The sequence below is a fragment of the Podarcis filfolensis genome, assembly GCF_964270895.1.
Source record: "Podarcis filfolensis genome assembly, chromosome: 14".
NCBI lineage: Eukaryota > Metazoa > Chordata > Lepidosauria > Squamata > Lacertidae > Podarcis > Podarcis filfolensis.
This window is the reverse complement of record NC_139616.1, coordinates 15611509-15683597: the sequence shown is the minus strand read 5'-3', so window position 1 is coordinate 15683597 and position 72089 is coordinate 15611509. Positions and strand designations below refer to the sequence as shown.

The window sequence follows — 72089 nt, the reverse complement described above, 5'->3', positions numbered from 1 at the left end:
CTATATAGGCTCAAATTCTGAAGATGGTCTAGTGAGTTGCATAGTTCCTTCTATATCTCTAAATGCCAGTCCTGAGGTCACATCATACATTAGCATGACCAAGAAACATAAGCAAAAGTTTCTATCCCAGCTTGTATTTGTTACAATCAACACTGTTTCTATTCCACTGCAGTCCAGTTTCCACCAAATGATACCATATTAATCTCACTGTCTGTTATTTAACACGTTGCATGGCTTAAGTAACTTTTTACATAATCTACTTTCATTTCAATGTAAAAGAAACAATGAAACAATGCAAAATGCCACAAATTGCATGTCATCTGTGGATTTAAAACCACCACAACAATGATGTGAATGAATATTTGTTTAACTGATTTCCGTTCCTGACCACACAAGAACACAAGAAATGCAACCAATTTCTGCTTCCTTTTCTGTTTCCACTGGAATTCTCCAATCTCCTTAGCCACAGTAGTGCCCCAAATTCTTAAATGACTACAAAATGGCTTGGAAAAAGAAGCAGACCTGTCAATATAAGGGTTGTTCCTTGAGAAACTAAACTACTATTTAGAATCCGCAATACAGTGGTACCTTGGGTTACATACGCTTCAGGTTACAGACTCTGCTAACCCAGAAATAGTACCTCAGGTTAAGAACTTTGCTTCAGGATGAGAACAGAAATTGCACGGTCGTGGTGCGGCAGCAGCAGGAGGCCCCATTAGCTAAAGCGGTGCTTCAGGTTAAGAACGGTTTCAGGTTAAGAACAGACCTCCGGAACGAATTAAGTACTTAACCCGAGGTACCACTGTATGTTGATAGCATGAGATCAGAAGCCGGCTCAAATGTTGTCTTAACACACAGAATAAAAAAAATTGAAGGCTTATTCAGGCATCCAGAGAACATATCAGTGGCTAAAGTGTAGGAAGATAAAAACAGAAGCAGAGCCTCAGCCTCAATAGCTCAGTTGGCTAGAACATGGTGCTGATAACGCCAAGGTTGCAGGTTCGATTCCCATAGGGCACGGCTGCATATTTGGGTTGGACTAGATGATCACCAGGGTCCCAACTCTATGATTCTATGAATCTATGGACGGTCTAGCCCAACATTCTTTTCTCACAGTGGCTACCCACTGTGAGAAACCCTTCAGCAGGACCCGAGCACAAGAACACCCTCCCTGTGGTTGATACATTCATTCATTTATTGAATTTACGTATATACCACCCTATACCCGGAGGTCTCAGCTTCCAGCAACTGGTACTCAGAAGCATTCCTGCCTCTAATCATGAAGGCAGAGCATAGCCATCGCAGCTAGGGTCTTGAAAGAGTATCAAAGTCAAAATCATAGGTTTCTCCAAGAACCTTCTGGGCATTTAAACCAAAGCCTGAAAACGGAAATGCAAAACTTATACTCTCTCTGCCATTTTTTATGATGTACAGTGGAACCTGTATGGAACCTGTATGATGTATGGAAGTGAGAGCTGGACCATAAAGAAGGCTGATCGCCAAAGAATTGATGCTTTTGAATTATCGTGCTGGAGGAGACTCTTGAGAATCCCCTGGACTGCAAGAAGATCAAACCTATCCATTCTGAAGGAAATCAGGCCTGAGTGCTCACTGGAAGGACAGATCCTGAAGCTGAGGCTCCAATACTTTGGCCACCTCATGAGAAGAGAAGACTCCCTGGAAAAGACCCTGATGTTGGGAAAGATGGAGGGCACAAGGAGAAGGGGATGACAGAGGACAAAATGGTTGGACGGTGTTCTCGAAGCTACCAGCATGAGTTTGACCAAACTGCGGGAGGCAGTGGAAGACAGGAGTGCCTGGCGTGCTCTGGTGCATGGGGTCACGAAGAGTCGGACACGACTAAACGACTAAACAACAACAACAGTGGAACCTTGGTTCTCAAACTTAATCCATTCCGGAAGTCCGTTCAAAAACCAAGGCGCAGCTTCTGACTGGCTGCAGGAGCTTCCTGTACTCAAGCAGAAACTGCGCTAGACGTTTGGCTTCCAAAAAACGTTCGAAAACCGGAACACTTACTTCCGGGTTTTCGACGTTCGGGAGCCAATTTGTTCATCAACAAAACCATTTGAGAACCAAGGTTCCACTGTACAGGGGAAGTTCTTGGGCTTAGTTTCTATATCCTTATACTGGGAGCAATAGTGGAAAAGTCCTAGGCAGCATGTTGGTAGATTTTTTTTTTTAAAAAAAAGGATTTGTGACTGCCATAAACAGTAAGAGCCACTTGACGCAGATCATCTCATCATAGAGAGGGTAAAAAATGTACAACATTATGTCTGAGCACAGTGAGAGCATTCATTTTGCTAGAAATACACATGTTGGGATGGTGAAGCGTGGAAAACCAACTCTTATTATTCAACTCTCAGCATGTTCCTAATTTAGTTGCACCCAGCCTGTATCTACAGCATCATTAACATTAACGAAAACAATGCTGGAGGTAATATACTATCTAATTAACAGAGATCTCAGCAGGAGCGGATCTAGTGTAAAAGAGGATAACTTGAGGGTAGGGGGGAATCTACTCTCTCTTCTCTCGTTGTTGTTTTTGCAGTGTTCAACTATTAAAAGCCGCAGCAATGGTAATTAAAAGGGGGATGATGACAGTGCACACCAGGAAGGTGGCTGCCAGAATTTTAAATCGATACCTTTATTTTACCCATTCACAGAGTAGTGTCTCCTCTCATCCTAATAGGAGCATAAGATGAGCCTGCTGGTTGAGGCCAATGGCCCACCAGACGCCTATGAGAAGCCTGCAGAGACCCTCCAGGTGTCCCTATTTTCCAGGGACAGTCCCAAATTTACAGAAGCCGTCCCGGTTTCTGATTTGATCCCAGAATGTCCCACTTTTCCTTAGGATGTTCCTATCCATCTGTGAATGGATTAAAGACTTTCTGATAGATCGGACACAAACCGTGAGGATTAGGCATGTAACATCTAACATTAGGCATGGCACACCAAAGGGATGTGTGCTAAGTCCCTACCTGTATTCATTGTATACATACGATTGTGTATCATCTGACCCGTCTACTGCAATTATTAAGTTTGCAGATGACACCACGATAATGGGTTTAATAACAGGTGGAGACGAATCAGCGTATAGAGGGGAGGTCCAAAAAATATCTACATGGTGCCTAGGGAACAACTTGCACCTTAATATCAGCAAGACAAAGGAGATGGTGTTGGACTTTTGGAGGAAGAGAGGAGAACTAGCCCTGCTGTACATCGGGGACACACTACTTGGGTGGACAGCTCCACTGCAAAATTCGAAAAGAAGACTGTGTTTCAGTTCTCATATTGCTTTGGAAAGTTTGAAAATTTTTACTCACCCTTCACTCCTCACTTTACTGCAAGACACGATCAAGCCATAATTAACTCATGGTTTCCAGAACAAGTCAGGAGGGTAAGCAATGGTTTGAAGTTAGTTTAAGATTATTGCCTTCTCAAAGTTAGTAACCATGGTTTCCTTGTTGGGACAAAATGGAAAACTAATGTTATTTAAGGGATTCCCAGTTTTATCTTGTGAATCCACTGGATGAAATAGAGGAAGAACGTTGCCTCAGGAGAGTGAAGAAAATTCTCAAGGATGATTCACACCCTGGCCGGCACTTTCTTGATCTCCTGCCCTCAGGCAGAAGAAATAGAAGATATAGAAGCATAATTAGTCACACCAACAGGGTAAAGAACAGCTTCTATCCATGGGCTGTTAGGAGGCTGAATGAAAAGTTAACAACAGGGCAACTGACTTTGGGTTTGGTAGGTGGGTGTCAGTAAATGAGGGGAATTAAGACTAAGAGAGCTGATTGGGGGGTGCTTGTGTAATCTCACTGTATACAAGTTGTACAAGTGACAATAAAGTATTTCAATTTCAATTTCCATTGGAGAAATGTTGGCATTATCCAAGCCATTTGAAGGCAACCTTGTATAGGAAGGTTTTTTTTTAAATGCTTAATGCTTTATTATGTTTTTATATATGTTGGAAGCTGCCCACAGTGGCTGGGGCAATCCAATCAGTAAAATTACTATGATGGAATAGGACGTCCCAATTTTAATTGGAGAAATGTTGGAGGGAATGCCTGCAAACAGGAACCTGAGACAACAGAAACTTCCCCTCCTGCCGTTTCTAGCAACTGGCATTCAGAAGCACTCTCTGTGCTTGTGATCCCCACCAGCTGTCAGTCAGAGGCATACTACCTCCTACAGTGGAAGGTAAAACATAGCATTTTTTCTGAAAATGCTGGAAATGCCAATAATAAGAATAGTAGTTTTATTATTTATACCCCACCCATCTGGCTGGGTTGCCTCAGCCACTCTGGGCAGCTTCCAGCACATATAAAAACATAATAAAACGTCACATATTAAAAACTTCCCCAAACAGGGCTGCCTTCAGATGTCTTCTAAAAGTTGTGTAGCTCTTTATCTCCTTGACATCTGATAGGAGGGTGTTCCACAGGGAGGGCGCCGCTGCTAAGAAACCCTCAGCCTGTTTCCCGACAACTTCACTCCTCACAGTGAGGGAACTGCCTGAAGGCCCGTGGAGGTGGACCTCAGTATCCAAGCTGAACAATGGGGGCCGAGACACCCATTGTATCTCGACAGGAATTCTTCTCCACAGAGCAAGGGTGGTCACATCAAAAGCCAAGTGCTGGGTTACTACGGGGCAGACTTGGGAGATCTTTGGGACTTGAAGGGAAGCTGTCCCATAGAACCCAGTGACTTAATGCATGTAGGTCTCTCAGCTAACCTGATCCTGAGCTGCATAAGCTTCTTGTATTAGTAAAAGGTAAAGGTACAGGTAAAGGACCCCTGGATGGTTAAGTCCAGTCAAAGGCGACTATGGGGTGCGGCACTCATCTCGCTTCAGGCCGAGGGAGCCGGCGTTTGTCCACACACAGCTTTCCGGGTCATGTGGCCAGCATGAATAAACTGCTTCTGGCGCAATGGGACACCGTGAAAGAAGCCAGAGCACATGGAAATGCTGTTTACCTTCCCGCCGCAGTGGTACCTGTTTATCTACTTGCACTGGCGTGCTTTTGAACTGCTAGGTTGGCAGGAGCTGGGACAGAGCAACGGGAGCTCACCCCGTCATGCAGATTTAAACCACCAACCTTCCGATCAGCTAGCCCAAGAGGCTCAGTGTTTTAGACCACAGCACCACCCGCTTCCTCAACCTTTGTATGATTACCAACACCTGAAACCTGGCAGTCAATTCAAATTCTGCAAGCAGGGTGCAATATGCTGGCTGTATAGTTTGTCTCCACAAGCAAACTAGTTGCAATGTTTTGCACCATCATCAGTCACCAGAACAACTTCGAGGGTAGCCCCACATAGAGCACAATACAGTAATCCAACCTTGAGGTGATCAGTGTCTGGAAAACTATGCTCAAGCTGTGATACCAACTGAAGCAGGAAAATGTAGCCACATGCACTTCCAATGTCAGGGTTGGATCCAGGAGCAGCCCCAAACTACACATCTTCAAGTGCAAAGCCACCCAGGACAGGCAATGTACTGGCTTCCTAGGTCTGGGAATATTTACCCACAGAGCCTCCATCTTGCTAGGATTCATACTCTGTTTATTTGCAGATGTTTAAACCCTTTCAGAACCCAAAGCGGAAACTGAACCATAACAGATTACCAACTAAAAATATATAAAAAAGAAATAAGGCCCCTTCTGCAATTGGAGAATTTCATTTTTTGACATCCGAAACATAACCTAAAATGTTAAAAAGAAAAACAACCTCAGAAGTCTGTGTCATTGCTCATTCCTAGAAGATCTGCAACTGAGCCTTGGAGCCATGAAGGCTCTCATTCCGTCTTGTGCTTTCTCCAGCTGCCTATATTGCTTTTAATTAAAACCGCATCCTGGCATGCAGCTGGTCTTCAGGCAAGTCTGCATCAAGATAAATGCCACCGCTGTCTCCATCGGATTAAAGCCTTTACCTCTATGACCTGGCAACTCATCCAGATTCTGAGGACCATTTCTTGAAAGCCAGCCCTCAGAGCACCTTCCCTCCATTGCTTTTCTTCTTTTTTCATTAAAGCTTTGCTGTTTTAGCTTTAATTTGCCTTTTGTGATAAGAATATTGAACAGCTCGTGAAATTGGGAAGGAATTCTATTTGGGATTGGAAGTGAGGCCAGGCACAGATATGAATGAGAAGGTCACCTTGCTTACTTCTGCTTCACAGAGGATAGTCCTCTATTCAAAGGATGTCTGGTTTAAAGATAACAAACCATAAGTAGCGATAGATGGAGCAATGCCAGAAGCTTTGACGTTTCATATCAACTAGGAATGGACGGACCTGTCATTTTGGATTCTCTTGCTTTCTTGTTTTTCCAGTCTTAAGCTTAGTCTTTTATACTGCCACATCAGTTTGCTTTTTGAAAAAAAGAGCAACAACAACAACTTCTCGTTCATCCGTACAGTCATACCTCAGAAGCTGAACAGAAGCCATTCCGGAAGTCCGTTCGACTTCCGAAATGTTCAGAAACCAAGGTGCGGCTTCTGATTGGCTGCAGGAAGCTCCTGCAGCCAATCAGAAGCTGCAGAACCCGCGTTGGACATTCAGGTTCCAAAGAACATTCGCAAACCAGAACACTCGCTTCCGGGTATGTGGCATTTGGGAGCCAAAACGTTCAACTCACAAGGCATTCGACTTCTGAGGTACGACTGTATTTGGGTGCAAATGTTGCATACTTATTTATTATGACAGTTATTACTATTCAGTATTATTATTTCTTAAATCTGTATACCGCCCTCTACCCATAGAACTCAGGGTGATTCACAGTGTAAAAATCACAATATAAAAAACACAAAATACATAATAAAAACAAAAAAACAAACAACCCAATATGACCCGCCCCCTTCCACAACACATTTTAACAGGGCATCAGACGTCCATCAGCCAAAGGCCTGGTTAAAGAAGAACATGGTCCCAAAGGTGTGTAATGAAAGCACCTGCTGAACCTCCCTGAGGAGAGTATTCCCAAACAGGGGGCCACTGCAGAAAAGGCCTGTTCTCGTGTTGCCACCCTCTGGACATCACATGGAAGAGGAGCACAAAGAAGGGCCTCAGAAGATGATCTGAGGGTCCAGGTAGGTTTAGATTGAGAGAGGCTGTCCTTGAGGTACTGCGGACCTGAGCCATTTAAGGCTTTATAACGTATTTTTCGCTCCATAAGATGCACTTTTCCCCTCCTAAAAAGTAAGGGGAAATGTGTGTGCGTCTTATGGAGCGAATGCAGGCGGGAGGGAGGCGGGAAAAGCCCCCAAGAGCCACACACACGCTCTTGAGGGCTTTTCCCTGAGGAAGGAGAAGGGACTGACGCGGCCAGTCAATCCCTTCTCCCACCTCAGGGAAAAACCTCCAAGCGCCGTGCATCCTTTAAAGAGCATGCGGCTCTTGCTGGCTTTTGTGGGAGGTGGGAAGGGAGAGAGGGCAGCCCCTCAGTCCCTTCCCCCACCTCCCGGAAAAGCCCCCAAGAGCCGCACTCCCTTTCACAAGCTGTGTGGAGCGTGTGTGTGGCTCTTGGGGGCTTTTGCCCCGTCAATGAGGGCTGCCTTTCTCCCTCCTCGGGGAAAAGCCTGCAAGTGCCACACACACACTCCACGCGGCTCGTGAAAGGGAGCGCTGAGCAGAGCCTGGGATGCAGACAGGCTCTGCTCAGTGCTCCCTTTAAAGAATATTTTTTTTCTTGCATTCTCCCTCTAAAAACTAGGTGCGCCTTATGGTCAGGTGCGTCTTATGGAGTGAAAAAATACAGTAGGTCAAAACCAGCACTTTGAATTGGGCCCAGAAACTAATTGGTAGCTAGTGCAGTCAGAACAGGATGCTCAAACTGTCTTGTCCTGGTGAGCAACCTGGCCGCTGAATTCTGTATATTTATACCCAACCTTATCTCCAAGGTGCTCAAGGTGGCCCACGTACTTCTCCTCCTCTCTATTTTATCCTCTCAACATCCCTGTGAAGTAGGTTAGGCCAAGAGACAGTGACTGCTCCAAGGTCATTCAGTGGGCTTCATGTCTTAAGTGGGGATTTGAAACCTGGTCTCTCAGGTCCTAGTTGGACATTTTAACCACTACACCACAGCGTCTTTCAAATATCTCCTTATACAGTGGTACCTCGGGTTACATACGCTTCAGGTTACAGACTCTGCTAACCCAGAAATATTACCTCGGGTTAAGAACTTTGCTTCAGGATGAGAACAGAAATTGTGCTCCGGCAGCGCGGCGGCAGCGGAAGGCCCCATTAGCTAAAGTGGTGCTTCAGGTTAAGAACAGTTTCAGGTTAAGAATGGACCTCCAGAACGAATTAAGTACTTAAGTCGAGGTACCACTGTATTGTACTTGTTTATATGCGAGTGTGCTTAATATACACGTTTTCACAAAGCAATTTATCCCGAGATAATGCATCACAGTGTCATTTTCATTGATGTGTGCGCGCATGCATGTGTATGCATTATTAATATTTAAAAAATAATCTTCATTGATTTTCGCAGGTAAGTAAATAGAATCAAACAGAAAATCCAGAAAAAGAGGGGGGGGGAGAAACAAGAAGTGGCATGGAGTTGCAGCTGAAGTTATCAGAAAAATAATTATAGACAGTAGTAAGGGATGCACTCTGCTGAACTCACAAGGGTGAAGGAGGATAATACCTAATAAATATATCCTCTCCTAGCACCCATACACATCCCTATACTCACTAGCAACACACCACCATCACATCTGGTAATTAGACCCTCCATAATAGGAATGGAGACGCGGGTAGCACTGTGGGTTAAACCATTGAGCTTAGGGCTTGCCAATCAGAAGGTCGGCGGTTCGAATCCCCGCGACGGGGTGAGCTCCCGTTGCTCGGTCCCTGCTCCTGCCAACCTAGCGGTTCGAAAGCACGTCAAAGTGCAAGTAGATAAATAGGGGCTGCTCTGGTGGGAAGGTAAACGGCGTTTCCGTGTGCTGTTCTGGTTCGCCAGAAGCGGCTTAGTCATGCTGGCCACATGACCTGGAAGCTGTATGCCGGCTCCCTTGGCCTATAGAGCGAGATGAGCGTACAACCCCAGAGTCGGTCACGACTGGACCTAATGGTCAGGGGTCCCTTTACCTTTTAACAGGAATGTAGGGTGCTGCCTTATACCAAATCAGACCGTTGGTCCATCTAACTCAGTATTGTCCTCCCTCCCTTCTGCTCCTCCAGCACAATACAGTGGTACCTCAGGTTACATACGCTTCAGGTTACAGACTCCGCTAACCCAGAAATAGTGCTTCAGGTTAAGAACTTTGCTTCAGGATGAGAAGAGAAATCGTGCTCCCGCAGCGTGGCAGCAGCGGGAGGCCCCATTAGCTAAAGTGGTGCTTCAGGTTAAGAACAGTTTCAGGTTAAGAACAGACCTCCGGAACAAATTAAGTACTTAACCCGAGGTACCACTGTACAGGTAATTGAGCTTCATCCACTCTCCCTGCCCTTTTGGAATGCTCTGCTCAGGTGTTTATTGGAAATTCTGCAAAACGAACATAATTAGCATGAATGCACATTTGAGTAATTTTAAAAAATGTTGTTAAAAGTGATTGACATGTTAGTTAAGCTCCAAAAGCTTTTGATTCTCATCAAAGAACAGCTGTTGTAGCCCTGTGATATTTTTGGTTGCCCTCTTCCAGCTCTACAGCAACCTCTTGGAGATGGGTGGCTTTTCCAACATGACTGCAGCTTGCATTGATATAATCTAGCAGTTCTCAAACTGTTCCCCCATGAACCACTTGAAAATTGTTGAGGTTCTTGGTGAACCACTTAAAAAAAATTCTGCCTGTTGTAGCAATTGCAATGTACTGTGCTAGATATGGTATGATTTTTTAAAAACTGCATTTCAGTTGCTTTCATTTTTATTTTATTTTACTGTATTGCAATTTGAATTCCATAAAAATTGAATTGTTAGTGTTCTTCACAGGGACGCCATGGACCACCGGAGTGAAGCTTGCAGACTGCAAAGGGGTTTGCAGATCACAGTTTGGGAACTCCTGTTATATTCCACTTGAGTGCAACGTGCCTGAAACATAGATCCAGATATCTAAAGTTAAGAAAGTAACTCCTTGGCACACACCTCTTACATAGTACTCAGAGTTGATTTTTGCCCGTGGCTGTTAGTACAAAAGCACCCATAAATTAAGAAGGACCCAATTTTGGGTCCTTATGATGAGAATATAAATTATGCTTTATGTAACTATCAGATACATAATTATGATCTCATTGAGCACCGCGTACACAAGCTATTAGGCAACATTTTGAAAGCTACTGCTTAGTGAAGATAATTTTAATTGACTGCAGGGTATCTCTCAGTGGACACAAGATGGTTCGGGGGGGGAATATTTCAGGAGAGAGAGAGAGAGAGAGAGAGAGAGAGAGATGGCTAGTGGTAGGGATGAGAATGAATGCATTTTAATAACACTCTGCAATTTCAAATGCAAGATGCTCTTCAGGCCTAGAAGCAATTGTGGCAAAGCTGGAGATAGACCAGAGAAAAGAAAGCTTTTGTTGGCTGGTTAGTATAATTGCGCAAGCTGTCTGCACTCCATTTGCACCTGAACTTGGCTGAAGTTTCCGGAGTATTGTCTAACAGGGCAGCTGTTACTTACAGGATCTCCTTGTTTCTACAACTTGGTGTTTTACTTTATATTTGCAGAAGACACACAAACAAACACACACGCACAAACACACACACACACACACACTGCACAGGCATCACCTGCACCCTCAGGCAGCTGTAGAGCCCATTCCTGTGTGTGGCTGATGGTTGTGATGGGCGAGAGGCACATATAGTGGTACCTCGGGTTAAGAACTTAATTTGTTCTGGAGGTCCATTCTTAACCTGAAACTGTTTTTAACCTGAAGCACCACTTTAGCTAATGGGGCCTCCCGCTGCCACCACACGATTTCTGTTCTCATCCTGAAGCAAAGTTCTCAACCCGAGGTACTATTTCTGGGTGAGTGGAGTCTGTAACCTGAAGCGTCTGTAACCTGAGGTGTCTGTAACCCAAGGTACCACTTTACTTGACATCCTAGCAGGTGAGTCATTCCTGCTTACCGGGAGGAGGAGGGATGGTGATGAGACCAGGATGGTGCAAACGCACCGGCAGAGCCAGTTCAGCACTCCTGTCTGTGTTTTTGCACTCTACTACAAGGAAGGCGCTGTGGGTTAAACCACAGAGCCTAGGACTTGCCGATCAGAAGGTTGGCGGTTCGACTCCCCGCGATGGAGTGAGCTCCGGTTGCTTGGTCCCTGCTCCTGCCAACCTAGCAGTTCGAAAGCACATCAAAGTGCAAGTAGATAAATAGGTACAGCTCCAGCGGGAAGGTAAACGGCATTTCCGTGCGCTGCTCTGGTTCGCCAGAAGCGGCTTAGTCATGCTGGCCACATGACTTGGAAGCTGTACGCCGGCTCCCTCAGCCAACAAAGCGAGATGAGCGCACCAACCCCAGAGTCGGTCACGACTGGACCTAATGATCAGGGGTCCCTTTACCTTTACCTTTACCTTTACCCTTCCCACTACTTCTCCCTTCCCTTCTACCTTCCCTTTTCCCTTCCCTTCTCCCTTCCGGTAAGCAGCAGAGACTCACCTGCTGGGGGGTCAGGTAAGTGCCTTGGAGCTCACTGCTCCTTCAACCCTGCTCTCCTTAGTAAATGTTTTCCTGGGAGGCTTATATCTCCTCAGCCTGGGACCCTAGCCCCCAAGAGCACCTACGGGTGCCTGACAATACAGCAGGTTCCTTGTGTATAGATGCCCCTGAAATATACTCAGAGTCAAGAGTGGATTTCATGCTCTTTATTCAGCTCATAGTAGTGAGGAGGAATGAAAGTTTCCCCAAAGTATCTGCTTTATATACATTATGTACACAATGGGCTGCACTTGATTGGCTAATTCCGGAATTCTCCTGTAGGCCAATCAGGTTGTGGATTCACTTCCATCTGGAGCTGGATTGGGTGGCTCCTGCAGACCAATCATACTGCTGCATTGTTCTAGGACCAATCAGACTGCTGCATTCTGAATCCTATTGTTCTAGGACCAATCAGACTGCTGCATTCTGAATCCTATTGTTCTAGGACCAATCAGACTGCTACATTTTGGATCCAATTCAACTAAGTACATAACAGTCCCCAATGCATGGACAGTTGCAGGCAGGTCTAGCATGGGACATCACGGCAGTGGGCCTGCCCTCACCCTCTTGCAGAGAGCACCTGAAAAGGCACCTGAAAAGAATGGTAGGCATACCCTAATAGGGCTGTGTAACATTTCAAGTCATACTTCAGCTCCTAGTGCAGCAAACGATTTGAAAGCCTTTGTTTCAGCACTAAGCAAGGCTTCTGCTTCCACCCCAAATAAAAATGTCACATTGTCCATCTACGCTGCAGCTAATGATTTAACTGGTTTTGAAACAGCAAGTCTATTACAAACCTGTCTGGAGCAATTTCACGTTAAACCTGAGGGGATACAACTACGAATTTTCCTAGCTTGCTCAGGGAAATGAGTTGCAATGCTTGGTCCAAATGAACAAGGACAATCTTTTTCAAATTAAAAAAGCACACGTGGCAAAAAAATCTTGAACAAGCTAGGACAATCCTTTTGTGGTACTGTTTTGGTTTTTTTATAAAGCAAATTCAGGATCCAATAAAGAAAACGATATTTTAAATTGGCCACAAGTCAACCATTGCAGCTGTACCCTGCTGGAAATCAAATACCCATCGTGCAAATCAAGAACGTGGGCAGATTACGATGCTTGCTGCTTTCTCCATGATGGGTTTGCCATAATTTGTGTTACAACTGTCTATGCTGCCCCTTGTGTGTAAAAAGGATATTATTTCTCAAATGCTTTTATTTATTTTTACTTTATTTTATTTCCCTTTGGATAATGGTATGTTATGTAACCTGTAATATTTTGATACACTTCCTTTCCCCTTGATGATTGGTTGTCATCAATATTCTGCTTCACAGCATTGAATTATTTTTTTTATTTTTAAAGTGTGGGCAGGTGTAGAGCACCCCACAAAGCCCTATGAATGGACAGAAAATGTGCAACAGCAATGAAACAACCCATTTCCCTGATTATTATTTTTTTAAAAAAAGATATTTATTGAAGTTTTACAAAAACATAAGTTTAAAAAATCATATAAAAAGAAAGAAATACAATAAAAAAACATAAAAAAACATAAAATAAGAAAAAGAAGAGTAAAAACAAATCCATTTTTGTAACCCTAACTCATTATCTTATTTCCTTGGCCTCCTCACACCTCCCCTTTTTGTATCCCCATTTAAATAATCAAATCAGCAAATCCTTACCCTCTTTCGTTTATCTTAACTCTATATATTAACATATTATAACTCTGTATTTTCATCCATTATCAGTTCAATTTTGCATACTCTTGTTAACTTTGTTGCTAATGCCACTTATTTTCAATCCAACATCATTTTAACATTCATTAATTTTACAATGTTTCTGCAGATAGTCTTTAAATTTCTTCCAGTCTTCTTCCACCAACTCTTCTCCCAGGTCTCGGATTCTGTCAGTCATTTCCGCCAATTCCATATAGTCCATCACCTTCATCTGCCACTCTTCCAGGGTGGGTAGCTCTTGTGTCTTCCAATACTTTGCAATAAGTATTCTTGCTGCTGTTGTTGCATACCATTTCCCTGATTATTATAATAATAATTATTATTATTGTTTCAGTTTATTGGTTGCCTCCTACATAAAAGAATCTCTAAACAACATGCAAGATTTAAAACAGCTCATTTGATAAGACATCTTCTGCCTAGCTCCTTTCCTTAATAACAACATTTGTATATCTCTTTCAAAAGTGTTCAAGATGTCACGCTATCTAGATGTCAACATTACAATCGCCCTGTAAGGTAAGCCAGCATTTGTTCTGCCATCTGCAAAAGGTGAGATAATGAGGGAGAGAGGGAGAGAGAGAGAGAGAGAGAGAGAGAGAGAGAGAGAGAGAAACTCTCACCTAGTGAGATTTTTTTTGAGCTATTTTTATGGAAAACCAGCAAAAATGACATTGCTGCCATAGGCTGCCATACGTCCAGATTTTCCCAGACTTATTTTTGTTTTGTGGGGAGTTTTGGGGCCAATTCCCACCCGGACACTGCTGCTGACTGCAGTAGTCTGGCTATGTCTGGGAAATTCTGGACGTATGGCAACCCTGGGACAAGAGTTGAACCAGCGATTTCCTGATTTGTAGCCTCTTAGCTGTATGGTGTACCAACCTTTTTGCAGAACACCACAGCATCTCACAGTTCTCCATGCTATTTATGCGCAGGGAAACTGAGGGGCCGTTTTCCCAGGGGGGCGGGGAGTAGAAATTCTCCAATGGGTCCTCAGGGGTGCGGCTCACCATTAGCAGAGGCAGTAGCACAGGTCCCCCCCTTTTTTCCTGAGATATGTGTGCGAGAGAGAGCACTTACACAACCACTGAGAGCAGCAGATGCAACAGTATTGGCAGCCTGGCCACCATTTTGCATGCCCCACAATGCCCTGAGTAGGGTGAAGCAGGGAGAATGGGCTTATTGGAATCATCAGGAGCCAGCGCAGTCTTTAGCATATGCACCGCCGGGGTGCAAGGATCCACCCAGCACCCCAAAATTTAGTTTAGCCCCCAAATTAACTTTTATTATGATGATGTAAGAGTTAATTTCGCATGCACGGCACTGTTGAGAATGACATGCACCGTCGTTGAGTCAAGCACCGCCAGTGTGAATGATAAGCGCTGCCGCTGGTGTGGCGCGTCTTTGGTAAATGAGCACACAGTCGAAAGTCCTTTAGTGAACAGTAGATATACATTTTGATAATACCTAGGTATATATGTGTTTTGTTTTTCTAGCTTAATCACAATTATTTATTATTTCTTTCTCCCCCCCCCCATTTATTTATTTATTTATTTATTTATTTATTTTTAGTGTTGCAATACATATATCAAATCTTTACATAATGATACATATACATTATTTTCGCAAATTCACATTTTCACATTTCATTATGTACCAACATTTATCCATTTCTTATTTCTTGCCCTGTGTCTTCCCTCCACCCGTGCATGACTTCCTTGTTATTATTTTGTAACTTTATTATTGAGATTGTAATTTTGTATCTTAATAATTAAACATTCAATCTTATATATCTGATTAACTTAACTTAGTGAAATCAGTCTATATATATATCAATATATTATTTCATCACAGGTAGCTAGTTAAGAGCTTAGGCGGCTTCATCAGCGGGAGCCTGGCGCCCCCCAGAATTCGGTGCCCGGGTGCCCCGTACCCCTTGCACCCCCGGGTAAAGACGGCCCTGATAGAAGCCAACTCCTAGAAGCAGAGGTCCTTTCTGCAGCCCCCCCCCCCCCCCCGAAAAATAATTTATTCAACTTGGCATGCCTGATTGGAATTGTAGCTCTGTGGAGGGAATAGGGTTCACCTAACAAGACAGCATCTTAAAAAGCAGAGACATCACCTTGCCAACAAAGGTCTGTATAGTAAAAGCTATGGTTTTCCCAGTAGTGATGTATGGAAGTGACAGCTGGACCATAAAGAAGGCCGATCACCGAGGAATTGATGCTTTCGAATTATGGTGCTGGAGGAGACTCTTGAGAGTCCCATGGACTGCAAGAAGATCAAACCTATCCATTCTTAAGGAAATCAGCCCTGGGTGCTCACTGGAAGGACAGATCGTGAAGCTGAGGCTCCAATACTTTGGCCACCTCATGAGAAGAGAAGACGCCTTGGAAAAGACCCTGATGTTGGGAAAGATGGAGGGCACAAGGAGAAGGGGACAACAGAGGACGAGATGCTTGGACAGTGTTCTCGAAGCTACCAGCATGAGTCTGACCCAACTGCGGGAGGCAGTGGAAGACAGGAGTGCCTGGCGTGCTCTGGTCCAGGGGGTCATGAAGAGTCAGACACGACTAAACAACTAAGCAACAACAGCTCTCAGCATCTGTAACAAATGACAGCTCCCAGTATTCCTTGCAAGAAGCCATAGCTGTTAAAAAGGGGTACGATGTTGCTTTAAATGTATAGTGCCTTGGCGTGCTCAATTATGGCAGGAGAGCAACCTGGCTGGATAAGATAATCTTCCCTCCTCAATCTGCTGCCTGAGACAATGGGAATAGTGGATGAGCTGCCCCTACATATTCTCTCCCTCCTCTAATTTCGTCAAGTATCTAAATGTGCTTTTTGTTAGCTATATCTCCTGCAAAAACTACAGCACCACAGTAATACGTCTTCTAATAATTGAATAATATGCCTAAGGTACAGGAAATTCCTTAATGTTATTGATAGCATTTGCTACTTTTTTTGCCGTGTAGTTTAGAGTAAAATGTTTTGATGGATGGTAGTTCTTTTGGGGGTGGCGAGGGCAACATACCAGGTTTGGGTTTTTGTTTTTTTTAAAGAAGAATCAATATTTCATTTACGATGCACGTAATACTTCAGTAGCTACTGTCTTAATGGATGGAAATGGATCACACCAGGGAGGTCAGAAATCAAATGATGTCATAAATAATAGATCCTTCTCCAAGGCAGTCAGCAGAAAGTCAGCCATGTTAGAGACTTTGGGGGATTCGAAATGGTCAGTGGTTGATTCATGGGAACAGAAAATGATAAGGTTATTTATAAAATATCCCTTCGAGCAGCACCGGCTCTATCATTAGGCAGAGTGAGGCAGTTTCCTCAGGGGGCAGAACTGAGGGGGAGCAGTGTGCTTTGCTCAGGTGCAACAGAGGATAATATCTGACCAGCAGCCCAGAAGCAATAGTCAATTATCACTCTCAACAGTTAATATATATTGAAATGGGGAGGGGACGACTCATCCTTTGCCTCAGGTAGGAAAATGTCTTGGACTGATCCTGAGTTCTGAATAATTCTTTATTATCCTTTATTTATTTCATTTAGGAAAGCAGGTGGTGCTGTGGTGTAAACCACTGAGCCTTGGGCCTGCTGATCAGAAGGTCGGTGGTTTGAATCCCAGCGATGGGGTGAGCTCCCGTTGCTCAATCCCAGCTCCTGCTAACCTAGCAGTTCGAAAGCACGCCAGTACAAGTAGATAAATAGTTACTGCTCCGGCGGGAAGGTAAATGGTATTTCTGTGCGCTGCTCGGTGTTCCGTTGCGTCAGAAGCGGCTTAGTCATGATGGCCACATGACCTGGAAAAACTGTGGAGCAGACAAACGCTGGCTCCCTCAGCCTGTAAAGTGAGATGAGCGCCTCAACCCCAGAGTCGTCTGCGACTGGACTTAATTGTCAGGGGTCCTTTAGCTTTAGCTTTTTTATTTATTTTATTTTTTAAAATATGCTGCTTGATTGTAAATAAAAACACAAACCCTCAAAGCAGTTTACAAAGAGAATAAAACGATCAGTACAAAAACAACTCATTAAAACATTCAAAACAGGCTCTTCTCACTGTAGATGTTTTGATCTCAACTATATTTTTTGCATTTTAAGGTATGTGCTTAAAAATATGTTATGGAGCAGTCCACAAGTCCTTGACCACGCTTCAAGGCCAACTGAGCTGTTGACTGAATGATTCTAGAATCACAACTTGCGGCACCACTCTTAAAAAAATAGCATTAGAATGAGATCCAGCACTGTTTCCTGGCTGAAGTTTCTGCAGCGGTATCAATCTTATCTTAGAAAACAAGAGTCCAAGAGTCCTGATTTTGATGGGTTGCTGCCTGACTAAGCTCTTACTGAAATTGGCCCTCTGAATGGTCTGGCAAGAGGAGGCTATTATTCTTGCATGTAACAAACTGGCAGCCTAAGATGTTCAGAAAAACCACAGGCCCTTTTATGTACTGATGACATTGCATTTCTGTTTGCTTGTTTGTCTATCTCCAAACAAGTCTCTTTGCAGCACTCTAGGAAAATCTCAGGATGCAGATATGGCCGTAGACATAATAAAATTACATGTCTATGCGGGTCTTGCCTGAATAGAGGCTGAAAACTATTTTGATCTGCAATGTGTACTTATACACATTGTGCACTTAAACACTGGCAAGAATTTAAATAATAGTGACCATAAATTGGGCTGGGATTTGAGCTGGTTTTCATGTTTCTAAAACATATATTTTGTATTCAACATTGAAACACAATAACTATCTATCATCTATATCTATCTATCTATCTATCTATCTATCTATCTATCTATCTATCTATCGTTGCTATGGCCAATGGCTGACGCAAATGAAGTTTCATTTTTTTCTATATCATCTATATCTATCTATCTATCATCTATCTATCTATCTATCTATCTATCTATCTATCATCTATCTATATCATCTATCATCTATCATCTATCATCTATCATCTATCATCTATCTATCTATCTATCTATCTATATCTATCATCTATCTATCTATCATCTATCTATATCTATCTATCTATCTATCTATCTATCTATCTATCTATCTCTATCATCTATCTATCTATTCATCATCTATCTTTCTATCTATCTATCTATCTATCATCTATCTATTACAAGCAATCTGTTGTTGTTTAGTCGTTTAGTCATATCCGACTCTTCGCGACCCCATGAATCAGAGCACGCCAGGCACTCCTGTCTTCCACTGCCTCCCTCAGTTGGGTCAAACTCATGTTAGTAGCTTCAAGAACACTGTCCAAGCATCTCGTCCTCTGTCATCCCCTTCTCCTTGTGCCCTCCATCTTTCCCAACATCAGGGGCTTTTCCAGGGAGTCTTCTCTTCTCATGAGGTGGCCAAAGTACTGGAGCCTCAGCTTCAGGATCTGCCCTTCCAGTGAGCACTCAGGGCTGATTTCCTTCAGAATGGATAGGTTTGATCTTCTTGCAGTCCATGGGACTCTCAAGAGTCTCCTCCAGCACCATAATTCAAAAGCATCAATTCTTTGGTGATCAGCCTTCTTTATGGTCCAGCTCTCACTTCCATACATCACTACGGGGAAAACCATAGCTTTAACTATACGGACCTTTGTTGGCAAGGTGATGTCTCTGCTTTTTAAGATGCTGTCTAGGTTTATCATCACTTTTCTCCCAAGAAGCAGGTGTCTTTTAATTTCGTGACTGCTGTCACCATCTGAAGTGATCATGGAACCCAAGAAAGTTAAATCTCTCACTGCCTCCATTTCTTCCCCTTCTATTTGCCAGGAGGTGATACACAAACTACGGTAATAAAAATAGGTTTTTATATTTCATTCTCAGTTCAGTCTTTACAGTCCTCAATGAACATTCTCCTCAAATTTTGGGCAGCAACTGCAGATTTCAGAACTTGGTCTGTCATAAATTTGCCAATTTGTCCATTGGTGAATTGTTTGTTCATTTGTTTGTTCAAACCCAGCTGAATTTTTTTGTTTAAACAATTTATATGCTGCTTAACCACAAGAGTCTGTAAGCAACGTACAAGAAATACAATATAGTGAAACTGAGTCAGTCATGTCCATTAGCCCCAGTGGGTTTATTCTGAGCAGGGCTAACATTGGAAACAACCCACGAATCCAAGCTTACTTAAAAAACAACCAAATATATCAAACATACCATCTCAGGACTATTTAATTGCTCATCTTCTAACACTATGTATGCCATCAAATGCCAGCAGTGCCCTTCAGCTCTCTATAGCGGACAAATAGGCCAAACCCTACGCCGTAGGATAAATGGACATAAATCTGATATCAGGAATCACAAGACAGAGAAACCAGTAGGAGAACACTTCAATCGCCCAGGACATTCTATACAAGATCTCAACGTAGCTGTCTTATTACAAAAGAATTTCAGAAATAGACTGGAAAGAGAAGTTGCTGAATTGCAACTTATTACCAAACTTAAAACCATGGAGAGACCTGGTCTGAAGAGAGACATTGGATTCTGATCTCATTATACAGTGGTACCTCGGGTTAAGAACTTAATTCGTTCCAGAGGTCCGTTCTTAACCTGAAACTGTTCTTAACCTGAAGCACCACTTTAGCTAATGGGGCCTCCTGCTGCCGCTGCTCCGTCGGAGCACAATTTCTGTTCTCATCCTGAAGCAAAGTTCTTAACCTGAGGTACTATTTCTGGGTTAGCGGAGTCTATAACCTGAAGCGTATGTAACCTGAAGCGTATGTAACCCGAGGTACCAATGTACATGATAAAGCTATTTTTAGCCATCTCACCCCTTGCTTTTTCCTGTAAGACCAACTGCAGTCAACAGACGTCAACAGGTTTACCACACCTATCAGCCAATCACCCATTCCCACCACCCTTCTGAGTAAGACCCCTCCCCACCCTCTCACTATATATAAGGGTCTGGTGACTTCTGTTTCAATGTATCAGAAGAAGTGTGCATGAACACGAAAGCTCACACCAATAACTAACTTAGTTGGTCTCTAAGGTGCTACTGGAAGGAATTTTTTTATTTTATTTTATTTATTTTGTTTAAAAAGCAAGGTGTGCCATCTACTATATATCCGTGTGTGTGTGTGTGTGTGTGTTCAGAGGTTCAGGGCAAAGAAGTGTGGGCTTCGTTCAGTCTAAATATCTGAAAGGGGATTCTAAGTGTCTTCCCCTGAATACATTTTGAATCTTCCCTGGCTTCCCTGCCTTGGGGGAAAATGCTAAATGCATTTACCTGGAGTTCCTTAGTGTTTCCCTTCAAACCTTCACACAGCATGCAGGATGAGTGCGCTTGCACACCCCTTTCCCCATGTGTGTTCACCCCAAATTCCTGAGGAGAGCTTGCATGCGTTTATCGTATGTGTATATCTATAGCCCTGTATCTTCCTGGCCTGAGAGGGACTTCAGAATCTTTCCACCATATTCGCTGGGGAACCATTACAGAATGAGGAAAGCCCAAATGTGTGAATGCGTGATGCCAGCTTTATTGAGCCAATGCTACTCGTTAAAATTTGGCCCCAAGTTGACCTTTCTGAAGGAGAGCACCTTTTATGCGCAGAGAGAGAGACAGAGAGAGATATCATCAATAATACGGACATTGGTCCTTTGCTCTCTCTAATCATCTGTGAAGGGCATCACTTTTCACCTTGTCTGGTTTACACGGCCTGTGCAAAGCCTTGATATTCATTGGGTGACCTATTTTAGTATTAGCCAATGGAACTGCAGTTGGCAAAGAACATGAGATGCTAGATAGACAAGGGGAGGGGGACAGTAGAGTGGGTTGGGGAGAGGTGTCATTTTTTTCTGTCTTTCCCACCACCCATCAACAGAATTTTCAATAAGGGTAGCACAGAGAATAGGTTGTTTTTTGGGGAGGAAATATGCAATAAAATACAATGGACAATGAGTGTATAATTCAGTCGTGTGGCTGTGTGAACAGGGATGGAGGCACAGGCTCTGCAATATTAGCAATCCATACTAACCCTGTATTAGAAATGGGGAAGAAATCCAATTTGGTACACATTTAAAGACAAACTTATCTTACCCACACTTTCAAAAAAAAAAAAAATGCACGGACCAAAACACAGTCATCATTTGAAATTTGTATTTCTCTGAATTTTGTGCTGTAGATTTTCGTCCAAGTAATGTGTACAGAAGTGCATATAGTATGCAGAAAAATGCATATATTGGTGAAAAATAATATATGAAAAGGGAAAATTGTTTTGCAAAAAAATGTGTATATTGAGCAAACGTGCATACAAAAAACAGGGAAATGCGCCCTAAAATGCCCGTGAATTTTTGTGGGGATTTAAAAACAACAACAACACAGCCATAAACTGATGTGAAAATGTGGAGAGCTGAACATAAGTTTGGAAATAGGAGGAACTGAAAACTATCTGTAACAGAGAAACTTTTTGTAATAGATAAAAGATATAATGCAGTAGAAAAGGTTTGAGTAAAAACATGGCAGACGTGGGGAGTGGGTCAATTTATGACATAGCTGTCCATGTTTCTTTTTTTTTTTTTTTTTAGGGAAAATCCCTTATTCTGAATAGGATTCCTCGCAAGAAAAGGGAAAAGTTGACAGCTATGATTTATGAAACTATTTGATATGAAGATTCTTGCAAAAATGTTTGGAAAATTTTTTTTAAAATGCTAAATAAAATACTAAATATATAAAGGTAAAGGTACCCCTGCCCGTACGGGCCAGTCGTGACCGACTCTGGGGTTGCACGCCCATCACGTGGCCAGCGTGACGAAGTTGCTCTGCCGAGCCAGCACCAGCGTAGCACACGGAAACGGCGTTTACCTTCCCGCTATAAAGCGGTACCTATTTATCTACTTGCACTTAGGGGTGCTTTCGAACTGCTAGGTGGGCAGGAGCTGGGACCGAAAGACGGGAGCTCACCCCGCCGCGGGGATTCGAACCGCCGACCATGCGATCGGCAAGTTCTAGGCGCTGAGGTTTTACCCACAGCGCCACCCGTGTCCCTATACTAAATATATACTTTTTTTTAAAAAAAGGAAATAGGAGGAACTGAGAGAAACTGAAATTGGCAGAGTCACCCATCCCAAACCTGTATTAAACATGTTGAATTTTAGCAATCGGCATATCCCTATTTGGTATTCCCCTGGGAAGGAGAGTAGATATCGTTCCGTCTAGCAAGCAGGCTGAACAATTGGAAGTGTGTGGCATTGAATCCCCCCAACTGATTTTAAAAAGCTCCTCCTCCCCTTTTTCACGTCCTCTCTGATACACTGCCGTGAACCTTTTTTTTAATGGCAGTTAATATGTTTTATAGATAAATAGGTAGTAGACATTTTATTATGGGGGTATACCCTCCATAAATACACTTTCTAGAGGATGTGGATAACAGCTCATTGGAGATTGCCCTCACTAGCAGCTCCTGTGCTATAAGCTGACGTATTTTTGATTTCAAGACTCTCCTTTGCAAAATAACCTGTGGGATATGAAGCAGAGAAGGGGAAGGAGAATGTGGGGGGCACGGAGAGAATATACCCCTGTCTTATTCATTATTTCCGGCAGATTGTCCATGTCCTGTTCTGGAAAGTGCTCTTGAACGCATCAGCTTTTGATAAACTAGAAAGAAAGATCACTTATTGGAAGAGCTATTGTTAACCAGCGACCCTTTTGGTCTGTTCAATGGGCAGACATCTGCTCCATCTGTGTTTCACTGAAGGAGAAGGCGATAAAAGGGGGGAGGGGGGAAACCCTGAGGAATATCCCACAGTTTGGCTCGGTGCTTAAGTCTTATAATGTCAGATATGGAGAATGCAAAACAGCAGGAGTTGCCAGGGATATGGCAAGGCTGTCCAAAGGATCTGCCCTAGTTTCTGGCTGAAAACTAGGTCAAAGAGGCAGTGTAATTCAAGCCTGGCAGCACATACAAATGACTAAAAGGATCCCTTCCATGTGCTGCAATTGACCTATGCGTGGCACAACCCACAGGGGCCTTCCCCTGCGCCTGACCCACAGAAGCAGATGGGGAAACACGTAAGGATGCGCCTTGCGCAGCTCCCATTAACTATAATGGGCCGAGAGCAAGAAGGGGCTGCAGGCAGATCCTAGTTTGCAAAATCTGATGCCACCCCTCTTTTGATTCAAAGGTGTCGCATAAAGCAGTGTACCAGTTAAATTGAGTCCCCATCCCACCCCCTGCCCTAAAATGCAGTGCTGTGGTACCTTGGTTCTCAAACTTAATCCGTTCCGAAAGTCCGTTCCAAAACCAAAGCATTCCAAAAACAAGGCGCGATTTCCCGTCGAAAGTAATGTAAAACGGATTAATCCATTCCAGACTTTTAAGAACAACCCCTAAAACAGCAATTTAACATGAATTTTACTATCTAACGAGGCCATTGACCCATAATATGAAAGCAATAATCAATGCACTGCGCTATAAAATAGGGACACGGGTGATGCTGTGGGTTAAACCACAGAGCCTAGGGCTTGCCAATCAGAAGGTCGGCGGTTCGAATCCCCACGACGGGGTGAGTTCCCGTTTCTCGGTCCCTGCTCCTGCCAACCTAGCAGTTTGAAAGCACGTCAAAATGCAAGTAGATAAATAGGTACCACTCTGGCGGGAAGGTAAACGATGTTTCCATGTGCTGCTCTGGTTCGCCAGAAGCGGCTTAGTCATGCTGGCCACATGACCCGGAAGCTCCCTTGGCCAATAAAGCGAGATGAGCGCCACAACCCCAGAGTCGGTCACGACTAGACCTAATGGTCAGGGGTCCCTTTACCTTTTTACTATAAAATAAATAAGACAGTAAAAAAAAAATTCTTACCTGCGCTTATGATAGTCATTGTTTGGATGGGTTTGTGGGTTTTTTATCCATTTCCGCAGTCATATAATCAACCAATCAATCAGTAGCTGAACTGGGTTCCACACAGTCACAAAAACAAATTAACCGAAAAAGCCTCAAAAACGAAAACGCAAAATAAAATAAAAAGCAAAAACAAAAGCGCCAAATTTAATCCGTTCCAGAAGTCCATTCGACTTCTGAAATGTTCAAAAAGTAAGGCGCAGCTTCTGATTGGTGCAGGTGCCCCGGAAACAATGGCTGGACATTCAGCTTTCGAGAAGCTTTAGAAAACTGGAACACTTACTTCCAGGTTTTCGGCGTTTGAGAACCAAGGCATTTGAATACTAAGGCATTTGAGAACCAATGTACCACAGTATATAATTCTCAAAGGAGGTTGAGTTTATGTGACAGATTCTGATTTCACCTAAGTATGATGTGCAAAACAGTACAGCAGCCCAGTGCGCATGTCATATTCCATCCCCAATAAATGTTTTTATTGTGTTTTCAACTAGGCAGAGTTACAGAAAAGAGAACCAGAAGAAATACTGCAAAGAAAATAAAACCGTCAGAGCTTGAAAAAAAATAATAAAGAGGTGTTACAATGCAATACAGATAAAACTTACATCTGTTGAAGTGCATACATCATATTTCCGAACTCTTAGCCATGGCAACCACTCCAGATACATCCCATAGTCTCAAACACTGGCCTCCTTCTCCCACTGTGAGGAAACAAATCCTATACACCCTACTTAAAGAATGTGGATAGCGAAGGCCACTGGCATAATTAACTACCCACCCAATTAAAGACCAAACACCTGGCTGAATAATGTTTTTGACTGGCAGCTAAAAAAACAGACGAAGATGCATGTGCTTCCAGGCATGCTTCCCTGGGGAGAGCATTCCACAAAAGGGGGAGCCACCACCAAAAAGGCCTGTCCTCTACACCTTCAGAGATGGCACACAGAAAATGGCTTCAGATGATGATTGTAATAATAATAATAATAATAATAATAATAATAATAATAATAATAAAATTTATTATTTATACCTCGCCCATCTGGCTGGGTTTCCCCAGCCACTCTGGGCAGCTCCCAACAGAATTAAAAGCACAATAAACCATCAAACATTAACAATTTCCCTTCAGATGTCTTCTAAAAGTCAGATAGTTGTTTATTTTTTTGACATCTGATGGGAGGGCATTCCACAGGGCGGGTGCCACTACCAAGAAGGCCCTCTGCCTGGTTCCCTGTAACTTTGCTTCTCGCAATGAGGGAACCACCAGAAGGCCCTTGGTGCTGGACCTCAGTGTCCGGGTAGAACGATGGGGGTGGAGACGCTCCTTCAGGTATACTGGGCCAAGGCCGTTTAGGGCTTTAATGGTCAGCACCAACACTTTGAATTGTGCTCAGAAACGTACTGGGAGCCAATGTAGGTCTTTCAGGACCGGTGTTATGTGGTCTTGGCGGCCGCTCCCAGTTACCAGTCTAGCTGCCACATTCTGGGCCGAGGCCATTTAGGGCTTTAAAGGTGATGAAGTGGCCAGTTTGGTTCAAGTGAGGAGAGGTATTGTAGAGAAGGTGCGATACATATTCTAAGAAGGGATGCGTTTGCATTTTAATCTTGTTTTTTAAGTTGTATTTTAATCAACTTGTTTTTATTATTGGTTGTTAGCCGCCCTGAGCCCGGTCTTGGCTGGGGAGGGCGGGGTATAAATAAAATTTATTATTATTATTATTATTATTATTATTATTATTATTATTATTATTCCCTCCCATCTCTGGCTAGCTCACCTGCCCCTTGACTGAATCTCCATTGCTGCCTCAGATTTTCACAAGCACCTAGCACCAAGTTGCAGCTGTTGCTTCCACAAGTATCTGATAGGCCACGGTAAGAACATGATGCTGGATTCGATGGGCTACTGGCTTGATGCAGCAGGCCCTTCCTGGGTTCTTACATTCTTAGGAGAAATGGGACCATCCAGCTACATCATTGTTATGGCTTTCAGAGCCCCAGGGTTTTTTGGCACCAGCTCTGACTGGGCAGTTCCTATGCACACAGAGCCCCCTGATGCACAAGCGACTTCTTCCATGCGCACCCAAGCTGCTGGATTGCGGCCAATGTAAATAATCAACTTGCTAAGCAAATATACTCATTGCTTAGGGACTTATTAGAAACTGGCAGCTAAATAAATCTTCCTAAACAAACAGTGATAATAAAAACAAGCTTAGGCGAACAAGTTTTGTGTGCTGTAATACCCATATAAATCTGTTAAATGAATAAGACTCGGCAGCATCAGAGGCTAAGAATCATCCTTTAATTTCTCTCTCCAACACACACACACACACTCAGCATAAAACGTTCAACTGAGTGGCAAATCTGTGACAGGAATAATGTATTCAGCTGTGCAGGAATACTACAGGTAAGGTATGCAAATAGACAACGTGCTGCATCGGGGAGAAGTCAAAAGAACAGCTATGCTCATTTATCCTCCTTGTGGAATGGTGGGCCATTTTTTAATGCAAGCATTTTGCATCAATGAAGTGTTTTTGGTTTTGTTTAAAAAATAATAATGTTAATAGCTATTTTCCTATGCAGTGGTACCTCGGGTTAAGAACGTAATTCATTCTGGAGGTCCGTTCTTAACCTGAAACTGTTCTTAACCTGAGGTACCACTTTAGCTAATGGGGCCTCACGCTGCCGCCGCACGATTTCTGTTCTCATCCTGAGGCAAAGTTCTTAAACCGAGGTACTATTTCTGGGTCAGAGGAGTCTGTAACCCAAAGCGCCTGTAACTCAAGGTACCACTGCAGAAGAATTTTGCATTGGGGCCATTTTTTAAAAAATGTTGCCAATAGCAATTATGTGACCCTTACAGAAGAATAACAGAATCACAGAACTGTAGAACTGGAAGGGACTCTGATGATCATCTCTTCCCACCTCCTGCAATGCAGGGATCTTAACTAAAGCATCCATGACAGAAGGCTATCCAGCCTCTGCATAAAAACGTCCATTGAGTTTTCCAAGGCGATCCTATACACGCTTACGTAGTAGAAATCCTGTAGAGCTCAGTGGGGGCCCTTATGGTGACAGGCAGGTCAGAAATAATGGGTTGTATCCATGTCCATCATACAAAGGGTAGACCCATTGACATAACTGGCATAGGTTCATTAATTTCAGTGGGTCTACTTGGAGTTTTCCCAGTAGTGATGTATGGAAGTGAGAGCTGGACCATAAAGAAGGCTGATTGCTGAAGAATCGATGCTTTTGAATTATGGTGCTAGAAGAGACTTTTGAGAGTCCCATGGACTGCAAGAAGATCAAACCTATCCATTCTTTAAGGATATCAGCCCTGAGTGCTCACTGGAAGGACAGATCCTGAAGCTGAGGCTCCAATACTTTGGCCACCTCATGAGAAGAGAAGACTCCCTGGAAAAGACCCTGATGTTGGGAAAGATGGAGGGCACAAGGAGAAGGGGACGACAGAGGACGAGATGGCTGGATAGTGTTCTCGAAGCTACCAGCATGAGTTTGACCAAACTGCGGGAGGCAGTGGAAGACAGGAGTGCCTGGAGTGCTCTGGTCCATGGGGTCACGAAGAGTCGGACATGACTAAACGACTAAACAACAACTACTACTACTTGGAGTAGAACTCAGCTGGCTACAGCCCCCTTATAAGTAACAAAATACAGCAATTTGCAAATTAAGCCCCTATCTGGAGGGACACTATAGGCCTTTGGCTTGCATGTTTAAATAAATATGGGGCTGGGTTACTCCTATGCATTCTGCTGCCATATTTCGACTTCCCTGTTGAAAATTCACGCTTGGAAGCAAGGTGTGTGGCAAGCCCAGAACTTGTGGCTTACCACCACCACTTCCCTCTCTGGAGAAAGCTAAGCCAGTTGAGAAGAGAGCCCTTATTACGTATGCAATTAAGCCAGCTCTGTTTTCGCACAGGATGTCTGCCCTATGGGTTGTGCGTTTTCAGAGTGTGCGGCAGCAGGCAACAGAGCGGCCTTCTTTTTAATAAAATCCAACTTAGCCTTGAGCCTTCCCGTAAATGTGGCATTTACATTTATAGTAAGCCCCTCTCTCTGGGCAATGATAATAAAAAGCCCTGAGTACAACACAGAGAGTGGTCTCCACTGTTGCAGAGCCACACGGCGGGATAATAGAAGGACCACACAGTCTTTTGTACCGTGGAATCTGCCAAAGCTGATAAGCAACAGCGAAAGAAAGACAGAAAGCCTTTTCTGGTCATGTTTACATCAGTGTTTACAGTTTTGAAAAGAAGGAGTGGGGAATCGAAGTGGGTCCAGGCAGAAGCACAGACGAGGGTTTGAATGCTTTGCGATAGGCTATTTGAATGCTATGAATTTAACTTTTGAGGAAGCAGGAGGAGGGTTGTGCTGTAAGCCTCCTTGGGGCTTCACTGGGGTGTAATCCCAGTCCAATACATGTGCAAAAGATTGCAAGGACAATTGTATGCAGATCCTCCAAGCAGTGGCATAGCGTGGGGGTGCAGGGGGGCCCGGCCGCACCGGGCGCAACATCTGGGGTTAGGGCAAATCCACGGGTTAGGGGGCGCAAATCCACGGGTTAGGGGGCGTAAATCCACGGGTTAGGGGGCGCAAATTACTTGCCTTGCCCCGGGTGCTGACAACCCACGCTACGCCACTGCCTCCAAGTGTCCCAATTTTCCAGGGATGGTCCCAGATCTACAGAAGTCATTCCGGTTTCTGATTTGATCCTGGAATGTCCCGCTTTTCCTTAGGACGTCCCTATTTTCACTGGAGAAATATGGGTGGAGATGGTAGGACGTCCTTATTTTCATCAAAGAAACCTTAGAGCCCGGGAGATAAGTAACTACAGTGGTACCTCTGGTTAAGAACTTAATTCGTTCCAGAGGTCCGTTCTTAACCTGAAACTGTTCTTAACCTGAGGTACCACTTTAGCTAATGGGGCCTTTTTTTTACAGTAAGGTAGCAAAAAGGATACAGTAGTGACAAAATCAGTTAAAGTCATAAAAGCTTGCTTAAAGTGCACTCTGAAATAAGTAATAGACACATAACAGAAAGTTTGTGGTTCAGTGCAGGGCAGCTTCCCGCATGCTTCACATCTGGAGGACCAGAGGCTCAGTGGCAGAGCATCTGTGGTACATGCAGAAGATCCCAAATGCAATTCCCAGCATCTCCAGGTAAGGGAATGTTTCCAGAGAGCTGCTGATGGTCTCTGGAGGCAGCACTGAACTAGATGGTCCAATGGTCCGATTCAGTATAAGACAACTTTCTAGGATTACTTCTTTTGGAAAAGATTTGTTTTAGGGAACAAACTGGCCCAAGGCTGATGTCTGCTTCATTGTTTTACATTACAGTATTTTTCATCTTCTTACAAGCAGGTCCAAATCTTCATTTGACCCATGCATTCCTCCATCACCCTGCTCCTTTAACCACTTACTAATGCAATGGACCAGATTAAACTGGTTTCTTCTCCTGGTGTCAGGATCGGCCTATTAACCACCAGGAGAGACAAGACAGCTTTAACACTTAGGAATCAAAGAAGAGAAATGGGGAGATGCGCTGGAGTAAGTCTTGTGATGTGTTTTTCCTTTAGGGGGCCGGATTGGTTATCAGCTTACTTCAGAAAACACTTCCACGCTAGGTGAGCAGAATTCAAGCAGAAACCAACTATAAACTGGAATATTGCTGAAGGGTAGAGGGAAAGCTCTCAGGGGGGATTAGGAGGGATGCTGATGTATTTAAACCATTGCCTTCTTTATAAGGTGGGATGGTGAGGTAAGCAGCTACCCTAGGATGGCAGAAATCCAGAGGTGCTGTGCTAATTGGGAGAGCTCTGGAAAAAACTCTGCTTTTGCTTTGACCCTGGAGATAATAGCGTCAGGTCTGTGTAGGAATGGGCGAGAAATTTAATTCCAATTTAAAGGCAACCTACACCACTTGTGCTTTCTGAAACAATATATGGACCAATATACAGCCACCCTTTGAAATTTCCCACCCACATGAGAAGCCAGGCAGGAAGAGGCTTTGGAGAGAGGCGTTTTTGCCCTGGAGGACCCCTCCCCATCTCCCCAAATCCCTTTCCTCTCTAGGAATCTAGTCCAGTTCATTTTAAGCAAGGTGGATTTGATTTAAATCAAATCAATTTAAATCGCGATTTAAATCATGATTTAAATCACTAGTCAGTAAGACTTGATTTGAATCATTTTTTTTACAGAAAGACTCATTCTTGCTGGTATAACCTTAATATTTACAACCAGAGGAAGGTTTCATTTTTGAAATAATAGTTTTTCAGAGCAGTTTTTACAGTTCTATCAAAAATTACTGATTTGGTTATATTCTTAGAAATACATAGACAGATAATTATGAAATTATTGTGAGTTTTAATAAGTTAACTGTTTATATTTGGACAACTTTTATGCTGTACTTTATTGGAAGGAGAAAAATAATCATTTCCTTAATAACAATTTAAACAATTTATTTAACTAAAACAATAACATTATAGCATATGTATCCATGTTTGTAAACTGATGTGGCTAAACAATTTTAAGAAGAAGAAGAAGAAGAAGAAGAAGAAGAAGAAGAAGAAGAAGAAGAAGAAGAAGAAGAAGAAGAAGAAGGCAGCTTAGACTGAATTTTAGCACACATGAAAAACTTAAAACAAATCCTTATTTGCTGATGAATAGCCTATGGACTATACTGTAACTTAAATAGAAAACTACCTTCAGAAAGATTTTTCCTTCAAAAGCATTTTATTTTAAAAATCCAATTTAAATTTTAAAAAAATCCAATTTAAATCAAAAAAATCATCAATTTTTACCCACCCTGATATTAAGCCATAGAGAGAGTCAAGCTGCAGGACCAGAGCTCTCTGCATGTCTCTCAGAGCCGGAGCCAAAGAGGAAATGCCCACTACACAAAGAGGGGGCGCTTGCATTCATGGTAGGGGCAGGGGTGAAGGAAGGCGTCGTGACACCCAGGGCTGGTGTCGCTACATAGGGTGCAGGTGCAGCGGCACTACGTATGACGCATGCACCGTATGTAGCGACACCACACATGCGCTGTACATAGGTTTGCTGGTGGCGCCGTACAGATGGTGCCAGGAGCCTCTGCTCGCAGCTGCAGCCACGAACGGAAGATCCTCCACATGCAGCTGCGGTGGCTGCTTGCGCTGCCGTGAGCCCCTGTGGGCTGACTTCTATCACCCCCGCAGGCATGGAACCCGGGGCGCACCCCCCCTGCCCCCCGTTGCAATGCCGCTGAGTAGGGGGAACAAGATGAGGTGAACAAGGACCATTTGGTTAAGTGCAGAAGTGCTTAAGTGCAAAAGAGTTTACACTGGACTGGGGAAATCGCCAGGCACATCATAGTGCAGGCACACCCCAGTTCTCGCTGAAGTCACCATTAACATTGGCTTTATTACCTTTGCCGTCTCAGCATAAGTGGGATTATCAGACTCTAACCAGCAGAGAATGCTTCTCTTGTCCAACCCAATCCCCAGAGGTGAGCCAAACTAATATATTTACTTAAGTGTTTAAGAAGTTGGAGCTAGGTGGTGGTGGCAGCGAGGGCCCTGCTTTAATAATAATAATAATAACAGTAATAATAAACCCAGCAGCAATCTCCCTTCACCTCATTTTACATACCACAAAGGAGTGTTCTTCTGTGGGTTGATTCCAACGGGGCTTTAAGTACACAAAAGGCCTGGCAACCTCGTAAGGAACAAGGAAAGCAATTAGTTTTACATTTCCTAAAACATTGCGGATCTGTTTTATTTTGGGGGGCTATATGGGTTTTGGCTATTAAAATAGAACTATTTGCGTAAGAATGTGGGGGGAAGGTGGCTTGTGAAAGGGAGCCTTGTTGGGGATGGAAAGCAGGCATTTTTACAGGGCCCGTGGTCAGGCCTTCCTGTGTAGGGCTCAGTCAGAATATAGACAGCATTTAAGAATATTTTCCAGTGTGGGGTGGAATTGGCCTGCAGTTGGGCAATGCCCAGGAACACACTAACAAAGCAGCATTCGGTAGGATTGAATGCTCCTGCCCTCGGTCAGGAGGGGGACAGGGGAAGAGATGCAGCACCTCCTTCTTCCCCCTCCCAACCATATGTTTAGTTGGGGGTTAAAATTCTAATGAAACATTAGTAAGGTACAGGTAAAGGACCGCTGGACGATTAAGTCCAGTCAAAGGCGACTATGGGGTTGTGGCGCTCATCTCACTTTCAGGCCGAGGGAGCCGGCGTTTGTCCACAGACAGCTTTCCGGGTCATGTGGCCAACATGACTAAACTGCTTCTGGCACAACGGGACACCGGGACAGAAGCCAGAGTGCACGGAAACACCGTTTACCTTCCCGCCACAGCGGTACCTATTTATCTACTTGCACTGGCATGCTTTCAAACTGCTAGATTGGCAGGAGCTGGGACAGAGCAACGGGGGCTCACTCCATTGTGGGGATTTGAACAGCTCACCTTCTGATCGGCAAGCCCAAGAGGCTCAGTGGTTTAGACCACAGTGCCACCCGCATCCCTGAAACATTAGTCCCACCCCCTGAATGGATTCAGGGCTTGATCCAGTCTGGTTTGGGTGCAAGCCAGGGGCCTGAATTGAGAAGGCTGTGCACAAGTAAGGCCAGCTCTGTATCTAAGGTTGCCACATTTGGTCAGGCAAAATACGGGACAGGCAGGGGACAGGGGTAGACGTCGGCTCCCATAGGCAACTTAAGCCACAGGTCCAGCCTCTTGCCATGTTTGCATCGGAAGAGACTTGAGCACAGAGGAGGAGGAGAGGTCAGATCGGGGTGGCGGAGAGGGCCGAGCAGCAATGCACCGTGCTAGACTGGCAGGCAGTGGCTGAGGAGGACTACCAGCGAGGAGAAAGGAAAGAGGGGTGAGGGAGGGTGTCAGGGACCGTGCTGAGGAGGGCTGCACTGAGGAAGAATGGTGGGAGCCACCCCCTCCTCCTGATCCTGAATCTTCCCAGGAGCAGGAGGACAGTGTAGATTTGGAACAGTGGTTTGCAGAGGGGCCTAGTTCAGAAGGCAGAAGCTGGGAAATACTGGATGGGGAACAGCTAGGAGAAGTGACACTGGAAGACAGAGTGTGTTAACAGATTCACAGTCTCTGGACAGCACCCATCCCCCATCTCCAAAGACACAGAGAGCTCAGAAAACGTTAGAACAGAAAGCGCAGAAGGTACAAACTCAGATTACAAGATGTAGGAGTGATGTAGATTAATAGAGATGGAGGGGGAGAGTGAGCCTTAATTGGGAGCACCACCATTTCTAGTGGACATGGTGTTTGTTTTCTCACTGTGATTATTAAAGAATCTAACTGGTAAGACGTTCCTTTCATTTGATCTCTTCTTATTTACTAAGCCGATTCCCTGGAGCCTGACAGAGGGAAAGGAGGTTGTTCCTTCCCCCTTCTCTCTATTGTCACTCACACCGACCGGGCCAGGCTCCTCATCAGCTGCACCAACAGCAACGCAACCACCATTTTGGGTTGGCCAAGCACGAGTATGGGAGAAAGCTGTCCTGTTTGAAGCCCAAATGGGACAGGAGATGGGTAGCCACCTTACTGGAGAGAGTCTTGAGGGCCAGGCAGAGAGACCTTACCTTGAAGTTTAGCCCCCAAGCCTGAGGTACCCATTCCTGCCCTAGAACTACTGTCCTCCAAAGTCAATCTAAGCCCCCATAACCAGGCCAGGATCCAGGCTGAAAATGGTCAAGTATTTTGCCCCAGTTACATGGAGTTGTACCCAATGGTAATCCAACTCAGAGTAGACCCAGTGAAATTAATGAACCTAAGATAGCTTCAATGGTTTGCTCTGTCTAGGACTAGCATTAAGTCCAACTCCATGTGTTTGGGAACCCCTGCATACTTTTTGCTGCCCATTTTCAAGTGCCTGCCCAATCCCTTTTTGCATGATATTGCAAATGTGTGTGTGTAGCTCATCATAATCCCACTGCTGTCGCAGCTGCTGTGCGTTTTAGGTTTGGCAGGCAGCTGTCCCAAAATTGCCCGAGATTCCCTGCCAGTCTTTTTAAATTGCATTATACAATCAATTAAACTTTTCTGACCTTCCTGTCTCCAGATAAATTCAGCCGTTGATGCTTCGAGAAGCAAATCATGCATGCAAATTGGGTCTAATGACAGCTGTAGTTCTGACTGCAGCCATGAAATAAAGGAGTGTAACACAGGGCGAGCTTGGGTAAAACATGGAGCCACATATATTTAGTTTCATGCAATTTCTTTGCTGGGTGCCTGTGCAGGAACCTAGCTAACTTTAGCACATAAAAGTGGGTGGCTTTAACTTCACCCCCGCCCCTGTCAAACACACACCTCAGGGTGGGTAGGGAGGTCTTCCTCCCCCATCCCCTTTCAGGGCCCCATAACTCCGAGTCGGGGTCACAGGTTAGCCCCAAAGGTGATTCTTACCCAGCCAACAGGTCCTACAACCTGGAAGACAAGTCTTGGGTCTCACCTTTCATCTTAAAAGTACCTAAAGATACCCACCAAACTCCACCTTGTGAAATTCCTGCATGTACGTGTGAAATACATAACACACACAAACATAATTTGAAGCCAAAATCTGGGACGCCATCTTCCCCAATGCCATCTTCCTGTTTTCTATCACAAGAGCACGGCGGCCATTTTGGTTGCTGTGATCTTGCGTGGTTTTGCACCACAGTTTCCCCCTCCCCCCCAAAAAAGCAGGCTGGGGGACATGGTGCCCCAAAATGCGTGTTTTAGGGCACCATGCAAGATCGCAGCCCCCCAAAATTGCATTTTCTGCTAAAAACACAATTATAGCTAATTATACATATTATTAAATGCATTATTGTAGGTGTCATATACATAAGTAAACCTTCCTCCATCCCACCCCACCCCTGTGGGAAATATGGGAGGTTGGGAGGGGAAAATTCATTTTCGGTCCTGAGGCTCTAACATCGAGAACAGGTGGGTGGGGTGATCATGCAGATCATGCTCAAAAGGAGGCTTATAATATAATACAATACTTTTTGCATTAAATGTTGCACATAATAGCTTTTTTTTAATGCACAAGTGGCTTAGACATAAGGGGATACTCAGTGCAAGAGGCAGTGGGATACAAGCAAAGGTTGTTCAGGTTGGAACGGCCACATTTTATGTATATATGCATTTAAAACACATTCATTGCCTGTCGCTATTTCTTATCATTTTGATTCTCTTGAGAATCAGGAGTATAGCTAGTTTACAGCCTGTTCTTAATCCTTAGGAGGGGCGGCAGGGTGCTGGATTTTGCAAGGTTTAGGAGCTAAAACCTCAGCTAAGCGTATCAGCAGAGGATGCTGTGATGCTTAGTTATTTGCTAGCCTCTTGTATCCATTTATCTCCACTTGAACTTGCTTGATCCATTAGGTGGCCGGGAGAAAAGAGAGTGGGAGAGAATTAGCTGTTCAATGAAATCCAGCTTAGCGACTGAATGAACTTGACAGGCAGCTCCTTTAGGCAACTTTGAATGGGCTTCAAAACAATGTGGGTTCGCACAGGTGATTGTTCTAAGTACCGCTGTCGAGAGGCCATCAGATTGTTCTCGCAAGGTCTTCCACGTTAAATGGCAGGTTAAAAGAAGTCTAATGCAGGGGCATGTTCTCTGAGCATTGAGAAGTTCTGGCGCAAGAGATCCTTGTGTGTTCCAATTTCTCATAGAGGACGGATCACTGGGAAGTGATAACGACTTTTGCAATTATTGGTGTATTTGCAGGAGCCCAAGTAGCCAGCACTCCTACAAGGCAGCAGATTTGTTAATGCACATAGCAACATACGAACAGGGCTGTCTTAAGCATATGCAGCGCCAGGGTGCAAAGATCTGCCCAGCTCCCACCCACCCCAGGTTGCCCAGTCCCAGGTGCGCAGGAGGGCAGAGCTGGCCGGCCGCCTCAGCATCTCACTGGCTTGGTCGTCCCCAAACTCGTGGCGCAGAGCCGCCCGCAGCAGAAGATCCTGCCGCGGCACTCTGACCGACGGGCAGGCTCTTCCCTGGCTCAACTCTCAGGCCCCGGACTCTCGGCCTGGCGCCCCTGAGAGCCCGGCGCCCGGGTGCCCCACACCCTTAGCACCTATGGGTAAGACAGCCCTGCCTATGAAGAGCCTGCTGGATAATAATAATAATAAATTTTATTTATATCCCGCCCTCCCCAGCCAAAGCCGGGCTCAGGGCAGCTAACAACAATAAAATAGTACAACATTCTAAAATCATTTCATTATAAAATTAATTCAAATCAAATTGATGGCAACCACTGGGCTAGAGTTCTGTGAAGATTGCCAAAGGAGGGAGTCAGGCTGTGCCCTGGCCAAAGGCCTGGTGGAACAGCTCTGTCTTGCAGGCCCTGCGGAAAGATGTCAAGTCCCACAGGGCCCTAGTCTCTTGTGACAGAGCATTCCACCAGATCGGAGCCACAGCTGAAAAAGCCCTGGCTCTAGTTGAGGCCAGCCTAACCTCTCTGTGGTCCGGGATCTCCAAGATGTTTTTGTTTGAAGACCGTAAGTTCCTCTGTGGGACATACCAGGCCAAAGGTCCATGCAGTCAGCATTCTGTTCTCACAGTGGCCAACCAGATGCTTGAGGGAAACCCACAAGCAGGATTTGAGCATAGGAGTACTCTCCCCTCCTGTGGTTTCTAGCAAGCAATATTTTGAAGCATTACTGCCTCCTACCGTGGAGGCCAAGCATAGCCATCATGACTTGTTGTCATTGATAGTCCTAATTATATGGGCTCTTATTAAGTCCAGGAATTAATTTCAAGGAAAAGCAGGGGTTAACCACTTCCTGGCCCCCCTTCCTGGCTGTTACTCAATTGTGCAGTCCAACCTTGCATTCTCCTAGCCGCATCAGGGCTATTGGCATCCAATAAAACTCCTTGCTCCACCACCGCCTTGCCATTTGCTTTAGAAGCTGCCTCCCCATCTACTGCAATGTGTTTGAAATTGGGAGGGGGGAAAGAGTGAAAACTTCTGCCTGAGTGGAAGAGCAAGACAGGAAAGGGTGGAGGGAAATGCCAAGCGGTGGGAGACGCAAAAAGGAAAGGTTGACTAGGAGGCACTCAGCCGGCAGAGATCGGAGCCATATCTGTAGTGGTGCTTGGCTTAAGAGCAAGTTCACCCTTGATTGTTGCTAAGCAATGAAGACGAAGGCAGAGAGAGAGAGAGAGAGAGAGAGAGAGAGAGAGAGAGAGAGAGAGAGAGAGAGAAGCAGAGCAAGAAAATGAAAAAGCCTTTGAGGTCATCCAGAGCGACTGCCAAATTAAATATAGATGCTCCCGCTGCACGGTCTGACTTGCCGTGAATGCAAAGATGCTAAATAACTCCAGCCTCTCTCCCAGACTATCAGCTGTCAAAAAGTGGTCCAGTATCTACATCACAAGCATCACCTGCAGGCGGAGAGCATGGTCTGTGTCCTAATATGCTGGTTAACCACATGTAGGGGCCTGAACCGTTGGCACCTGCCTCTGATCCAAAAGGTAAGAATGGGTTTTTTAAAATATATATATGTATTGTTCTATGTCTTTGCTGAATGGCTTGGGGCGGGGAGAACTGTGTCTTTATAAATAATCCTGTCACTTTGTTCTGATGTGGCTAAGAGCTAGGAGGCTTCTTGCAGCAGCTAATATGTCTACATAACTGAGCCTGCACATACATGTGAAATATGGCATATGCAAGTATGCAGACCCTTTTTATTTTGCCCTTTAAGTCAGAATTGTCACTTGGAGGTGATTGACAGCCTTCAGACAGTATCGGAATCAGTGTGGATATTGAGATTGACTAAGCAAGTGGAATGTTTGCAGTCATGTATCCTCAACTACAACGAGGGTTCTGTATGAGTGTGAATGTGTTTGCATGCCTGCACACATAAGTGTGTACCTATGCACAAATACTTGTGCACCTGTGTGTCTGTGTTCTGTTTGGCATTCACAAGTCTCACTATCTGATATTCTCATAGTAGACAAGAGTGCACCTTTTCTGCTTTCTGTCACAGATCAGTTAAACCACAATTGCATTCCCTTTAATTTCACGAAATGCTCCTGAACTGTTATAAACAGTGGTTCTCATTTGTTCAGTGCAATCCCTGGTATGATTGTTGCCTGCGATCGGATTCAAAGCTCATTTTCTGGTTTAGTTTATATATGACAGATTTCAGGACTATAGCCTCCTTCCATAATCATAAATACTTTGCGGTGCTTATCTTTTTATCACTTGGAATTATATATACCATATGCTTCATCTGTTCCAGCGTTCCCAATCATTTCACAGGCATTAAACTTTTATTCCTTACCTGCAATTTTAACATTTGGTCATCTGCAAAAAGAGAGTGATGTTTGCTGCTGGGTGGCAGATGTCTGCATCCGTAGCAGTGAACCATTTACCATTCCTTGTCTAGCACCACAGCACCAGTTAATCACCCCACATCGCTGCATGAGCTTGGTGTGTTTCTTACAATGAAGATATAAAACATCAAAAGCCTCTCTACAAAAGACCGCTGACCTATGGTTCAGAAGACATGAACATAATTGCTAAATGCCACTGGGGTCCCACGCTTTGAGGATCTGGATTCAAATCCTTGTTTAGCGATGAAAGTCCCAGGATGGCCTGAGATGGTCACTACCCGCAGTGTAACCTACCTCACAGGGTTGTAGTGATGTGGGAGCGGAGGAACCTTGTGCACTATCTTAAGCTCCTTAAGATTGAGAGCCCGTGTGGTGTAGTGGTTAGGAGCAGTGGACTCATAATCTGGTGAACGGGGTTCGCTTCCCCGCTCCTCCACATGCAGCTAATGGGTGACCTTGGGCTAGTCACACTTCTCTGAAGTCTCTCAGCTTCACTCACCTCACAGAATGTTTGTTGTGGGGGGGGGAGGAGATTCTTAGCTGATTTGAGACTTCTTAGGGTAGTAATAAAGTGGGATATCAAATCCAAACTCTCCTTCCTCTTCTCAAATATTTATTTTATTTTCCTTGACTTACTTATTATTTAACGGATCTATTTACTACACAGACTGGTTTAAAAATATGATTAGAGGGGTGAAACTCAAACATTCAGTATTATCATGGGTGACTTGCATGTGGAGGGTGAGTGTGATTTGTTTGTGGCCAGAATCTATTAGAAGGCGATGCTGAGGATCTTTGTTCTTTCTGCCTGCAGACATATCTCAGGCGACGTGACCAGCAACTTCATGATAGACCTTCACAAGCTGCCCTGTACTGAATCAGACCATTGATCCATCTAGCTCTTTATGGTCCAAAGTATTGGAGCCTCAGCTTCAGGATCTGTCCTTCCAGTGAGCACTCAGGGCTGATTTCCTTCAGAATGGATAGGTTTGATCTTCTTGCAGTCCATGGGACTCTCAAGAGTCTCCTCCAGCACCATAATTCAAAAGCATCAATTCTTTGGCGATCAGCCTTCTTTATGGTCCAGCTCTCACTTCCGTACATCACTACGGGGAAAACCATAGCTTTAACTATATGGACTTTTGTTGGCAAGGTGATGTCTCTGCTTTTTAAGAGGCTGTCTAGGTTTGTCATTGATTTTCTCCCAAGAAGCAGGCGTCTTTTAATTTTGTGACTGCTGTCACCATCTGCAGTGATCATGGAGCCCAAGAAAGTAAAATCTCTCACTGCCTCCATTTCTTCCCCTTCTATTTGCCAGGAGGTGATGGGACCAGTGGCCATGATCTTAGTTATTTTGATGTTGAGCTTCAGACCATATTTTGCGCTCTCCTCTTTCACCCTCATTAAAAGGTTCTTTAATTCCTCCTCACTTTCTGCCATCAAGGTTGTGCTATTATTATTATTATTATTATTATTATTATTATTATTATTATTTCCCTGCCCTATCTGAAGATGGTGGAGATTGAATCCAGGATCTTCTACATGCAAAACACTTGCTCTAGCACTGAGCTATGGTTCTTCCCAAACTAATTACTCCACAGCATCATTTTTGTTATTTTTTTGCGGGGGGGGAGCATCTTTCTTTCCACAGCACAGAATTTGCCTCACCAAAATCATCCTTGGGAAGTAGAGGATTTATCTAAACGATGCCCCGTTGTCATCCTGTTCACACACCCACACACCCTCTACAAGATAATCCTGTTAAGCATTTTGAACGTCCAAGTTCCTGAAACAGAAAGTGCACACAGACTGCTTTTGCTAAGAAGATATATAGGCTGTTGTATGTTGCATGCTTGAATTTGCCTCTCTGTCTGTCTCCATTTTATTGCTACAGGGGGGAAAGAAATCCCTTCGCCTATCAGCGGTAACAGGTCTTGCTGCAGGCAGATGATAACTCTGTTCTGCCACCTCATTGACAGCCAACGAAGCTTGACAGACAGAAGGACCAAAGGGAAGCAATCGCTTTTTTCTTTTTTTTAAGGAACTAAAAAGCACCGTCTGTGCTTGCTGAAATGTCTTCACACCTTGCTTGAATTACACAGAAGCAGAATGAACGACATCACTTGTTGGGATTACGCGAAGCAGGAGGTAATAATACAAAATGCAACAAACAAACAGTCGCACACTACACAATTACAAGTTCTTTGCGGTATCTTGCTGTTGTTGTTAGCATCTGGGTGGATAACATCAGATTCGGAAAGACCAGGGCGAGTGGTGAATGCAGAAGGGATGTCAAAATGGATCCCTGGCTCTCCTAAGGTAGAATGTGCATGGAGATTTGGAGGGGAGAGGCATGAGGATTTAGGTCAGGCTGGGGAAGGGGGAAGTGCAGAATACAGAATTAGCAGTGGACAAACTTTCTCAAGTTCTCGTCGTATTGCCTCAGACGATGACATGCTGTTCCCTCCTCCAAAATAAAAAGGGAAAATTAATAAATAAGGATTATTTGGAGGCATTCCGAAGTGAACCAGACCCCATCCAACTCCCAATTCAGGCATTAGTAGTAGTAGTAGTAGTAGTAGTAGTAGTAGTAGTAGTAGTATTACAAATTGATAAACCATTTCATAGCCTGGGCACAACAGGATAACAATTAGCTAAAATTTCACACAAATTGTAAAAATAAAGCCATTCCCACAGATGTGCAATTCGCCGTTCATAAATGATTGGGTCACACCTCAGGAAGAAACTTCTTCAACGTCTTCAGTAGGCATCTAAGCATCATGATGCTGCGCAACTGTCTAATATTAGTTGGTAACTGGTTCCAGAGGGCTGGATGAGGGTCCAGTGTCCTTCCATGATTCATCAAACCTTCCCTAATTCACCTCTCCCCATTTTCAGTTGCTGGTGCTCCATAGGCAATCAGAACATGAGGGGGTTCTTCATTCCTCTCTCCCTGATGCCTTCTCCACCCCATTATTATTATTATTATTATTATTATTATTATTATTATTATTATTTGCAGAAATAACCAATCACCTACACTGCTCATTACCCCATCCCCTAAACGAAAACCTCACCTTGGTACAAAGGAGTCTATATAGCAGGCAGGTGAGGAGGGCTCTCTTGAAACAGGTGAGGCCTGCTGGGTTTCTCCTCCTTCCTGGACATTTGTCCAGGACTCATTAAATCAAATGAGTGGAGGACCTTTTTCAGCTCAAGGGCAGCATTCCCTGCTGAGATGCAAATTTTACCTTTGTTGTACAGTGTGCTAGCTTCTGCACTTATTATCATTAGTTCAAGGGCACATTCCATCCAGGCAAAAACACTCTGGGAGGGTGCAAATCAGGGCTGGTGAGGGATGTGGCTTGAGGAGAGGGGGCTGACTGGTGAAAGGTTGCAGTTGGCCTCCGCAAAGGCCTGAGGTTCCCCATCCCTGAAGTAAAGTGATGGCAGCCTAGAGATGCTGGCAACATCTTTTGCCTCCAGGGAATCGTGGGAGATGTCCTGGCGGCAAAAGACACCCCCAGCATCGCAAAATAGGCAGTGCTCAACTTATTTCTGCCCAAGAAGCCTCTTCCTTCTGTGAAGAAGCCAAGACCAGCTCTACCATTAGACAGAGTGAAGTGACTGCCTGACATGACAAATGTTGGAGTGGGTGTGGAGTTTTTTTGTGGCTGGAGGGCAGCAGTGCCAACCCCCTCAGCAGTCCCTCCCTTGCTCCTCACCTCTGTCAGAGGAGGACCGAGTTGTTCTGGCTGTCAAGCAGCTTGGTCTGCCACCCATAAGTTGACCTGATGCCCTGAGGATGTTGACTGTCATCAATGTTACAGTAAGATTCAACTACTCATCCAGTTCACTTCTGTATGTGGAAAGAGGGCAGGCACACCAACTCGTAGGGGCAGAGGTGTGTTGGGCCCCCTCAAAATCTGCTGGCAGGGGCCAGGCCCCGTCAATGTTGAGGGGACAAAGGAAGCTGAGCATGGAATGGGTCAGTGGTTGGCTCCTCTTGAGTGTGAGAGAGGAAGCCGCGCTGGGCTCTGTACTCAGGCTCCTCCCGACAATGCGACACCATGCGTGCGCCGTGCGTCATGTGCATGACGTCACACACATGTGCCAGGCCCCCTAATCTTAGGCACCAGATGTTGTTGTTGTTGTTTAGTTGTTTAGTCGTGTCCGACTCTTTGTGACCCCATGGACCAGAGCACGCCAGGCCCTCCTGTCTTCCACTGCCTCCCGCAGTTTGGTCAAACTCATGCTGATAGCTTCGAGAACACTGTCCAACCACCCCGTCCTCTGTCGTCCCCTTCTCCTTGTGCCCTCCATCTTTCCCAACATCAGGGTCTTTTCCAGGGAGTCTTCTCTTCTCATGAGGTGGCCAAAGTATTGGAGCCTCAGCTTCAGGTTCTGTCCTTCCAGTGAGCACTCAGGGCTGATTTCCTTCAGAATGGATAGGTTTGATCTTCTTGCAGTCCATGGGACTCTCAAGAGTCTCCTCCAGCACCATAATTCAAAAGCATCAATTCTTCGGCGATCAGCCTTCTTTATGTTCCAGCTCTCACTTCCATACATCACTAGGGCACCAGATATCACCTCTAAAAGAGGAAGGTGCATTCTTATCCTTTGCCTCAGGAAGTAAATGTCTCAAACAGGCCCTGGAGGGAACTTCCTTCTACAATCAACCAACAGGCATTGGCAAGAGGGAATTTTGAGGGTGAGCAGGATGGAAGGCAGGGAGACCCAGCTAATTCTAGTTTTGCCCTCATCCTCTTGTACTGCTGAGTTATACAGAGGCGAGACTGAGACTTAGGAGGAGGAAGCTGACAACCAGTACCACCCTCTGGGCTGGTTGCAGGTAAGAACGCAGGCAGTTGGGGGCAGAGTGAGGTCGGGCGGGCAGTGCCCTTCTTGGACCAGCCTCCCCTGGAATCAAACAAGAAGGTCTTGCTCGCAACAAACAGTGCTGCCTGCGTGCAAGAATTCAACCAGGTGGGCAACCATGCCTTGCTTCCAAATCTCCCCCCATCTCTGAGAGAAATAAAAATAAAAGTGAAGGCAGGATTCTCTCCCACAGACGCACTCCTATCTTCGAAACCTGCCTTGCAGAAGGCGAGAGACCATCTCTTGTGCCTTAAAAGAAAATCACCTATTTTTGAGTGCACACATCAACTCTTCTGCAGCAACCCCGGGCATGTGGCAGAACATCTGTTATGGAAACACTAGAAAGCAGAACGGAGGCAAGCTGGGCAGCTGCCAACTCTCTCAAGATCTTCTCCCTCCCCTTCCTTGACAGGGCTGTCAATAACCAGACAGATGGCATCCAATAGGCAGGCTGGCTCACTTTGTTAACAACCCCAAATGCGTGAAACGATTCCCAGTTCATTTTGCACCAGGCGCTGCCTCCTTGTGCTGTATTTGTTAAAATCATTTTGAATGCAAATGCAGCTCGCTATTCCGAAATGGGGAGAAAATGGATTATTATTAGACAGTGTTAGCTGGGAACAATGAGCAGCTCAGTTCTTGTGGGAGCCAATTTGCAGACACCATATTGACACATGCCTAATCTGCTCTAACTGTGCCCTTCAGGCTAAAGGTGCAGAAATTGAAGCTGGGATCTAGGTCAGTACATTTATACAGACAGACAGACAGACAGATTTTTATAGCAAATATAACAGAAAGGGGGGGGAATGTCAGTTCACTGTAACGATAAGAATTATCCATCCATCCTAATTGCAACATGTATATTAAGATAAGTAGTTCATCTATCCAAATAGGCATCCACATTCAGGGATGTAGCTTTGTAGAGGATATCCACTGATGATGATGTCGCACAATGCAATTTCAAGCCCAAAGTAACACAGTCAGAGGGATTTATTCTTTTCAGCGTCAATACACCCTGATGTGTATCTCGCCCAACACATTGAGGAGGGGTTCTACATCCAAAAGAAGACAATAAAAGAAGTAGCTGGTTTTAAGGTGTGAGCCTCCTCTAGAGTCCTGCAAAAGAGAACAACTATTTAGAAATACAAGTACAGTGGTACCTCGGGTTACATACGCTTCAGGTTACAGACTCCGCTAACCCAGAAATAGTACCTTGGGTTAACAACTTTGCTTCAGGATGAGAGCAGAAATTGTGCTCCGGCAGTGCGGCAGCAGCAGGAGGCCCCATTAGTGGTGCTTCAGGTTAAGAAAAGTTTCAGGTTAAGAACAGACCTCCGGAACGAATTAAGTACCCGGTACTTAACCTGAGGTACCATTGTAAAGGGGTGTGAGTGTGTATGTGGGTGATTGTATTTATTTCCTTATATATATTTTTTATCATTCATCTTATCACCAGGGATGGGGAACCTGTGGCCCTCAAGGAGAGGGGCTGCCAACTTTTTTGGGCATGTGGGCACATTCGAAGTTTTGCTGAAGTGCTGCAGATGCCAGTCAAAAAATGGCTGCTGTGGGGACATGGCGTAACACAAAATGGCTGCCACATCTAAAAGAGCAGAAAAGGTGACTGGACCACAAAAGGGCATGGGTGTGCCCCCACCACATTCAGCCGCCCCCTCAAAATGGAAAAAGGCACCTTCATCAGCCACCTTCATGTTCGCTCATAGAAAGAAGGTCTTAGCTAGGGTTGCCAAAAGTCCAGAATTTCTTGGACATAGCCAATATTCAGCCCTTGTAAAGAACGTCCAGGCGGAAATCGCTGAAATGTCGGGGGAAATCCAGGTGTATGGCGGAAATGTAGATTTTGGTGAATTTCATTAAAAAGAGCTCACAAACCATGTGTGTGTGTCCCCGGATTTTCACTTTTTGAAATATGGCAACCCTATCTTAGCACCTCTGTGTACCTCTCATCCACTCAGAACTGATACGAGGGTAAGGGTCCACTCTTGGCAACCAATAAATTGTGGTTATGTTTACAGGGGAACGTCCAGTGTGGGAGATGCTGAGCTCATGCTATTGGAACTGAGCAAGAAGACTCAGTTGTGGTAGAGCATCTGTTTTGCATGGAAAAGCTCCCAGGTATAATCCCCAGCATTGCTAGGTAAGGCTCGGAGACACACCTGTCTGAAGTCCCGGAGAACTGCTGCCAGTCAGAGAAGATGAAACCAAGGTAAATGGACTGATTTATCTGACATAGTATAGGGCAGCTCCTACATAATGCAGAAGTGACTGCCACTGGGTGTGTCAGGGACTGGATGGATGAGGGAGAATGGTGACAACTGCCTGACCAAGAGCCCCCCAGGGAAAGTACAGAGGGAGAGGATTTGACTCCTGGATCCTGGAGGTGAGAAACCAGCCACACCCCAGAAGAAGGGAAGAGCTGGGAAGCACTGGAGACTGGGAGCTTGAAAGATGATGAAGAGGAGGAAACAGGCAGCTGCCCCAGCACAGGGCAGAGAGAGGAATCAGACTTGGCAGTTCCACCACAGAGCCACTCTGACAGCTTCTCTGCTGACAGCCTGCAAGCCCCCTCCCCACTCCCAGAACAAGCCGTCTATGGCATGTTACCGAATAAAGGGCCAGGTAGAAACAGAAGTGAGGGACGCGGGTGGCGCTGTGGGTTAAACCACAGAGCCTGGGACTTGCCGATCAGAAGGTTGGCGGTTCAAATCCCCGCGACGGGGTGAACTCCCGTTGCTCGGTCCCTGCTCCTGCCAACCTAGCAGATCAAAAGCACGTCAAAGTGCAAGTAGATAAATAGGTACCGCTCTGGCGGGAAGGTAAACGGCGTTTCCGTGCACTGCTCTGGTTCGCCAGAAGTGGCTTAATCATGCTGGCCACATGACCTGCAAGCTGTACAGCGGCTCCCTCAGCCAATAAAGCGAGATGAGTGCCACAACCCCAGAGTCGGTCACGACTAGACCTAATGGTCAGGGGTCCCTTTACCTTTAGAAACAGAAAGGGTCCCTTGGGGCTTGCTGTAGACCAGGGGTCAGCGAACTTACCACGCCTCGGGCCGGTGTCTCCAGCGCTGATCGTGAAGCGGGCCGGAGGGCGGGGGAGCGCGTGCCCATATGCGTGCGCACAAGCTAATTCTGGCGCACTTCCGGGTCAGAGGAGCACCGGAAATAGCTTGTGCACATGTGCATGGGCCTCCTTTAACTCGGATGTGCACTGGAAATAACACTTGTGCATGAGCAAATAACACATGTGCACAAGCTATTTCCAGTGCTCCACTGACCCGGACCTGGGCAGCTGCGCAGCACAGCACCGGTAAGAGTGGGTGGCGGCAGCAGGCGGCAGGGGTTGCCGCGGGCCGGATAAACAAGTCCCTCTGGCCTTATCCGGCCCGTGGACCTTAGTTTGGGGACCCTGCTGTAGACAGAGGAAGGGGCCTGACACAGAGGGATAGGGAGTTACAAGTGACTTCAGGCAAATGCTTCATCTAGACAGGAGCAAATCTGTGTGTTCTCTGTTCTGCTTCCTTAATAAAGAAACGAACTGTAAGTTAGCCAGCATTTCACTGCCTTTCTCTGATCTGCGAATGACCTGTTCTCCTTGTCAGCTCCCTGGCAGAGTGGCACCTGCTTCTCCAGAAGGTGAGGAGTCCTTACTCTACCTGATTATCCACAGACCACAAGTGCCTTAGTGATTTCTTCTCCTTTTTCCCCAGGACACACTTCTCTCTTGCGCCATCTTGGTGGGAATGTGGACAGCAGTGCGCTCTTCCTGAGTCCAGCTCCACGTGATTTCACAAATACCTGGAAATTATCCAACACCAGTGTTTGGTATTTCTCCAAGTTGCTTGAAGAGCAGCAGTAAACATTTCCAGCACACATCTGCAGCATCAGAGCATGGGTCTTGAGCTTTCAGATAGAACAAAGGGATCATGAGGAGGACAGGGGTGGAAATAGCAACTCTTTGTTTTGTCTCCTAACTGGCAGCAGGGAAGAGCTGGCGAAATTCAATTTGTGGCTTGTGTGCCGAGGCACTTCGGTCCTCATGAATCACCTAGAAGAATCTGTGCCAACTGCAAGACCAGCCAAGGCTTCCTTCAGGTTTAGATTGATGAGCAGAAGCAAGCAGCCACTTCAGAGCTGACAAAAGAGACTTGGAATGGGCGCCAAGCTTGTCTGGATGAGTGGGAATCAACCATTTTTACAGGCAGAACACACTTTTTTCAGGAATGTAGGAAGTTGCCTTGAACCAAGTCAGACCACTGGTCCATCATCTCAGTACTATCTGCTAGGGGTGTGAATCAGCTCTTTGTGGGAGTCAAACAACAAGTTGAATTATTAGCCTCTGCAGCTAGTCTCAGGCGCAGTTATCCTCCTGCGGTTTGACTACACTCCTGGGAGTGCATTCCATTGTCTCTTGAGACAGACAAATGCCAACAACAACAACAAAAACGCCTATGTGGCTACATTTAGTCTATTCTGTCTTGAAAGGTAAAGCTATGACTTATTCAGCAGCAGAGGACATCATGTGTTCCTTACCATGATGCAATGTCTATCAATAGACATTAATTAACTGATGTAACCACTGAGTTGGCAATGTCTAAGTTGTGAGGTTTTCGGTACAGCGAACTAATTATTTATCTATTGCGAGAAAGAGTGGCAAGTGCTTGTGGGTGTAAGAATCTCTGTGGAGAAAGATGCTGTTTTAATTAAATCAACTGCTGGCAGACATAATAAGCTTTCGGGCCTATTTCCGTTCTGTAGTAACTGAGTGTCATTAACCAATCATTCAACCTATGGTCTGGCTACTCCACCCATCGCAAATTTGCACCTAGTGTGAATCATTCAATTTCAGGGGTCCCCCCCCCATTTTTCCAATCTTTGGTTCAATTTTCCACATTTCCATATCAGTTTGTTAAATAAATAAATAAATAAATAAGTAAATAACTTCATGAACATTCAACTACAGGCCGAGCTTGCCCCATAATGTTCCCCAGTGCCTATGAATCCAAACCCCTCCTCCTGACATCATCGTCTCATTTCGATATTGAGACCACAAAGCTGAGCCTCTCTGTCTGGCCCTGCACATGGAACTGGTAGCATTTCAGAGAAACCCATCTTGGAGCGGCACCCAGGGCCTGGTGCAAGATGGAGCATTGTTGAGCCAATTGGGAGCGGACGCCATAGTCCTGTTATATTAAATAAACATGTAAATAGCCAATTGCCTAGAAAATCCAACACGGTCACATCTGATTTTGAGAGAGGAAAATCATAGATTTAAGAGTCTCACGCTCTACTGACTGAAGTATCCCAACAAATGAGGAGACTGGTGTGTTTTTTTAAAAAAGAAATCTTGAAACGGAAAGTCAAGAGGGTCAAATCACTCCAAAACGCTTTTAGCTCCAAACACGCTATTAGATACTCAGCTGGAATGTATACCACAGATCCAGGAAAAGTACCATAAGAGACAAGAGGACACTGGCATGATTAACAAGTAGAGTGAGAGAAGCTATTAGAGGCAAGAAGGTTTCCCTCAAATAACTGAAGTCTTGTCCAGATGAAGAGAATGAAAAGGAACACAAACTGTGGCCTAAAAAGTGCAAACAGACAGTAAGGGATGCTTTAAAAAAAGAAAAGACTTTGAGGAACACATTACTGTAAAAATAAAAACCAACAAGGAGAAGTTCTTCAAATATATTAGAAGCAGGAAACCATCTAGGAAGACCCTTCGACAACAAGGGAGACAAAGGAGTTATAAAGAAGGACAAAGAGATTGCAGAGAAGCAGAATGATTTGTTTGCATCTGTCTTCACAATGGAGATATAGGGCAGAACCCAGTACCTTTGCAGGAGATGAGTCTGAGGAGCTAAGATGGATAATGGAGATGAGATATGAAGTTCTAGGCCCAACAAACCAAGTTAAAACTGCCAAAACTCTGAGTCCAGTTGGCATCCTTCTGAGAGTCTCAAAAAACTCAAATGTGACTATGCTAATCTTCTAATAAAAATATGTAACTTGCCCCTTGGGTCAACCTCTTATACCCGAGGACTGGAAAGTAGCCAATGTAACACCAAATTTAGAAAAGGGATCCAGGGGGATCCTGGAAATTACAGGCTGGTTAGTTTAACATATGTCCCTGGAAAATTGGTGGAGGCTATGAAGGACTTAGGGATGTGGGTGGCGCTGTGGGTTAAACCACAGAGCCTAGGACTTGCCGATCAGAAGGTCAGTGGTTCGAATCCCCGCGACGGGGTGAGCTCCCGTTGCTTGGTCCCTGCTCCTGCCACCCTAGCACTTCGAAAGCACTAAGTGCAAGTAGATAAATTGGTACCATTCCGGCAGGAAGGTAAACAGCATTTCCGTGCGCTGCTCTGGTTCGCCAGAAGCGGCTTAGTCATGCTGGCCACATGACCCGGAAGCTGTACGCCGGCTCCCTCGGCTAATACAACAAGATGAGTGCCGCAACCCCAGAGTCGGCCACGACTGGACCTAATGGTCAGGGGTCCCTTTACCTTTATGAAGGACTTACTCACAAACTTGAGTTATCATAGCTAGGAAATGGAAAAAGCAAGGTGGCTATCAAATAGAAGAATGGCATAAAGTGTGGGCTATATATGATAAATTAATGTGTGCTATCAAAGTAAGAAGGGGGAAGTGACTTTGAGGAAATATGGAAGATATTTGTGGAATTTGTATTGTGAAAACAGAAAGGGGTTAAACCATATCGAGAAGTGTTAAATTTTTGGGAAGCTGGATAATTATGATAAATGAAAATGAAATGAAATGAAATGTTGGAAAGTAATGTTAAAGATAAAATAACCAAGCATATAAATGAGCAAGCAGTACTGCATCAAAGTCAGCATGGCTTCCACAAGGAAAATATTTGTTTCACAAACCTATTAGTATTCTTTGAGAGTGTCAAGAATATAGAGGTGATGTGATTGACATAGGGTACAGTGGACGCTCGGGTTGCAAACGTGATCCGTGAGGGAGGCACGTTCACAACACGCAGCATCCACAACCCACAGCACTGTGTCTGTGCACACGCAGGTTGCGATTTGGAGTTTCTTCGCATGCGCAAGCGCCGAAACCTGGAAGTAACCCGTTCTGGTACTTCCAGGTTTTGGCGCATCTGTAACCCAAAAACATGCAACCTGAAGCATCTGTAACCTGAGGTATGACCATAGCTGTCAACTTTTCCCTTTTCTTGCGAGGAATCCTATTCGGAATAAAAAAAGGGAAACATTGACAGCTATGGGTGTGACTGTACTTGAACTTTCACAAAGCTTTTGACAAAGTACCTCACCAAAGACTCCTGAGTAAGCTTACTGGTCAAGAGATAAGAAGAGAGGTCCTCTGGTGGATCAGTAAGTAGCAAGAAGCAAAGAGTAGGATTAAATGGAGAGCTCTCTGAATGGAGAGTAGTAGAAAGTGGAGTTCCCCAAGGATCAGTCTTGGGGCTTTTTAACTTTTTCATAAACAATCTAGAGGGACGCGGGTGGTGCTGTGGGTTAAACCACAGAGCCTAGGGCTTGCCGATCAGAAGGTTGGCGGTTTGAATCCCTGTGAGGGAGTGAACTCCCGTTGCTCGGTCCCTGCTCCTGCCAACCTAGCAGTTCGAAAGCACATCAAAGTGCAAGTAGATAAATAGGTACCACTCCGGCGGGAAGGTTAACGGCGATTCTGTGCGCTGCTTTGGTTTGCCAGAAGTGGCTTAGTCATGCTGGCCACATGACCCGGAAGCTGTACGCCGGATCCCTCGGCCAGTAAAGCAAGATGAGCGCCGCAACCCCAGGGTCGGCCACGACTGGACCTAATGGTCCGGGGTCCCTTTACCTTTACGTTAAACAATCTAGAGATAGAGCGAGCAGTGAGGTGGCCGGTTTGCTGATGATACTAAGTTGTTCGGGGTCATTAAAACAAAAAGAGATTGTGAAGAGCTCCAAAAGGACCTCTCCAAACTGAATGAATAGCTGGCAAAATGGCAAATGCAATTCAATGTAAACAAGTGTAAAGCGATGCATGATAAGGCAAAAATATCTTTCACATATCATCAGGTGAAAGGACCAAGAACTAGACCTTGGGGTTATAAAAGATAGCCCAATGAAGATGTCAACTCAGTGCGCAGCAGCCATGGAAACGGCAAATTCCATACCAGGGTTCATTAGGGAACGAATTGAAAATAAAATTGCAAGTATTATACAGATCTTTTTGTGCCCCAACATTTGGAGCGATGTACAGTTCTGGACACCTCCCCTCGGAAAGGATATTGTAGGGTCAGAAAAACTTCAGAAAAGGGCTGCCAGAATGATCAAGGGAACAGACCAACTCCTCTATGAAGACAGGTTGCATTGTTTGGGACTTTGTAGTTTAGAGAAAAGACAAGTTAAGAGGTGACACGATAGACCTTTACAAAAATTATGCATGGGAGAAATGGATAGGGAAACGAACACTCGCAAAACACTGGAGCTTGTAGACACTGAATAAAGCTGAATGTTGCAAAATTCAGGACAGATAGAATTAAGTACTTTTTTACACGGTGCATAGTTAAGCTATGGCCATGAAGTGAAGGCCATTAAGTTAAATAGTTTTAAAAGAGGATTAGATACATTTATGGAGGATATGGCTAGCAATGGCTTCTATCCATGTTTGCTATGCCCTGAAGGCAGCAATGCTTCTGAATACCAGTTGATGGAAACCACAGGAGGGGAGAGGGCTCAGTTCCTGCGTGTTGGTTCCCCCCCAGGCGTCTGGTTGGCCACTGTGAGAACAGGATGCTAGACTAAGATGGGCCATTGGCAGATCCAGCAGGCTCTTCTTGTGTCCTTAAAATGGGGTGCAGAGGAAGCACTTGTGATGCCTTCAAGCTTGGAGGTAATGTAGACTATAAATGCAATAAGCATAAAATAAAATAGAAATTCACTGATGATAGCTTCCTGTATCATTGCACCGGAAAAGATTCACTACCCCTCACTCTGCCTGTTCCTAGAGGATTAGTAATGCATAACCTGATCACAGTACAAGCAGATGTGGACCATGAATAAATGATTTTATTTCCAAAGTCACTACTGGAATAGTGGAACTGATCAGTTACAATGCAGGCCCGAATGGTAGCTGACTGCTCCGAATGTGCATTGCCTAAAGGAAAAGACTTTATGGGGAGGTTGGGGGGGGGAGCACCACGTTGTTATATCAAGCTGTGACTAGGAATTGCATTACACATGCAAAATTGAAGAGCTGCCACATGGATCTCTCCAGCCTTTGATCTCTAGTAACACAGGAAGTGTAAACTAAGATCAGGTTTATGCCATCAGTCTTAACTACACATCAAAGTGATGACAACAGCATCACTTTCAAGATAAATTACATACAGTCATGGGTTCCCACTGAAGGTGGGAGTTTTTCTTTTTTTTATTTGCAGGAGGAGGCATGCATCAATATTTGTCACAGCCTAAACAATACAACACAGGTATCTTCACCCAGCGAGATCAGCAATATCTGCGCAGACTGGAAGCTGCTCTCTAGAGATTTCAGGCATGTGCCAAAGACTAAACAGTGGATTTTCTGAATTTATAGGGTCACCTCTTTTCTGTTTTCCAACTCTCTCTCTCTCTCTCTCTCTCTCTCTCTCTCTCTCTCTCTCTTCCCTCCTCTCTCTCCCTCCCTACTTCTACCTCTGTTTGTATGATCAAATTTGAGGAAGACTTCAGGAGAACTTAGAAGTTGGATGAATGAATTGATTGAGGGGGCACTCTCATTATATTTACAGATGACTCCAAACTAGGAGGGGTAGCTAAGGGCACAGCAGACAGACTCGAGATTCAATACGACCTTAACAGACTGGAGAACTGAGCCCAAACTAACAAAATGAATTTCAATAAGGCCAAATGTAAGGTTCTGCACTTAGGCAGGAAGAACCAGCTGCACTAATATAAGATGGGGGATTCCTGGCTTGCCAGTAGGACATGTGGAAAGGATCTAGGGGACTTAGTAGACTACAAGCTTAACATGAATCAACAGTGTGATGCAGCAGCAAAAAAGGCTAATGCTATTCTAGGCTGCATCAGCAGAAGTCTAGTGTCCAGATCAAGGGAAGTAATGGTACCACTCTAATCTGCCCTGGTCAGAACACACCTGGAACACTGTGTCCAAGTCTGTGTGCCACAATTTAAGAAGGATATTGAATTTAGTTTATTGGATTTTTTACTTTGGTTTATTTTTGTTTAGTTAGAAATTATAAGAAAAGAGCATGTACAAATACAAGTTTAAATCAATATTTAATGGTATAATTATTTAAGGCTGTACATGTACCTAAGATTGTGTATGGATTTAAATTAATAAAAAAATTATGTACAAAAAAATAAAAATAAGAAGGATATTGACAAGCGGGAATGTGTGCAGAGGAGGGCAACCAAGATGATCAAGGGTCTGGAAACCAAGCCTTATTATGAGGGATGCTTTAGGGAGCTGAGCATACTTAGCCTGGAAAAGACCGCGAAGAGATATGATAGTCATCTTCAAATATATCAAGGGCTGTCACGTGGAAGATGGAACAAGCTGGTTTTCTCCTGCTCCAGAGGCTAGGACCCAAACCAAAGGCTTCAAGTTACAAGATTCCGACTAAACATCAGGAAGTTAAAGCTGCTGGACAATGGAACGGACTCCTTCGGGAGGTGCTGGATTCTCCTTCATTGGAGGCTTTTGAGCAGAGGTTGGATGGCCGCCTGTCATGGATGTCTTAGTTGAGATTCCTGCATTGCAAGGGACCATTAGGATCCCTTCCAACTCTACAAGCTATGATTCTATGACTTTGTGACAATTTGATTGGTCCTAATAATAGCATTGGCCTCTTATAGCCAAAAGAGATGTTGGGGGAGGAGTTGAGACATGATGGTGCTGAAGCTGGTTCTGAGCTAAAATTCCCCTCTGACTTCAGCATCCTGCCCATAGGTTGCATATGGGGGGAGAGAGAGAGAAAGAAGAAGAGGAGGAGGAGGAGGAGTTTGGATTTGATATCCCGTTTTATCACTACCCGAAGGAGTCTCAAAGCGGCTCACATTCTCCTTTCCCTTCCTCCCCCACAACAAATACTCTGTGAGGTGAGTGGGTCTGAGAGACTTCAGAGAAGTGTGACTGGCCCAAGGTCACCCAGCAGCTGCATGTGGAGGAGCAGGGAAGCGAACCCGGTTCACCAGATTACGAGTCTACCGCTCTTAACCACTACACCAGGCTGGAGGGAGAGAGAGAGAGAGAGCGAGAGAGAGAGAGAGAGAGAGAATTAGGAGGTGGAAATGGGAGTGAAGTGGTAGCAGTTGTGATCTTGGTTGCTACTGTGTGCCTTTATTTTATTCAGAAGACACCAAATGGAGGGCAGGACAGTTTGTCCTCACTCTGATTGGGCTTCATAGTGATACATTGGTCCTGATAAAGGCATCCTTTTCCTGGTGCTTTTTAATCCCCACTCCCAGGACAAACAATTTTTTGTCTTATGTCGCCTTCATTTTTCCCAATACATCCTTAACCTTAACCCTTTAAAGTGGTGATGGGGAACATGTCGCTTCCAGAGTTTGTTGTACTCCATCTCCCATCAGCCCCAACCAATATGGCCAATAGTCAAGGATGATGAGAGTCATGGTCCAAACACATCTGGAGAGCCACACACCCCATTATTGCTTTAAAGTAAGGGGCATTGGAGCATCTTAAAAAGTAGAGACATCACCTTGCCAACAAAGGTCTGTATAGTTAAAGCTATGGTTTTCCCTGTAGTGATGTCTGGAAGTGAGAGCTGGACCATAAAGAAGGCTGATCGCCAAAGAATTGATGCTTTTGAATTATGGTGCTGGAGGAGACTCTTGAGAGTCTCATGGACTGCAAGAAGATCAAACCTGTCCATTCTGAAGGAAATCAGCCCTGAGTGCTCACTGGAAGGACAGATCCTGAAGCTGAGGCTCCAGTACTTTGGCCACCTCATGAGAAGAGAAGATTCCCTGGAAAAGACCCTGATGTTGGGAAAGATGGAGGGCACAAGGAGAAGGGGACGACAGAGGACGAGGTGGTTGGACAGTGTTCTCGAAGCTACCAGCATGAGTTTGACCAAACTGCGGGAGGCAGTGGAAGACAGGAGTGCCTGGCATGTTCTGGACCACGGGGTCACGAAGAGTCGGACACGACTAAATGACTAAACAACTAGGACAACCCTTTGGAAAGCCTTGGGATTGTTTATTTAAAAAACAACACTCAATGCTGGGCCTGAAATTCTCACTTTTTAAAAAAACACAATTTCGTCTTGTGTTAAAGTAGCCCTGCAGAGATGCCTTGCAGGAGCCAGACATGGTGCTGTTTCATGAATCTTTGCACCAAACCCATTTGCTTGGATGCGGCTTAATTTTAAAGCAAACGGTGTGAAAATCCCAGTGTGTGGATGTGTGGGCTTCCCTTTCATGCCAAAGCTCTGGTGCTGAGCAGAGCTAGCCATTGGAATTATATCCAGGTTTGACAGCTTTTCAAGATCAGGAAGGAATTCTGTCATCGCTTTCCACCCCAACTTGATGAGGATTTATTTTTAAACAGCCTACGCGCTGCTTTATTATCTCCTAAGACACACAGGGGAAGGGGGGGTGTCTTTGGAGAGAAAGCAAATTCAAACCATGTAAAACACAACTCTGGCGTGCAATGACATTATTAGATGTTGTTGTTTTGAGTAGAATTAGCTGCTCTTCTTTTCGACCAAGCAAGTTTGAAACGGTAATGAAAGGTAAGATCAGATTGAAATGTTCTGGGAAACTGATGTCTAGCTTTCCTAACTATTACAGTGATACCTCGGGTTACAGATGCTTCAGGTTACAGATGCTTCAGGTTACAGACTCCGTTAACCCAGAAGTAGTACCTCGGGTTAAGAACTTTGCTTCAGGATGAGAACAGAAATTGTGCGGCACAGCGGCAGCAGCAGGCCCGATTAGCTAAAGTGGAACCTCAGGTTAAGAACAGTTTCAGGTTAAGAACAGACCTCCACAACGAATTAAGGTACCACTGTAATCCAAGTCTATTTTATGGAGAGCCCAAAATCAGTTGAGGCTTTGGGTGAGAGAAGATATCTAGTGCATCTTTCCAGGCAGAGGCATACCTAGGCTCCTTTGCACCCTTGGCAAGTTGATGTGTCAGTGCCTCTGAAGCCGGGAGAGACCATGGACCAGAAACTCAAAAAGTTTGCTTTTCATCTCCTGTCCTGCTCCACCAGTGACTTCCTGCCTTCCTGCCTCCCTCTGCTCACTGCTTTCCCTTCTGCCTCCTTCCTCCCTTCCTTTATCCTTCTCCTGCAACTTTCACCCATTCCCTCCATCTTTCTTCTCTCCGAATCCTGGGCCCTGCAGGGCTGCAGTGATAGCCCTCACCAGTGACCAGATTCCTCCACCCAGAGGAGCCTGTGCACCTCACCTGGCCACCCACAGCATCAGTGGAACAGCCTGGGGAGCATGTGGACAGACGGACGGGCTCCTAGCCACCCAGAGCCAGAGTGGAGGGGGGCGATTTTGGTGCCCCCTAGGCCTGCGCCCTTGCTGGGGGGCAACCTATCCAACCCGCTGCATACACCCCTGTTTCCAGGGCTAAACTCCTAGGAGCTGCACACAAGACAATGATGCCTCACAAACTATCTGTAAATTGTTTCATACTCTTTAAGGATAACACATACACACGCACACACACCCCTCTGTTACATCTTGCATGAAATGTTCATTCTGCACTTGCAAGAAATAGGGTTTTTTTAGTGTGCCACCACCTGTCCTTGGGAACTCCCTGCCTCTTGATATTAGGCAGGTGATTTCATCATATTGTTTCTGCTGCCTGCTAAAATCTTTTTTATTTAAGCAAGCCTCCCCAGTCATGTCATTTTGTTATTTACATTTGTTGTTGTTGTTGTTTTATATTCCACCCATCTGACTGGGTTCCCCCAGCCACTCTGGGCAGCTTACAGCACATATGAAAACATTAACATCAACCATTAAAAACTTCTCAACACAGGGCTGCCTTCAGATGTCTTCTGAAAGTTGTGTAAAATCTGTTGGTCTTACCTGTATTTTGGTAATTATATTACATGTACTGTTTTTAAAGTCTGCATTGGGCTTTTCCCCTCCTATCAATATTTTATACCAAGAAAGGCATGGCTGGCTAACTGAAACCCTGAGCAGGAAGGCTGTGTGTGAAGAGGCTCTAACAAGCCTCTCTTGAGTTCCTGTACCAATAATTAAGGAGTTTCACCACTTTGCAACTAAGCCAAGTTTTACTGCCTGTGCAACCTTTCTGACTGATGCATGGAAAAGCACATGAAGCTGACCTTTGAAGAGTTTGTAAGTAAACCAATTTTTAACTTACCAAATGTATGGGGGGTTTTCTACGCTAGATGAAGAGGGAAGTTTTGGAACTCACAAGGGGGTGTTTTAAAGGTCTAACAGCCTACATTCCCTCACTTTACTTTGCTGCATGTTTTGTGATTTTAAATCTCTGCTGGGGTCCTCTCACCAAAAAGTACTCCCCCCACATCCAGAAATTTTCCTTCATATACCTATTTTTTCCTTCAACCAACAGGTATGTCAATGCTGGATACATTTGCAAAGGTAATGCTGGTTTTACTTTTTTATTATTTTTAAATGCCTAGTTAAAAGACATGACTTTGACAGTGCTAGCTAAGAAATCGCCAGATACTTTTGCCCAATTTACCTGGGTTCTATCAAGTGCCTTGGCCAGAGAGGTGAAGCGGGCTTCCTCATTATCCAGCGGCACTGGCCTTTCTCAGGAAAGTCAGGGTCTCTCAGACCAGAAATGGCTATTGTTACAAGGAGCGGAGGTGAAATCCGTCAAGCTAAAACACAAGCCTTTGAAACAGAAGATAAGACGGAGGAAATGAGGACCCTTTTCAGCAAAGGAAGGAACATGGGGGTTTACAGCTCCCATTAAAGGATTGCAAGGGATAGTGCAAAAGGCTGGCAAAATGAGAAATCATTTTAAAAAATTGAACCAGCTGCTCTACACCGTGTAATACAAAGACACTGTTTTCCTGCTCCAGTGGTATAAAGGACTATGTTGTCCAGTTGTAGTTTGGTGTGTTTGTGTATTTTATTTTATTTTTTTACTTTTGGGGGCTACAAGGTGGCTGTTTCTTCAACGTCTGGAACACCTGCCATAAGACAAGAAGAGCAAAAACCTCAAGCAACTCTCTAGACACCATGGGACCGCTAACTTCCAGCAAGTTAGTTGCCTGAGGGAAGAACTACATGTTCACAGCTTCCCTGTCCTCCTGGCCTAGATGTTGTTCCTAGCTCTGCTCCTGGATCTGAATTGGGGGAGAAGAGTGCTTTCTGGGAGGGTGAGATGGTCAGAGTGGCATCGCTGAGGGTGGAGAGGCCTCCATCAAGCCTGAATCACAAGTCTCCTGCTTTAAAAATATGGCGGTCCTCTTGTCAACTTCTTTCTATCACCTTTAAAGGTAAAGGTAAAGGGACCCCTCACCATTAGGTCCAGTCGTGACCGACTCTGGGGTTGTGGTGCTCATCTTGCTTTATTGGCCGAGAGAGCCGGCGTACAGCTTCCAGGTCATGGGGCCAGCATGACTAAGCCACTTCTGGCGAACCAGAGCAGCACACGGAAACGCCATTTACCTTCCCGCCGGAAGTATTTATCTACTTGCACTTTGACATGCTTTTGAACTGCTAGGTTGGCAGGAGCAGGGACCGAGCAATGGGAGCTCACTCCGTCGTGGGGATTCGAACCGCCGACCTTCTGATCAGCAAGTCCTAGGCTCTGTGGTTCAACCCACAGCACCACTCGCGTCCTGACTCCATCACCTTTAGGCAGCCTTAACTATGTGATCTTCCAGTTTTCCTCCCCTGAAAGCCAATAACTTGGAGCAACGATGGGAAAACATATGATGGCAACACAGCCTAAGTCAATCTGCCCATAAGGTCATGTGAAGAAGAGAAAGATGGTTGGTGTCCATTGGAACTGGTGGGGTGGAATGCCGGGAGCCCAACAGTAGGTGGCGCTGTAGCCAATGAAAGGCAGAGCTAGTTGCTTCTAGCTTTGTCCCCATCTTCCTCCCTGCCAAGTCCTACAAAGGCAACACTGAGACTAAGGAGAAGGATGACAGCCCAAACCAATGAATTCAAGTTCCAAAAACAGAGATTCCAACTAAATATCAGGAAGAACTTTCTGACTGTAAGAGCTGTTTGACGAACAGACTCCCTCAGAAGGTGGTGGGCTCTCCTTCCTTGGAGGTGCTTAAGCAGATGTTGACCTAATTGAGATTCCTAGACTAGATGACATCCTGGGTCCCAACTCTACAATTCTATGATTCTATAACTGTTTGTAAGTAAGAAGGCATGTGTCAGAGAGTCTTGATAACGAAAAGAGCGGAGTTAGTTAAAAGGAAGATTTATTGCAAAAGCAACAAAGTTCATCGGAGCGGCGAGCACAGCCGTCATCCATTAATGAAAGATGTCCCTTCTAAGGTGGATGTTTTCGGCAAGGCCAGCAGCAGCCGAACTTCTTCTTGTGACATATTCTGTCTTGAAAATGCCCCATACACCTAGACCTAGGGGAGAGGGGGTCAGCTCTCACCTCTTCCTCATTCCCTGAGAGTTTACTTCCATGCTCTTTCCTGCTTTCTAAGCTGGTTTCATTTCTAACTTCTGCATTTTGCTATTCGCTAGCATGCTGGCAAGCTGTTGGCTGGCTCTCTAATATGTTGCCATCAGTTGGCATTCCTAAGTGTGGGGGAGTTGGCTCATAATCCTCTTGTCTTGTAGTTAACCCTCTCCCCTTGGCTCCTCTCTTCACTGGGAGCTAGCTGCAAACTTCTCCTGGGGTCTGGCTCATTCATGACAGCATGTGAGTGAGGGCTGGCTGATAGCAGACTGAGGTTAGTGGAGCAGTGCCTTGTGTGCCCTAATGGACCACCCTCTATTGCTCACCACTCGTGTGCCATTCATGGGGACAGTGGACTGATCTTCCCTAGCCACCTGTGACATGCCTAACTTTGCCCCATGGTCCAGCCTTCTCTGATGTGGATTAACTGTCCAGCTAGCACCCTTGAATGCTGGAGCAGCACTCATCAAGACCTTTCAAGTGTGTCAACCTCATTCATCCTAGGCAGAATATTCTTGGCACAATCAGTCTCATTCGTGGTCCTTTTGGTAAGTATAATGGGCTTCTTTGAGGGAGTGAGGAAAGCTTCCTGCAGGCCACGAGAGTCTGAATTCCAGACTGTTTCACTGGCATTATTTGTCACTCACCTGGAAAGCAACTGACATGTGCAATTAAACGGCATTCAGTCGGTGAGTAGCGCATAAGCAAGATACTTTCCCCAGTCCTCACCTTTTGTCAATTATATGTGTGACTCTGGTGAACGGTACCCGGCAATTGGTGCAATCAGTGCCACCATGGTTATAGCACAAAGACTTCTGATGACAAATGCCTTCCCTAGGCAATGGGTGTTTCTGCTAATATCACAGCTTTGGCTCAAAGAGTATCTATTAGAGTTACCAGTGAGATTGCTGTGCCGTAAGTTTGACACTGTTTCTGTGGGGTGTTACAAGACAGCGGCAAAGGAATGCCTAAATCCAAGAGACTGAATAAATGAAATTGATGTTGCAGTGCAACATGTACGGACTGGGCTACCATAGTTCTCTCTATATGAAACTGTCTTTTAAAACAATTCAGAAATGCAAAATGGTTTTAATTTTATTTCTTTTTTAAAAAAAGTAGCCCCCAGGATGCTAGCATGAGCAAGATGGCTAATGTATATTGGAATGATCCCTTGCCAATTTCATTGGTTATTACCAGTTCATTTCCCATTTAAAGCCCTGAACAGTTTAGGCTGAGTGATCTAAAGCAAAACATTGGGTGCCAGTCTTGGGGTTCCGATAGATTCAGATGGGTGCACGACCTCCTTTAAATCAGCCTTCCCCAACAAGGTGCTCTCCATATACTTTGGACTACAATTTCAATCAACCCCAGCCAGGTTCAGCAATGGTGGGAGTTGTAGTGCAAAGCATCTGAGGGATACCAGGTTGGGGAATTTTACTGATTGATTGATTGCACCCCACCCATCTGATTGGGTTGCCCCAGCCACTCTGAATGGCTTCCAGCAGGGTATACAAAAACATAGGAACAGCAACAACACAAACAGAATGTCATACGGAGTTTCCTCACCCATGTGAATCTACCCAGCCCCTAAGATTGGCATCTAGTGCTCTGTTCTGTGCCCCAGCATTGCAAGCATTTAACTGATGGATACCAGGGACAGAGCCTTTTCAGTGGTAGCATCACGGTTGTGGAATTCTCTCTTGGAGGAGATTTTTAGATAGGCTATGATAACTTTTAAAATGATTGATCCATTCTAATTCTTGAATTTTTATGCTGATAAGTTTTACTTGTGTTTTTATAGGTGGGTGGTTGTCATGGTCATGCTATTGTATTTACTCGGGCTGTGCACCAAATTCAGACGAAGCCCAAATCAAACAGGGTTGATTCAGCAGGACTCAGTGGCTTCAGTGAGCCAGACTGCCAGCATCACCAACTGCAGTGTCTGCTGTCTGTCAAAGCAAGTGGCACTAGAAGGTTGATATGAGTGCTCCTCCATAAACATCTGCTCAGCAGTTAGTGCTACCATACATTTGCTTTTGACATGCAGCCATTAAGAAGAGAACTTAGTTCAAACCCATGGAATTGGCAGTGAAGCTCATGACCTGTAAATGCTTTTGAATCTCATTGTGCTGTCCACAAACTGCCCATCAGAGTTGTGTGGTTTAATCAGGCAACATGGGATGAAAAAATATTGGGTTGTTAATTGATTCCTATAGCCATCTGGTTGGCCACAGTGAGAACAGAATGCTGGACTACATGGGCCATTGGCCTGATACAGCGGCCTCGTCTATCTTGTTATACCGTCTCCAGCCATCATATTATTATTATTATTATTATTATTATTATTATTATTATTATTATTACCCTGTTCATCCGGTTGGGTTTCCCCAGCTACTCTGAGTGGCTCCCAACAGAATATTAAAAACACTATAAAACATCAAACATTAAAAACTTCCCTAAACAGGGCTGCCTTCAGATGTCTCCTAAAAGTCAGGTAGTTTGAGAGCCAGTGTGGTGTAGTGGTTAAGAGCGATAGTCTCGTAATCTGGGGAACCGGGTTCGCGTCTCCGCTCCTCCACATGCAGCTGCTGGGTGACCTTGGGCCAGTCACACTTTTCTGAAGTCTCTCAGCCCCACTCACCTCACAGAGTGTTTGTTGTGGGGGAGGAAGGGAAAGGAGAATGTTAGCCGCTTTGAGACTCCTTAAAGGGAGTGAAAGGCGGGATATCAAATCCAAACTCTTCTTCTCTTCTTCTAGTTGTTTATTTCCTTGACATCTGATGGGAGGGTGTTCCACAGGGCAGGCGCCACTACCAAGAAGGCCCTCTGCCTGGTTCCCTGTAGCTTTTCACAAGGAGGGAACTGCCAGAAGGCCCTCAGAGCTGGACCTCAGTGTCCAGGCTGAACAATGGGGGTGGAGACTCTCCTTCAGGTATACTGGGCTGAGGCCATTGAGGGTCAGCACCAACACTTTGAATTGTGCTCGGAAACGTACTGGGAGCCAATGCAGGTCTTTCAGGACTGATGTTATGTGGTCTCAGTGGCCACTCCCAGTCACCAGTCTAGCTGCCGCATTCTGGATCAATTGTAGTTTCCGGGAAGAACATGGCCCTTTTGGCTAGTAACCACTGATAGCCTTATCCTCTATGAATTTATCTAATCCTCTTTTCAAGTCATCCAAGTGCATTTACAAATCCAGTCTTAGTTAATTAATGTTTCCATTAAAGATTGTGCGCATACATTTGAGGACTGTGTTAAATGCACGAATGCAGTTGATATTAGAGACTAGGTGTGATGGCCTGGGATTTGGACTCAGAGGCTGAACCTGAGGAATCCCAGCCTGCACAGGATTCCCTGCCTCCAGAACCAGCTGAGCCGGGGCTGGGGCATGAGCCTGAAGGATCCTCACCTGTGCTGGATCCTCAGGTGCAGGCATCAGCTGAGTCTGCTCTGGCTCCTGAGGTGATGGAGGACCCATTGCCTGCAGTGGCGTAGCGTGGGGGGTGCAGGGGGGGCTGGCCGCACCGGGCGCAACATCTGGAGGTTAGGGTTAGGGGGCGCAAATCCATGGGTTAGGGGGCGCAAATCCACGGGTTAGGGGGCACAAATTACTTGCCTTGCCCCGGGTGCTGACAACCCACGCTACGCCACTGATTGCCTGCAGGTACTCCACTCTCAGCCCCTTCAGGGAAGGCTGAGGTTGCCTCTGGGTCCAGTAACCCTCCAGCCTCTCCTGAGCTGCAGAGGCTCAGGGCAGAGAGGCAGAGGGAACTAAGTTATTGCAGGAGGAGTGTTCACCTCCAGGCCAGGAGACGTGAGTCACCTGTGGACTGGGGCTGCCCTATGCCTCAGGGCAGATAAAAGCCGGCCAGCTTCAGTCCCAAGTTGCGGGAGCAACGTTGTTTGTAGCCAGTTCCTGCCTGCACCCTGTCCTGCTGGATCTCCTGACTTCACCCGACTCCCTGTCTTGGACACAGCTTCAGCTTTGACGGCCGGCCTCAATACCGCACCCTCGACCTCGGACTGGACTCGGACCTCACCTCACGGATAACCCTCGGGACCAGCACACTAGCTACCTGAAAATTATTTTTTTCCTTGTGAAAGAAATAGGGACACAGTTCAGCAAGCAATCTAGACTGCATTTGTCTTAGACGACGAAGCCCCAGACATTCCAGCTTGCGGACAAAAGAGAGCATGTGCCACAAAAGTAAGGTAGCGCGAGGCCAGCCGTCTCATAGCCGATGAAAATGTGCAAGTTTTATAAGCTTCCTTTACTGTCATTAAAAGTATCGCCGTTACCTTGGCAACAGCTGCTTCACATAGGACTTGATAAAGAAACCCAAATGTTCTACTGGCACATTTGAAATCAATTTGTGGGAATCTATTGAGTGTGTGCTTTTTAAAATCACAACATTTTCCTTTTCCTTAGGTGAAATGCAGTTGCACAGGTTGGGGTATTGTGTGAGTGAGAAAGAGAGAGGCAGAGAGAAGCAGCAATGTTTTTAACTAGGTATCATAAAAACTGCAGGGGGAATCAAGGTCAGTTCAACTGCACGAGCAGAAACACCCTATGAAAACATCTTCCACAATCTTGCGTCCAGGGCTCACTCTGGTTTGGAGGTCAACCCCGGAAAAGTGACCTCTGGTCTTGCCATTTCCAACACTGCCTGCTGGTAGTTAGGGATGGGTGGTTTCTTGCAATTTCTCATTATTCAGTTAACCACAGAAGCTTGTGATTATATAAACAGCATTTCTCCTAACATACATACAGTGGTACCTCGGGTTACATATGCTTCAGGTTACATACACTTCAGGTTACTGACTCCGCTAACCCAGAAATAGTACCTCAGGTTAAGAACTTTGCTTCAGGATGAGAACAGAAATCGTGCTCCGGCGGCGCTGCGGAAGCAGGAGGCCCCATTAGCTAAAGTGGTGCTTCAGGTTAAGAACAGTTTCAGGTTAAGAACGGACCTCCAGAACGAATTAAGTACTTAACCCGAGGTACCACTGTATTTGTGTTAAAACATGTGCATTTTGCAAGCAGTTTCACCTAATATAAAACACTTTTTAAAATGTTCCTTTCATTCTCATATACGCATGATTTCCCCCACGATAGGTCTTTATGTGCACATTTTTGGTTTGGAGAACTGCATCAGAGAAGTGCAGGTTTTGTTCACATATTATTTTAGGAAGTGCAAATTACAAGCAGGTCCCACTTTCTGAGCACAACACATTCCCAGGAAACGGTTCATTGGGCAAATGTTCACATAACAAGCTAATGATGTCTCAGGCTTTTTTTCAGCTGGAACTCACCAAAACTCAGTTCCGGCACCTCTCAGGTAGGCCTAAGAGAAGAAGGGAGGCCTTCATGATGAGTTATGGGAGCTTGTTTTCTAGAAAAACGGTGCTGATTATGTCCATTATTTCCTATGCAATCATTTCTAACCTGTGATTTGTCCAATCTCTCTCCTCACTCTCCTTCCATGGTTTCTGCCCCAAATTACTGCAGCCAACCTGCAAAAGTCAAACAAAGGGAAAACCGAGTAGTCCAATTTCTCCGGCTCCCTGTGTTTTTACTACCAGGAAATGCTTGTGACAGGTGCCTTGGGCTGTTCCACCTCAGGCAGCAGTAAAATGTCCCAGGCTGGCTCTGTGTTGAACTGAAGGCAGACAGTAGACCTTCTATTGGTCCTGTTCTAGAGGAGCTCAAGGCTCACAGGAGAAGCCAGGTTGTGTCCTGTCGAGAGGCAGGCGTTCCAGAAACCTAGGGTACCTACAGAACCTTGGAGAGCTCCCAGGGCTCTGCTTGGATAGCTTTGCAACCTAGTTTTTGCAAGTGCCTAGCTTTTGAATTATGGTGCTGGAGGAGACTCTTGAGAGTCCCATGGACTGCAAGAAGATCAAACCTCTCCATTCTGAAGGAAATCAGCCCTGAGTGCTCACAGGAAGGACAGATCCTGAAGCTGAGGCTCCAGTACTTTGGCCACCTCATGAGAAGAGAAGACTCCCTGGAAAAGACCCTGATGCTGGGAAAGATGGAGGGCACAAGGAGAAGGGGACAACAGAGGACGAGATGGTTGGACAGTGTTCTCAAAGCTACCAACATGAGTTTGACCAAACTGCGGGAGGCAGTGGAAGACAGGAGTGCCTGGCGTGCTCTGGTCCATGGGGTCACGAAGAGTCGGACACAACTAAATGACTAAACAACAACAACAAAGCTTGTATGGAAGCCTATGTATGGGCTGTAGTTCAGGAAGCCACGCCTCCTAAGAGGAACTGGCTGGTGTTAAAGGGCCCTTGCCTTATTCTATTGGCTGCTGTGAGCCGGGAAAGACCAGGGCACCTTGGAATGATTCTTCCTCTGAAACGGAAGAAGGCAAAGCTGTGCCTTCCAGTCGGGAGGGTCCTGAGGATGGTCCCTAAATCAGGGCCAGAGCCTAATTCTCCTTGGGGCCTTTCACTTAGCATATGGTATCTGGGTTATGGTTCATGACTAGGAATGTAAAAAAAGGATTCAGCATGTGCAGCACTGTATCCCATATTTCAGCCCAAGAGCTGAAGTTCAGCTTTCTTGACACAAAACCCCACATTGTTCATCTCATATATTGGTTGACTATTATGTTCGAATCCCCGCAACAGGGTGAGCTCCCATTGCTCGGCCCCTGCTCCTGCCAACCTAGCAGTTCGAAAACATGTCAAAGTGCAAGTAGATAAATAGGTACCGCTCCGGTGGGAAGGTAAACGGCGTTTCCGTGCGCTGTTCTGGTTCGCCAGAAGCGGCTTAGTCATGTACGCCAGCCAATAAATCAAGATGAGCGCCGCAACCCCAGAGTCAGTCATGACTGGACCTAATGGTCAGGGGTCCCTTTACCTTTATTATGTGATGCCACACCATTCAATTCAATGCAAGTAAATGTTAAGAAACAATATCAATCGCATTGTGTTTATCGATGTAAAAAAAACCCAACAACCAGTAAATACCAATTTTTCCAAGCAAAATTTCCGTTCCAGGTAGAACACAAACACCTGAACTGATGTGATTTTTGCTACTGATTCCAAATTTATCCACCATTCCTTGTCATGACACTATATCTTTTGAGACAGAAGCATGACTCAGGTCAACAGGGAGTCGTGCCTTCGGTTTTGAAGGCCCAACTATGGGACTCCCTCCCATAATAACCTAGACAGGCACCATCCCTGGCTCAACTTCAGATGCCTGGTCAAGAAAGTCTTATAACAGGAGGCCTTTGCACCCTGATTTCTTCTCAGACGTTTCCCTCTCTCTCTCTCTCTCTCTCTCTCTCTGAGATTTTAATGTCTTGCAGTTTTAAATTTTTGAGGTTTCGTTTGTTTTAAATTTTGCATATTGTATATTTTATTCTTGTAAAGAATAAAATATACAATATGTATCAGTGCCCCGTCCCAGCCGGGGGGCTTACCTGGCAACAGGTAGCCTGCTCCCACCCCCACCCCACCCCCCGCTTAAAGGATTTTATTTACTGAAAATCAAAACAATGGATACAAAATACTCTAGATCAGCAAAATACTGTCAATAAAAATTCAGCCTGATACAATTTCATACTTCATACAGCTTGCCTTTTAAAAGAGAATAAGAAAAAGACATAATTAAATTAAAGGGAGGGAGGGAGGAAATCAACATACTAAGTAGGTTCAAGTTCAAATTTCAAATCATAAAATAAACACCCATCCGTGCCAGTTTCCCATTTTGCTCACAGTGTTTGTTATTAATAATGATAGCATGTAAAACCCATACAGCTCTGTAATCATTCATGCTTCAAAATGCTAAGCCACTAGTCTTAAGTTTAGTGGTCTTGAAAACCTATAAAATTGTTTGCTTTTTTGCATCTGAACCTTCTTTATCATTGAACGTTCCCCCTTGTTCTTTCCCCCTTGCTGACGCCCTCTCCAGAATCCCTCTTTCTTGGATTATATCTTCTCTGTCTACACCAGCCATAGTTGAACCAATGCTGATTGGCTGGGGATCTTGGCACCTTGATATTGATTTGGTATTAAAATAATACCGAACTGGGGTAAAAGTGTCTGTTCTCTTCAGATTACTTGCCAGTTTGTGGTTCTCTGTCAAAAGCAGGTGGCTTTTGAGATGCCGTTGTACATTTCCCAGAGCTAAACTACATCAAGCGCTGTCAGAAATTTAAAATAATGGCTTAAAAAAAAAAAACCTTTGCTACCTGCAGGTGCTGCACATTGATGCCTAGTCTACTTTGCCATCCCTTTTACAAAGCCTTTTAAGGCACTGTTGGATAGACAGTTAACCAAAACAGCTGGTTGATCAGCAACACTTTATTTTGGTGTGGCTGAATGATGGTAATAAGATAGTGGCAACTCATAAATAGAAATTTATCAGTGCCCTATGGCATAGCCAATGGTCAGGAATCCTGAGAGCTGAAGTGCAATGATATCGGGAGAGCTGCAGTCTTCGCATCCCTGCTTTAATAATAATAATAATAATAATAATAATAATAATAATAATTTTATTTATACCCCGCCCTTCCCAGCCAAGGCCGGGCTCAGGGCGGCTAACAAGCAATAATAAAAACAAGTTGAATGAATACAACTTAAAAACAAGATTAAAATACAAAAATTAAAATATTGAAACATTAAAATATTAAAATGCAGCCTCATCACAGGAGAATGGAAAAAGGAAAAAGAAAGAGGGGGAGGGAATCAAACTGGCTCCAAGCCAAAGGCCAGGCGGAACAACTCTGTCTTACAGGCCCTGCGGAAAGAAATCAGATCCTGCAGGGCCCTGGTCTCATGAGAAAGAGCGTTCCACCAGGCCGGAGCCAGTATTGAAAAGGCCCTGGCTCTGGTTGAGGCTAATCTAACTTCCTTAGGGCCCGGGACCTCTAGGGTGTTGCCATTTATGGACCTTGAGGCTCTCCGTGGGGCATACCAGGAGAGGCGGTCCCGTAGGTACAAGGGTCCTAGGCTGTGAAGGGCTTTAAAGGTCAAAACCAGCACCTTAAATCTGACCCTGTACTCCACCGGGAGCCAGTGCAGCTGGAAAAGCACTGGGTGAATATGCTCCCATGGCAGAGACCCCGTGAGGAGCCTCGCTGCAGCATTCTGCACCCGCTGGAGTTTCTGGGACAGCTTCAAGGGCAGCCCCGCGTAGAGCGAATTACAGTAGTCAAGCCTGGAGGTGACCTTCGCATGGATCACTGTGGCCAGGTCAGGGTGGGAAAGGTAAGGGACCAACTGCTTGATGCGGCGAAGGTGGAAAAATGTTGCCTTGGCTGTTGCTGTAACCTGCGCCTTTAGACTTTCAGCAGCATCCCTTATCTGATACTTCAAAAGATCAGAAAAGAGCAATGTTAGCCTTAGTTTTTGCACAGCCCCAGCAGACATAAATTAAGAAGGATGTGGTCTTAAGAGATGAAAGCAGCCTTTGAGTGTTCTAAGTGCACACTTGGCATTCGCACTTGGTGTGATTGCTAAGACACTCTCCAAGGCACCACTTGGCTCCTGAAGACGGTGTTACACAGCCAGAAGCAGAAACATCTTGTTCTTCTTGCCAACAGGTCCCTGTCCCCTGACTCCTTTGGGTGGGCAGGATCACAGATGCTATATAACACCATCTAACACCAGTCCTAAATGATCTTCACTGGCTCCCAGTACATTTCTGAGCACAATTCAATGTGTTGGTACCAACCTTTAAAGCCTTAAACAGCCTTGGCCCTATATACCTGAAGGAGCATCTCCACTGAGGTCCACTTCCAAGGCTCTTCTGGCAGTTCCCTCACTGCGAGAAGTGAGGCTACAGGAAATCAGGCAGAGGGCCACCTCAGCAGTGGCGCCCTCCCTGTGTAACACTCTCCCATCAGATATCAAGGAGATAAAGAACTACACAACTTTTAGAAGACACCTGAAGGCAGCCCTGTATTGGGAAGTTTTTAATGTTTGACATTTTATTATTTTTTACATTTTGCTGTAAGCCACCCAGAGTGGCTTTCTTATTTATACCCAGCCAGATGGATGGGGTATACCGTATTTTTCGCTCTATAACACGCATCTGACCATAACACGCATGTAGTTTTTAGAGGAGGAAAACAAGGAAAAAATATTCTAAACGAAACAGTGGATGTATGATTTTTATGGTTCATGCTGTGGCCACAGACATGTGATCTGACAGTGAGTTTGGGGTAGCCCAATGCAAAAATCCTGAGGATCCATGTGGATCCATGCTTTGTAACCACGTTTTAAGTGGGGAGGGAAGGAAAAGAACTCAAGGGACAAGGAGCACGCGTGGGGTGTGTGGAGAAGGAGCTTTTCTGCGAGCTGAGGGGGGGGGGAGAGCACTGTTGCTTTAAAGGTATACTTAAGGTATTTGCCCTGTGCCTGGGTTTTTTTTCCATTTAACAGTTTGCAGCCTTTTCCTTCCGCTCCTTGTTTTGAGGCAGAATAGATTTGAGCAAGTGAGGAGGACTTGGATTGCAGGGGATTCGCCATTAGCTGTGTAAAAGCGCTCCTCCTTGCAGCCTGAATATAAGCAGCCACCAGCAGCAATAGAATGGAGCACAAAAAAGAGGTAGGGGCACTAGGACCCAGACAATGCTCAAATCTATCCTGCCTGAAAATAAGCTGCTCCGTCCCCGCGGATCAGCTGAGACGCGGGGATTTGCGAAGTTTCCCCCTCTCCCTCATGCCCTCCCCAGCCTTTTTTTTTACTTCCTGGTTTTCACTGCGCTGGCTCAGAGCTCGAGGTTGGTTTTATTTTGCTGCTGGTTGCTTAAATTTTATCTTTCCTGCCATCCCTCTGCAGCCTCACTGCTCTGTTTAGAGAGCGCACGGACTTTTGCTAGCTCCGTCCCTCCTCCCGTGTAAGCGGCTGCTGCCGGCTTTGCTGCCATGACTCTCCTTCCCTCCCTCCTCCCCGGCTCCAGGTCGCTTTAAAGCAAGCAAAGCGAGAGCCTCGTAGAGTGTGTAAGCGGCTCCCGCTTTGCTTGACTGATGGCAGCCATGGCTCCGATCCGTGCATTCGCTCCATAACACGCACAGGCATTTTCCCTTACTTTCTAGGAGCAAAAAAGTGCGTGTTTTGGAGCGAAAATTACGGTAAATAATAAAGTTGTTGTTGTTGTTGTTAAACTGCAGGAGGAGGTTGATGTAATGGCTGCTTTCAATTTTGCAACCCACAGTCAAGTCATGCAATGCTGTTTCCGTTCCTCTGCAGTTCAGCTTCTGATAAAAACTGCATTATTCGGCTCACTATAACTGAATTAGGTTATGAATCACATTATGAATTGCACAATTATTACTGCCATACCTAAGCCTTGACCTGGGACCAGGCACAGAGTCCTCAAAGAATGAACCAAGTCGAGGACCTTGAAGAGCTGAATTCAGGACGGGGGTGGGGTGCAGCTGGGAAGATCTGAAACTGATCTGGGCAAGATCAGCACACAAGTGGAATCTCTTCAGATGGTATTGCCACCAATACACTGTTATGTGTGGGTGGGTGCCAGGCCCTTTCCAACCCATTCTAACCCTTGGACCCAGCAAGTGTTAAAAAATAAGCCAAGGTAGTTTCTTGTGTTGAGGTAATAGCCGGGGGCGAGAGGCCATTAAGAGGAATGGGGTCTCTGTGTCTGACAGCAAGTGGGTGAAACCCCTCCTCCAGCTCTGTGATACAGTGGAACCTCAGTTCCCAAACACCTCCATTGTCATCCGTTTTGGTTCTCGAACGCCGAAAACCCAGAAGTAAATGCTTGCATTTTCGAACGTATTTCGGAACCCGAGCGTGCGACGCGGCTTCCGCTGAGGGCAAGCAGCTCTTGCAACCAATGAGAAGCCGCGCCTCGGTTTTTTAACATTTCGGAAGCCAAACGGGCTTCCAGAACGGATTTCGTTCAAGAACTGAGGTACCACTGTAGTTAGAAGGACAAAGTTGGAGAGCGGAGTTTGCTATGGTGTGACCT

At 45.2% G+C, this 72089-nt stretch overlaps 1 long non-coding RNA gene across 1 annotated transcript; it reads left to right on the top strand.

Annotated features, from left to right (window-relative positions):
• Positions 1-37155: 37155 nt before the first annotated feature.
• Positions 37156-48817, top strand: LOC310749758. Its single transcript, XR_014541746.1, has 4 exons — positions 37156-37738; positions 40497-40750; positions 45517-45707; positions 47211-48817. It is a non-coding gene; the product is annotated as an uncharacterized lncRNA (long non-coding RNA).
• The last annotated feature ends 23272 nt before the right edge of the window (positions 48818-72089 follow it).